The sequence below is a fragment of the Thalassophryne amazonica genome, unplaced genomic scaffold (assembly GCF_902500255.1).
Source record: "Thalassophryne amazonica unplaced genomic scaffold, fThaAma1.1, whole genome shotgun sequence".
In the NCBI taxonomy this organism is placed as follows: domain Eukaryota; kingdom Metazoa; phylum Chordata; class Actinopteri; order Batrachoidiformes; family Batrachoididae; genus Thalassophryne; species Thalassophryne amazonica.
The window spans coordinates 723,059-795,147 of NW_022986236.1; the positions used below are offsets into that span (position 1 = coordinate 723,059).

General features: G+C 41.7%; 1 long non-coding RNA gene across 1 annotated transcript; it reads right to left on the bottom strand.

Moving 5' to 3' along the window:
* Positions 1 to 2,195: 2,195 nt before the first annotated feature.
* On the bottom strand, positions 2,196 to 21,896 carry LOC117505687. The gene is made up of 3 exons (XR_004559227.1): positions 21,885 to 21,896; positions 11,241 to 11,247; positions 2,196 to 2,379 (listed from the first exon to the last, which is right to left on the bottom strand). It is a non-coding gene; the product is annotated as an uncharacterized LOC117505687 (long non-coding RNA).
* Positions 21,897 to 72,089: the final 50,193 nt, after the last annotated feature.

Genomic DNA, 72,089 nt, shown 5'->3' on the forward strand with positions numbered 1-72,089 from the left:
TGTTGTGTTGGACAGGAATTGTTTTTTTTTTTTGAGTGGCACAAATAATTTGTGTTGCATCTTATTTTGACATCTGATTGTTTTGTAAATAGTTTAGCATTAGCATTTCCTGCACTATATTTTTTTGAAATGTACAATTTATATTTACATTCTAAATCTTATTGTGATATCTGTTTTGTAAATAATTGTACAAAAAACACCTGAAGCTTTTCCTGCATTTATGTAAATACTTGTATCTAACTTTGTTTTTTTGGCTACATTTGTTTTTGAAATTTTAATTTTATATTTACATTTTAAGTTATGAAAATGGTTCATTAAACAAGTTTGTGATTTCACAATCAAAAACCCAAACTTTTTTCTACTGTCTTTTCTGTCTTTGTGGGCCCTGCCCACTGCTATAAGAAACAGTCATTTACATTTACAGCAGACAGTGGTCCAGACGTGTGGCAGACGTCCTGAAAAGGAAAGCAGGTTTGACTTATGGCTTTGATTTATAAATCAAATTAATCTGGATAGAATGCCTACATCAGGGGTTTTCAAAGTGTGGGAGAGTGGGCCTCCCTTCAGAGAACAAATGAATACCTGCCCCCCCACAGACATACACATCTTATCGAAGAATGAAAAGAAACACGCTTCTTTGTGTGTTTCTTTTCATTCTTTTACACATCTTAAACACATTTTAAAAGTATTTGTGTGTCTTTCAGCAACTGTCTATGATTTACACATTTTACAGCCTTTGTAAACATTTTAAACATTTTTAAAGAACTTTCTATTCTGTCACACATAATACAACCTTTTCAAACATTTCAAACATGGGGTTTTAAAGAACTTTCTATACTTCTATTTTTACCTTTTGTCATATTTTAAACATTGTTTTTTAAAAAACATTTTTGCTGTGTGTTTTTAAATGTCTTTGGTATAACTAACACATTTTAACATGAATAATATTAATTCAACTTCAGGGATGGGTATTGATAAGATTTTATCAATATCGATGCCATTATCGATTCTGCTTATCGAATTTTCTGTGTACGAAAAGTAGGCTTGACAGGTTTTCTATGTCAATAACATTTTATTGAGTCTTAAAGTAAATAAATATGAAATTGGTCACTGGATCCTTGGATCTCTGGACATAAATAGAAAGAAACAAAATCTGTAGTTTTTCTCAAAAGCATTTCCTTTCAGATATTAATGGCACAAATCTAACTCCATACCTCCGAGCTGAGCTCTTGCAAACACTGCACTGCACATCAACATCAGTGTAATTCATAAAGACCACAAGATGTCTCATTTTGGGAGGAAAAAAACATTTTAGTCTGTTGTAGTTTGTCGTCTGTGTTACAATGTTTGGAAAGAGGGATCATTTGATTTAAAACGGTGATTCACTTTGAAGTTATTCATTCCAACTGGACTCTAACCTGACTCGGCAGAGAGCAGCGCAGCATTTGGTGCTGTGCAAATGGAACGGAGTACGATTCTTACCTTACATTTCTTACCTGCAACAAGACAAGAGTCCCAGTTAGTGACTTTAATCCGCACAAAAGGGACTCACGATTGACATTTTAAAATGGCTTTGAGAGGGTTTAAGAAGCGGACTTTCCGCCTCTGAAAAGCAGCGACGCAATGAACCAATGAAGCAGTGGGTCGGAGCACTGCTTTGTTGCTTCAACCTTCAAGAACAGCAGCTGCAGAAGTGGTTGATTACAGACCCACTGCAGGATCTGCAGTCAACGTAAAGAAATGATAATTTTCCCAATAAAACACCCTCAAAAACAACGGCCGCTCTGACTGTCCAATAAGGGAATCATTAAGCAAAAAAGCTATTGATGTTGGTGAATCAAATAATTTCTTAACAATTCTCAATACTCATTCCTTTGCGCCTCCGCTGAAGAACTCTGGCGCCTCCCCCAAGGGATTATGCATCTCACAGTTTGAAAACCACTGCTCTAAATCTTTTGTAATTTACCTGAAATTTTAACCCTGTTCCTTTTGTTTTTATGGTGAATGTTTGCAAGGTTCAAATCAAGGAATTTATCTTCACTTTCATTCTTTTCCTATTTTTTGGGCCACCCTACTGTGCATACATTTTTTAATGATTTTGTTCATTAAAATTTATTCAATATTACAACCCCAATTCAAATGAACTTGGGACGTTGTGTAAAATGTAAATTAAAAACAGAATACAAAGTCAATTGATCCCATGACCTGGAAGCTACTGAGCTAAAATGTTAATATTTAAATTTAAAATTAATTAAAAATATGAACGGTTTTAAAATGTAAAAACAAGAGGCGTATCTCATGCAGCCAGTGGAGTACTATGATCCCACACTGATTTTGAGCCAATTAATTACATGACTTGGAAGCTATTGAGCTAAAATGCTACAACCCCAGTTCCAATGAAGTTGGGACGTTGTGTGAAATGTAAATAAAAACAGAATACAATGATTTGCAAATCCTCTTCAACCGATATTCAATTGAATACACCACAAAGACAAGACATTTAATGTTCAAACTGATAAACTTTTTTGTTTTTGTGCAAATATTTGCTCATTTTCAAATGGATGCCTGCAACACATTTCAAAAAAGCTGGGACAGTGGTATGTTTACCACTGTGTTGAATGAATGAATGAATTTATTCGGCACACAGTTTGACCACAAAAAAACTCATAACAAAACAACTTTACAAAGATCCAGTGTGGCCGAAAGGGTGAGGGCAGAAGCAAAGCTTATAAATGCCCACCCCTTACACTAAAAATAAGAAATATATACATACGGACAATGGAGATACAAAAAGATAACAATTTAATGTTGTGAAATGTGCACAACGGTATACAGATACGATCTTAGACAACAGTCAATTAAACAGTCGGTGACGTGTGGGTAGGCTTGAGGATAGGAGATGCCTGTCCAGAGAAGAGCCGGGCCCCACATGATTTCCACTGCCAGCGGAGACCCGAGAGATACCGGAGCCGCCAAGTCAAGAACCGGCGTTTCAACTCCCTAAACGCGGCTTCGCACCGATCCGACCAGGTGAAGGGGACTTTAGTGGAGGTTAGGGCCGTCAGGGGGCTAACTACCTGACTGTAGCCCTTTATGAACCTCCGGTAGAAATTTGCAAAGCCGAGGAACTGCTGCAGTTTCCTACGGCTTGTTGGTTGGGGCCAATCTCTCACCGCCGCAACCTTGGCCGGATCAGGGGCGACAGAGTTGGAGGAGATAATGAACCCCAAGAAGGACAAAGAAGTGCAGTGAAACTCGCACTTCTCGCCCTTCACAAACAGCCGGTTCTCCAACAACTGCTGCAGGACCTGACATACATGCTTGACATGAGTCTCAGGATCTGGGGAGAAGATGAGAATATCGTCAAAGTATACGAAGATGAACCGATGCAGGAAGTCCCGCAAGACGTCATTAACCAAAGCTTGGAACGTCACGGGCGCATTGGTGAGGCTGAACGGCATGACCAGGTACTCAAAGTGACCTAACGGGGTGTTAAATGCCGTCTTCCACTCGTCTCCCTTCCGGATCCGAACCAGGTGATACGCATTCCTAAGATCTAGTTTCGTGAAAATTTGGGCTCCATGCAAGTGTTGTGAAAGTGTAGGTACACGGACCCACAACAGGGGGTGCAATGAACGGACAATGGAGAAAAGTAAAGAACAAGTTTTACTGTTGTGAAAAAGCACAACCAATACAACAATTAATAATTTGGAGGTGTAAGCCGAAATCTGCTGGTGTCGTGTGGGCAGGCTCGAAGGTAGGAGACGTCCGTCCTAGTCGAACCGGAACCACCCAGATCTCCTCTGCCACCGAAACCCAGAAGTACTGGAACCGCCAAGTCCCGAATTCCCAGGTGGCCACTGCCTTCGCTCGTCGGATCCGGTACTGCTGGCGGGAAAGAGCACAAACACACAGGTAGGAATGCGACAGCACCCAGTAGAGGGAGAGGGGCAAAGCCGCCTCCACCTCTTGTTACAATGAAGCAGGAAAGGTGAGTACTTATCCGAGCAAGTTGCTTTCTGTAATCAGCTGTCCTGAAAAGGTTTAGCAAGGTTTATCAGAATCTTTAATATATGTTTGCAGAGAAGGATTACCTTAAACTCAAGGCGATATCTCGGCACTGAGGTGGAGACGCCGTCCTACTGATATACCTCCGTGCTGAGTGGAACAGCTGTGTCCAGTGATGGGTGACAGCTGTCACCCAGGCTGCTCCCATAAGGTGGCAGCGCCCTCTGGTGCCTGGAGCCCGCACTCCAGGCAGGGCGCCCTCTGGTGGTGGTGGGCCAGCAGTACCTCCTCTTCAGCGGCCCACACAACAGCAAGGGCGTAAACACTGAATCTAACAGAGGTAATGGGTTTCGGTTGCGAACCGTGATCTCGTTCAGCCCTCTGTAATCAATGCACGGATGAAGTCCGCCGTCTTTCTTGCCCACAAAAAAGAAACCAGCACCCATCGGGGAGGTGGAGTTCCGGATCAACCCGGCAGCTAAAGAGTCCCAGATGTAGGTCTCCATTGATTCGCGTTCCGGACGTGAGAGATTGTACAGCCTGCTGGACGGGTACTCAGCGCCCGGTATCAAATCAATGGCACAATCGTACGGACGGTACGGGGGCAGCGTGAGTGCCAGATCATTGCTGAAGACGTCAGCAAAGTCATGGTACTCAGCTGGGGCGTGAAGGGTTAGATCCCCACTCAGGATCGTAACTGGGATGCGTGCGGATTTACGGGGTTTCCCTGCGTGAGTATTATGGCCCACCCTCAGCCCAGTCTCTAAGGGCGGGCGTTGTAGTTTAACCGCTTGGGGCAGTTCTTCTGTATGTGCTCACTCGAGTCACAAAAAAAAAACATTCCCGCGGGCCAGCCTCCGTTGTCTGTTATTTGATTTCACTTTGGCCCTGCTCGTGTCCATAGCTTCGTCAGCAGGGGGAGCTGTTGCCGACGGAGCTCTCTGGCAGTGGAGCGTGGGGATGGCGGCACCCTTTCGGACCCAGAAGGAAGAGGGACGGCTCGTGCCCGGCCACGCCCTTCGCCCCGCTCTCAACGATGTTCTTCTAGTCGGTTGTCTAACCGTATAACCAGGTCGATAAGCCCGTCAAAATCCCGCGGCTCGTCCTTAGCCAGCAGATGCTCCTTCAGGACCGGAGACAGTCCGTTTACGAAGGCGGCGCGGAGTGCAACAGTATTCCAGCCGGACCTCGCTGTCGCGATGCGGAAGTCGACTGCATACTCGACTGCACTCCGACGCCCCTGTCTCATTGACAGCAGCACGTTCAAAGCGGTCTCGCCTCTATTGGGGTGATCAAACACTTGTTTGAACTCCCGCACAAACCCAGTATATGTTGTTAGGAGCCATGAATTCTGCCCAGGCGCGTTCCTCTCCTCGAAGCAGGTTTATTACATAAGCCACCCGGCTGGCATCAGACGCGTACATGATGGGACGCTGTGCAAAGACGAGTGAACACTGCATCAGGAAGTCTGTGCACGTCTCGACGCAACCTCTGTACGGCTCCGGAGGGCTTATGTATGCTTCAGGGGACGGGGGGGAGGGTTCGTTGAACGACCACTGGAATATCTGTATGTGGCACTCGGTCAGCAGGAGGAGGTGCTGCAGCAGCGCCCTGCGCGTGCGCTTCCACCTGAGCAGTGAGAGCCTCCATCCTCCGATTGAGTATAACGTTCTGCTCGGTTACCAAGTCCAACCGAGCAGTGAAGGCGGTTAAGATTTGCTGCAGCTGACCTAACACGCCTCCTGCTGGCGCCTGTGCACCCTGCGTTTCCACTGGTGGTTTACTCGATGGTTGACGCCCCTCGGGATCCATGACAAAGGCCGAGAAATCCTGTTGGGAAAGTGTAGTGACACGGACCCACAACAGGGGGCGTAAATGAACAGACAATGGAGATACAAAAAGATAACAATTTAATGTTGTGAAATGTGCACAACGGTATACAGATGCGATCTTAGATAACAGTCAATTAAACAGTCGGTGACGTGTGGGTAGGCTCGAGGATAGGAGACGCCTGTCCAGAGAAGAGCCGGGCCCCACACGATTTCCACTGCCAGTGGAGACCCGAGAGACACCGGAGCCGCCAAGTCCTGAGTCACCAGGTGGCCACCGCCTCCAGCTGTTGGACCGGTTACTGCTGGCACTTAGCACAAATAGATCAAGTGGGTGTGTGCACACCCAGCAAACAGTTCGGCACAGACAGTCAAAGTTCCTTCTGGTGGAAAACCTCCACCTCCTGAACACAGATATTCAGAGTACGTGCAGATCCTTCTGAAACACTCAAGTTTTGGATTGAGGAGCGGGAACGCCGACTCCTCCAAACGTCCACAAACTCAGCAACCAGCTATGTATTTACAAAAAGGTCTCAGCTGCAAAGACTCAGATGCAAAGAACATACAACTACGGCTCAGATGTAAAGATGTTACAACTGGCAAGTTTAGCTGTACAAAGGTGCGCATACGGCACTGAACGGTTGAGAGTTTACCTGTCGGGTAAGACGATTTCTCGGCAGAGATGTGGTGTCTCCTCCAGGCTTTTATGGTGTGATGAGTGATGAGGTGATTGATGACAGCTGTCAGGTCCGGGCTCCTGGTGCTCCTGGTGGCGACTGTGCCCTCTGGTGCCTGAAGCCCGCCTTCAGGCAGGGCGCCCTCTGGTGTTGGGCCAGCAGTACCTCCTCTTTGGGCGGCCCACACAACACATGCAACCATAAACACAATTTTCAGAATACTACCAGACAAACACTGTCACACAACACACAATCCCAGAAGCAATAACAAAAACAATAAACCCAAACCTTCAACTATAATAAGAAATTTTATCATTCTTGTAATGCCTCCAAAAGCCCACCAAGTACCACATACTTTAATGTTGTCAGAACAGTTGTTTCAGGTGTTAACCCCTTTACCAGAGACCAAGTGACCGTTTGCAGTAGTTCAGACCTTCATTTTCTCAAAAAACAAAATTCCTCTGACGTTATAACTGGAGTGCCTCAATTTAAATATATCCTGGGCATGTGGCAGCAATTTATTTTTAACATCACCTTTCCTTCTAACAGCACTCAACAAGCATTTGGGAATTGAGGACAGTAATTGTCAAAGCTTTGTAGGTGGAGTTCTTTCCCATTCTTGATTCATGTACGACTTCAGTTGTTCAACAGTCCGGGGTCTCCGTTGTCGTATTTTGCGCTTCATAATGCGCCACACATTTTCAATGGGTGACAGGTCTGGACTGCAGGCAGGCAAGTCTAGTACCCACACTCTTTTACTACGAAACCACGCTGTTGTAACACGTGCAGAATGTGGCTTGGCATTGTCTTGCTGAAATAAGCAGGGACGTCCCTGAAAAAGACGTTCCTTTGGTGGCAGCATGTGTTGCTCTAAAACCTGGATGTACCTTTCAGCATTGATGGTGCCATCACAGATGTGTAAATTGCCCATGCCATGGGCACTAACACACCCCCATACCATCACAGATGCTTTTGAACTTTGCCCTGGTAACAATCTGGATGGTTTTTTTCCTCTTTTGTCTGGAGGACACAACATCCATGATTTCCAAAAACAATTTGAAATGTGGACTCATCAGACCACAGCACACTTTTCCACTTTGCGTCTGTCCATTTCAAATGAGCTCGGGCCCAGAGAAGGCGGCAGTGTTTCTGGATGTTGTTGATGTATGGCTTTCACTTTGCATGGTAGAGTTTTAACTTGCACTTGGAGATGTAGCAACGAACTGCGTTAACTGACAATGGATTTCTGAAGTGTTTCTGAGCTCACACGGTAAGATCCTTTACACAATGATGTCGGTTTTTAAAGCAGTGCCGCCTGAGGGATCGAAGGTCACGGGCATTCAATGTTGGTTTTTGGCCTTACCGCTTACGTGTAGAAAGTTCTCCAGATTCTCTGAATCTTCTGATTATATTATGGACTGTAGATGATGGAATCCCTAAGTTCCTTGCAATTGAACATTGAGAAATATTATTCTTAAACTCTTGGACTATTTTTTTCATGCAGTTGTTCACAAAGTGGTGATCCTCGCCCCATCTTTGCTTGTAAACAGCTGAGCCTTTTGGGGATTCTCCTTTTATACTCAATCATGACACTCACCTGTTTCCAATTAACCTGTTCACCTGTGGAATGTTCCAAATAGGTGTTCTTTGAGCATTCATCAACTTTCCCAGTCTTTTGTTGCCCCAGCTGTCCCAGCTTTTTTGAAATGTGTTGCAGGCATCCATTTCAAAATGAGCAAATATTTGCACAAAAACAATAAAGTTTATCAGTTTGAACATTAAATATCTTGTCTTTGTGGTGTAGTAAATTGAATACAGGTTGAAGAGGATTTGCAAATTATTGTATTCTGTTTTTATTTACATTTCACACAATGCCCCAACTTCATTGGAATTGGAGTTGTACAATAATAAAAGTAGCTTGTGTGAAACTATATTTAATGTCTTGATTGAAACATGCTTCAAACAAATGAGAGCTGTGTTTGGGGGCAAGCCGGAGACACGGCAGCATCACAGAATGCTCTCAGGCAGATTGGAGAGCATTATAAAAATGCAACGTTCCATTCATTAATCAAAGACATTCACACGTACAGCTCCAGGGTCATGAAACGAAAACAAACAACAAAATAAACAACCCATCAACTATATATATATATATATATACTGAACACCCTGCAATTTTGCAAGTTCTCCCACTGAGAAATCATGGAGGGGTCTGAAATTTGCATGTCCACTGTGAGAGACATAATCTAAAAAAAAAAAAAAAAAATCCAGAAATCACAATGTATGATTTTTTTAAATAATTTATTTGTATGTTACTGCTGCAAATAAGCATTTGAACACCTACCAACCAGCAAGAATTCTGGCTCTTACAGACCTGTTAATTTTTCTTTAAGAAGCCCTCTTATGCTGCACTCTTTACCTGTATTAATTGCACCTGTTTGAACTTGTTACCTGTATAAAAGACACCTGTTCACACACACAATCAATCACACTCCAACCTGTCTGTTATGTGCAGACGCGAGTTGAGGAGCGCGACCAGCGTCTGACTGAACCCAGCGCTAAATAACCAGAAAGCAGTTCCAAAAACAAAACAATTTTATTTTTCTCCCGTGCAATAATTGGTGTACAACATAAATGTGCATTTGTCTGGCGAGGTGAAGGACAGCGCGCTCTCCAGCGGCGAAATGGATCAAAGCTCGGCGCTTCTGGACCCAGACTCACCGCCGAACACCCCCCAGGTGGATACAACAAACTGACTCTGTGAAGGATGGAAAAGGTGAGGTAAGTCAACAGCTACAACAAATATCCTTCAAAGGCACGCACTATCAGCAACACATTCAGGTCTGAATTTAAGCTTTATGTAAATGAGCAGCTTCTCACAACAGGTGGAGGATCATCAGTCCGTACGCGACGGCAGTGAGAAGCGAGCTGCACAATTCTCATCAATGTTCAAATATACTACGTAACAAAATACCAAATTACTGTTAACACTTATTCAGACAATCATCACCTCTGATGTGTGCTGACAGCATGTGTCCCTCACCCGTCCTCCTTCACAGGCACGATGTGTCAAACCCAGGCGCAGTCCTCAGCGTCTCACAAACGAACGTCACAAGGTCGAGTTCCCGGCAATTCTGCTTGAACCACTCATGGCTTAAATGCAGAACGCCATCTCATTATCTGCTTCAGCTGAAAGTCTTTAAGTTTACACGTGAGCATCATCCACAGGTGCAGCTAATAATGCTGATGAGGGTGAAGGACTCTTCTGCCAGCACCTTCTCCACAGACAAAAAAACAGTTTGCATACCACCTGGAGAGCAAAGAAAAGAAAACACCAAAATGTCCAGCCAAACCCCCCAACACACAACAGTACCCCCCCATCAACGGGAAGCCTCCCGGCGACCGAACAGTCCAGGCCCGAGAACAGCACCTCCCTCCGGGGTCCTCGTCAGGAAGCAGACGGCGTAACGCTCCCAAGGTCCACCGCAGACAGCAGGACAGGGCACCGCGGCTGAAAGGCCGGCTGGCATCAACAAAAAAAATCAAAAAGTCCCATATACAACCCAACATACAAGAAAAAACACAAAACCCACCCAAACCCTCCCCAGGGGACCGTCCCATCCAACCGGGGAAGAAAAGAAAAACACCCAAATCCAAAAACCCAACATAGCCCCAACAACACAATACCAACACAAATTCACAAAGGAAAATAACAAACAACCCCCCCAGAATGACTTGCAGAGCCCAACACCCCCCAGAAGACCTTTACCGCCAGTTCCAGGAGTAACAGCCAAAGCCGGAATCCCACAGAGGTCCCCAGGTATTCGTGGAGCAACAGCGCCCCCCAGAGGACCGTACCATCAACCCCAGGAGGCACCCTCCCCACAACCCAGGAACCCCAGACCCGGCCACACTTGGCTAGTTGGCCCCACAAGCCAATTCCCCCCCAGAGGACCGTCCCATCAACCCTGGAGGTGGAACCTGGAAGGAAACATAACACAAAAATCCAACCCCTGGCGGACTTCATGAAAACACCCCGGGGGCAAAATAAAACAACTGGCAAACCCTGTTACCCCCCCCAGCACCCCGAAAGACCCCAGATCACTGCCAGAGCCTATCGTTAGCCCTATTTTGGCAAACGGCACAAAACTACTAAACTGGGGAAGGAAACAGGAAAAACTAACCCAGTCCCATCCCCGAAGCGCAGCGGAAAACCGGAAAGACGTCCGGTGCCCCAACCCGACCATACCACCAGCCTATCGGGAGGGGTGGAACTACCGAAATGACGAACGGCAACAGATCGGCCCACCACTCCGACTGAGGTATGTTCCCGCTGCACCACACCCCGGTAACACCAATGACGAACGGTCAAAGGCCCACCGGGGCTGGAGAGGAACCGGGCCCTAACCAAACCCAAAAAAACGCCTCTGACAACCCCCCCCCCAGGTGCAGAGGTTTTCTGAGAAATGCTCAGCGTAACCAACCTGCACCACCCCACAACCCAAAAGACAAACGGTCTTAGAGCATGTGAGGTTGGGGTTAGGGAAACTAAAACAAAATAACCCAATCCTCAAACAAAAATTACCTAACTTCAGATAATGATTACCTGAGTCCAGCCGAGCTCCGAACCGCCAGTCGTTCACTCCACCAGAACCGCCTCTAAATCCCCAAAACAATTTATAACCCCTTACATGAAAACAAAAAACAGCCCAAATAACTAAACAACCAAAGATCTGCCCCTTTTTTTTTTTTTTTTTTGTGTCCATTATTATGTCTGTCAAAGAACACCTGGAGATATCCTTAAAGGATCCTAACAATGGAGAGTTATTACTCCACCACGCAGTGACCCAAGCTAAAACGTCACCTCGGAGCAGATTTGTCACATATGATACACGGCTACCATCAAAAGAGAAGGAAGCCGATCGCTGAGCAAAAACCAGAGAACATTGCATCAAAAACGGAGCACAGGCTTCGATGTTTCCCGCGTAAGGCTCCGAATGACCAATAATTGGTTCGGAAGCCGACTCTCTGGGTGACGGAATTATCTGCACCGGTATTGATGGTGCCGCAGCTGGAGCAGCAGGAAGCAGAACGGCTTGCGCTGCAAGCTCCGTAATGCGAGCATCTGTTTGTTTAATTTGATTTACGAGAGGCTGTAATTGCTCCCATATCTTCTCCAAGTATTCTTGAACTTTTTCAGCAAGAGGAACCGCTTCTGCCGCTGGGTCCATTTTGGAATGGCCGGGAACTACTGTTATGTGCAGACGCGAGTTGAGGAGCGCGACCAGCGTCTGACTGAACCCAGCGCTAAATAACCAGAAAGCGGTTCCAAAAACAAAACAATTTTATTTTTCTCCCGTGCAATAATTGGTGTACAACATAAATGTGCATTTGTCTGGCGAGGTGAAGGACGGCGCGCTCTCCAGTGCCAAAATGGATCAAAGCTCGGCGCTTCTGGACCCAGACTCACCGCCGAACACCCCCCAGGTGGATACAACAAACTGACTCTGTGAAGGATGGAAAAGGTGAGGTAAGTCAACAGCTACAACAAATATCCTTCAAAGGCACGCACTATCAGCAACACATTCAGGTCTGAATTTAAGCTTTATGTAAATGAGCAGCTTCTCACAACAGGTGGAGGATCATCAGTCCGTAGGCCACGGCAGTGAGAAGCGAGCTGCACAATTCTCATCAATGTTCAAATATACTGCGTAACAAAATACCAAATTACTGTTAACGCTTATTCAGACAATCAATCACCTCTGATGTGTGCTGACAGCATGTGTCCCTCACCTGTCCTCCTTCACAGGTACGATGTGTCAAACCCAGGCGCGGTCCTCAGCGTCTCACAACCGAACGTCACAAGGTCGAGTTCCCGGCAATTCTGCTTGAACCACTCATGGCTTAAATGCAGAACGCCATCTCATTATCTGCTTCAGCTGAAAGTCTTTAAGTTTACATGTGAGCATCATCCACAGGTGCAGCTAATAATGCTGATGAGGGTGAAGGACTCTTCTGCCAGCACCTTCTCCACAGACAAAAAACCAGTTTGCATACCACCTGGAGAGCAAAGAAAAGAAAACAACACCAAAATGTCCAGCCAAACCCCCCAACACACAACACTGTCCACCATAGCCAAGACCAAAGAGCTGTCTAAGGACACCAGGGACAAAACTGTAGATCTGCACAAGGCTGGGATGGACTACAGGACAACAGGCAAGCAGCTTGGTAGAAGACAACAACTGTTATGATTATTTATTAGTAAGTGGAAGAAACACAAGATGACTGTCAATCTCCCTCGGTCTGGGATTCCATGCAAGATCTCACTTTGTGGGGTAAGGATGATTCAGAGAAAGCTCAGAACTACACAGGAGGCCCTGGTCCTGAGGTCCTGAAGAGAGCTGGGACCACAGTCACAAAGATTACATTAGTAACACATGATGCTGTCATGGTTTAAAATCCTGCAGGGCAGCAAGGTCCTCCTGCTCAAGCCAGCACATGTCCAGGCCTGTTTGAAGTTCACCAGTGACCATCTGGATGATCCAGAGGAGGCACGGGGGAAGGTCATGTGGTCAGATGAGACCAGAATAGAGCTTTTTGGAATCAACTCCACTTACCATGTTTAGAGGATGAGAACAACCCCAAGAAAACCATCTCAACTGTGAAGCATGGGGGGTGGAAGCATCATACTCTGGGGGCGCTCTTCAGCAAAGGGGACAGGATGACTGCACCGTATTGAAGGGAGGATGGATGGGGTCATGTATTTCGAGATTTTGGCAAACAACCTCCTTCCCTCAGTAAGAGCACTGAAGATGGGTCATGGCTGGGTCTTCCAGCATGACAGTGACCCCAAAACACACAGCCAGGGCAACTAAGGAGGGGCTCCGTAAGAAGCATTTCAAGGTCCTGGAGTGGCCTGGCCAGTCTCCAGACCTGAACTCAATAGAAAATCTTTGGAGGGAGCTGAAACTTCAAACCTGAAAGAAGCTCTTTGGAGAAGATCTGTATGGATGAGTGGACCAAAATCCCTGCTGCAGTGTGTGTTGTAGTTTTTCACCAGGTGAAAAACTACAGGAAATGTTTGACCTCTGTTACTGCAAACAAAGGCTACTGTACAAAATATTAACATTGATTTTCACAGGTGTTCAAATACTTATTTGCAGCAGTAACATACAAATAAATTATTTAAAAAATCATACATTGTGATTTCCGGAATTTTTTTAGATTATGAATCTCACAGTGGACGTGCACCTGACGGCAGGTTGAGGTTCTGGTTGAAACGGTTTTGTTCAGTTGTAGTTTGTTGTCTGTATTGCAAAATTTGAAAAGAGGTGTCATTTTATTTTAAACAGTGATTCGCTTTGAAGTTATTGATTCCAACTGGACTCTAACCTGACTCGGCAGGCGGAACAGCGTTTGGTGCTGTGCAAATGGAACGGAGTACGATTCTCATTTCTTACCTGCAACAAGACAAGAGTCCCATTCTTTCTTTCCCATTCTTGCTTGATGTACGACTCTGTTGTCGTCTTTTGTGCTTCATAACGCACCACACATTTTCATGGGTGACAGGACTGGACTGCAGGCAGGCCAGTCTAGTACCTGCACTCTTCTACTACGAAGCCACGCTGTTGTAACACGTGCAGAATGTGGCTTGGCATTGTCTTGATGAAATAAGCAGGGACGTCCCTGAAAAAGACATTGCTTGGATGGCAGCATGTGTTGCTCCAAAACCTGGATGTACCTTTCAGCATTGATGGTGCCATCACAGATGTATAAGTTGCCCATGACATGGGCACTAACACACCCCCAGTGGCGGCTGCAGAGATTTTTTCTGCAGGTGCTATGGGGGAACTTGGTATTTTTATGAGGGTGCTATGGGCTTGTGTGTCACGACGGCTCTCTACTACACGTCTGTCACATTCACGGGCGTGAGTACACGTAGCCACATTCTGATCTGCAAGTCACTAATGACATACAGAATGACCAAAATCACACACACAAACATAGGCCGCTGTTTAGTACAAATATTCACAGACCTACACATGTAACCTATAGCCTCAGGAGAAGAATGCTCAAGGCAGGCAGAGAGAAAATCTTTCACCTACCATTGATGTCTTCATAACTGCACAGTACGCCTGTTGTTGTGGTTAAGAGCAAAAGCATCAATGGTTTTGTTGCTGTCCAGAGGCTGTGTCCTCTGAGGGGTAATTGCCAGGAGTGACACCGGGTCACTAGTTTGTCTGTGCCTTCTACTGTTCCTCAGGTAGTTCTTTAGGTGACACAGAGTTCACTTAGTTCCAATAAGCAAAGTGCGCATCTCAGGCCGCGCGATGCATTATGGGTAGGATAAATTATTCGGCTACCAACCCACAAGCTATGGCGGCGGAAAACAGGAAGGAGTGCTGTGATTTGGATCATTTCAACCGCTGGAAAGTTGACGATTTAAAGCATTTTTGTAAGCTCTGCGGATTGCCTGTTACAACCAGGACTACGTACGGCAGTGGACAGAAGCAGAAAGAAGAGCTGGCTGCGCTTGTGTGTGCTGCATTGTTACAGAAGTGCCAACAAAGGAGAAAGAGAGAGCCGCTGTCGAAAATGGCCGGTCCTTGTTGATAACTAGAGACAAACAAATTTCTGACCCCTTGAAGGCAACTGACGGATGGTTAGACGACGTCCAGAGACTGAAACTGTGGATATTGCAGAATATTTGCTAAGCAGGGATGAGAAATCGCTACTCCGCCGGCTTCATAATGATGACAATGACGGTGTGTCTCACATATAACCTCTTAGGTGTCATGTTTGTTTTGATAAGTTGACAGACATACAATGATATGTGCATGCATGCAGTTTGTTTATAGAACATGTCAATTTTACAATATTACGCGTCACATCATTCATGGCGTGACATTACAGTCATAAGCCGATGCACGAAAACGCCGGCACAGTTTCAGGATATTGACAAAATAAATGTGTGCAAGAAACTTACAATTTTAGTCCGTCTTTTACATCCATCTGGATCTTTCTTTTCTGTGGCGAAATTGTGTAGAATGAACGGAGGTTTACGACCACATTTCTTCTTTCCATCTTTGTGTGGACTCGGCGGAGCTTTGCAATTGTGTGTTTTCAGCCAACTTTCAAGCCGATAAATTCCGTTCGAGCATTTGAAAACAGCACAATGCGCCCCTGTCATTATTGTATGTGTCACTTAAGGCTTGAAGCCTTTGAAACAATCCATGTAAAGCCTTAACTTTTACAGTCCGTTAATGCTACTGTATACAAAATTCAGTGGGAGCATTCTGATGAGAGTACGTAAAGAGGAGCACATCACACCTATACTCCATAAACTTCACTGGCTCCTCATCACCTACAGAATCCATTTTAAGATTGCTCTCATCACCCAACACCCACACTGGAACTCCCTCCCTGACCACCAGAGGGCTCCATAAACTGTGGAAGCTTTTAAAAAGCCTCAAGACGTACCTGTTTAGACAGGACTGTCACAGGTCTCAATAATTTGAATCTGTTGCATCTTAGTCTTTTTATTCTATTTTATTATTTTATTTTGGATTTATTATATTCTGGTGACTGTTTTTATCTTAAGATTTTATTTTTTTATATTCTCTTATCTATCCTTGGTTTTATTTTTTTTCCTGTAGCACTTTGAAAGGTGCATTATAATTTAAATTTATTATTATCATGACATTGAATAAAAACATCCTTCCCACTGTTGCCAAGTGCTTGCTCACAGGGGGTCGTTTTGACCATTGGGGTTTTTCCGTAATTATTGTATGGCCTTGCCTTACAATATAAAGTGCCTTGGGGCAACTTTTTGTTGTGATTTGGCACTATATAAATAAAATTGATTTGATTTTTGATTTGAACGTGATGTCATTGAACGTCACATTACACTCATCTTGAGTAAAACAATCAGTTCTATTGATGAATCTATTTTCTTTTATGAGTGGAATATTTATCTAATCACATATATCTGAAAATGCCAGAAGTGTCTTACTGTGGAAAACTGAAAGGATGATGTCATCACCCTGCCTCTGTAACTTGTTGTTCACAGTGTAATTTAACAGCCTAATTTAGCATATTATTATAATTTTTCTTCTTGTTGGTGGGACAAAGTGCTGGCATCCTCCAGCTGAGAAACTCACTCAGAGCAGACAGACACTGAGGGACTTCTCTGAAAACTCTTCAAAAAAAAACAAAAAACTGTTGTGAAAGTGTAGGAACACGGACCCACAACAGGGGGCGCAAATGAACGGACAATGGAGGAGTCGAATAACACTGCTTTTACTGTTGTGAAACAGGCACAACAAATACAACCGATTACAATATTGAAATGGAGTCCAATTACAATGGTGTCGTGTGGGCAGGCTCGACGATAGGAGACGTCTGTCCAAGTCGAACCGGAACCAACCCGATTTCCTCTGCCACCGAACCCCGGGAATACTGGAGCCGCCAAGTCCCGAATTCCCAGGTGGCCACTGCCTCCGCTCGTCGGATCCGGTACTGCTGGCAAGAAACAGAAACAGTCAGGTGTGGATGCGGCTGCACCCAGCAACACGGAGGGTGGAGAGTCCACCTCCACCTCTCGTCAACAACAATGTAGGAAGGTGAGTACTTATCCGAACGTTGTCTAGTAGTCAGCTGTCCTACAGATAATCAAACGAGAATACAATTAAAGTCACACGTGTGTGCAGGCTGAGATGGTTATCTCTTTGGTAAGGCGATATCTCGGCAAATGAGGTGGAGATGCCGTCCTGCTGATATACCTCCTTATTGATTGGGATCAGCTGTCTCCAGTGATGGATGACAGCTGTCATCCTGGCTGCTCCCGTAAGGCGGCAGCGCCCTCCGGTGCCTGGAGCCCGCACTCCAGGCAGGGCGCCCTCTAGTGGTGGTGGGCCAGCAGTACCTCCTCTTCAGCGGCCCACACAACAAAAACCTTAACAAGTAACTTTCATCATGACGAATTAACACATTTCCAGATGTCATCTTCCAAAACAAGGGTGTCATGTGGAGAACAGTTTTCATCTGTGATGAAGAATCCTTGCAACAGGTCAGATTAAAAGGCTTTATTTAATCTGTGAGCCAACTTCTAAAGTTTTAGCTTTTGTTGTTAGCCCTATGTCTCCTCCATTTTTGAAGAAGTGTTACAGCACCACATATAACCCTCTTGGTATGTCTTTATTACTTGGGCATTGGTGGGGGACTATCTTCTGCCATTTTGTACAGCTTTCTCTGGAGTTGGTGCACTTCACGTTTGTGTATTCCATTGCCCACAGCAGTACCCACTCCATCTCCCTCTTCCACAGACTCCTTTCAAAATCTAGCTGTTCCTCCTGGCAAATCCCCTGACAGTGGGGATGAAAACATTGAATGAATGAATGAATGAAAACTGTTTATTTCGAACATTTGATACAGCAACAATTACAAGATAGATCAGTAAAGACAACAACAAAAAAGTTCCTACTGTGTACCCAACATGTCCCTGGTCTTGTTAGGAGAGACGGCATCCATCCCACTTTGGATGGAGCAGCTCTCATTTCTAGAAATCTGGCTAATTTTCTTAAATCCTCCAAACCGTGACTATCCAGGGTTGGGACCAGGAAGCAGAGTTGTAGTCTTACACACCTCTCTGCAGCTTCTCTCCCCCTGCCATCCCCTCATTACCCCATCCCCGTAGAGACGGTGCCTGCTCCCAGACTACCAATAACCAGCAAAAGTCTATTTAAGCATAAAAATTCAAAAAGAAAAAATAATATAGCACCTTCAACTGCACCACAGACTAAAACAGTTAAATGTGGTCTATTAAACATTAGGTCTCTCTCTTCTAAGTCCCTGTTGGTAAATGATATAATAATTGATCAACATATTGATTTATTCTGCCTAACAGAAACCTGGTTACAGCAGGATGAATATGTTAGTTTAAATGAGTCAACACCCCCGAGTCACACTAACTGTCAGAATGCTCGTAGCACGGGCCGGGGCGGTGGATTAGCAGCAATCTTCCATTCCAGCTTATTAATTAATCAAAAACCCAGACAGAGCTTTAATTCATTTGAAAGCTTGTCTCTTAGTCTTGTCTATCCAAATTGGAAGTCCCAAAAACCAGTTTTATTTGTTATTATCTATCGTCCACCTGGTCGTTACTGTGAGTTTCTCTGTGAATTTTCAGACCTTTTGTCTGACTTAGTGCTTAGCTCAGATAAGATAATTATAGTGGGCGATTTTAACATCCACACAGATGCTGAGAATGACAGCCTCAACACTGCATTTAATCTATTATTAGACTCTATTGGCTTTGCTCAAAAAGTAAATGAGTCCACCCACCACTTTAATCATATCTTAGATCTTGTTCTGACTTATGGTATGGAAATAGAAGACTTAACAGTATTCCCTGAAAACTCCCTTCTGTCTGATCATTTTTTAATAACATTTACATTTACTCTGATGGACTACCCAGCAGTAGGGAATAAGTTTCATTACACTAGAAGTCTTTCAGAAAGCGCTGTAACTAGGTTTAAGGATATGATTCCTTCTTTATGTTCTCTAATGCCATATAACAACACAGTGCAGAGTAGCTACCTAAACTCTGTAAGGGAGATAGAGTATCTCGTCAATAGTTTTACATCCTCATTGAAGACAGCTTTGGATGCTGTAGCTCCTCTGAAAAAGAGAGCTTTAAATCAGAAGTGTCTGACTCCATGGTATAACTCTCAAACTCGTAGCTTAAAGCAGATAACCCGTAAGTTGGAGAGGAAATGGCGTCTCACTAATTTAGAAGATCTTCACTTAGCCTGGAAAAAGAGTCTGTTGCTCTATAAAAAGCCCTCCGTAAAGCTAGGACATCTTTCTACTCATCACTAATTGAAGAAAATAAGAACAACCCCAGGTTTCTTTTCAGCACTGTAGCCAGGCTGACAAAGAGTCAGAGCTCTATTGAGCTGAGTATTCCATTAACTTTAACTAGTAATGAGTTCATGACTTTCTTTGCTAACAAAATTTTAACTATTAGAGAAAAAATTACTCATAACCATCCCAAAGACGTATCGTTATCTTTGGCTGCTTTCAGTGATGCCGGTATTTGGTTAGACTCTTTCTCTCCGATTGTTCTGTCTGAGTTATTTTCATTAGTTACTTCATCCAAACCATCAACATGTTTATTAGACCCCATTCCTACCAGGCTGCTCAAGGAAGCCCTACCATTATTTAATGCTTCGATCTTAAATATGATCAATCTATCTTTGTTAGTTGGCTATGTACCACAGGCTTTTAAGGTGGCAGTAATTACACCATTACTTAAAAAGCCATCACATGACCCAGCTATCTTAGCTAATTATAGGCCAATCTCCAACCTTCCTTTTCTCTCAAAAATTCTTGAAAGGGTAGTTGTAAAACAGCTAACTGATCATCTGCAGAGGAATGGTCTATTTGAAGAGTTTCAGTCAGGTTTTAGAATTCATCATAGTACAGAAACAGCATTAGTGAAGGTTACAAATGATCTTCTTATGGCCTCGGACAGTGGACTCATCTCTGTGCTTGTTCTGTTAGACCTCAGTGCTGCTTTTGATACTGTTGACCATAAAATTTTATTACAGAGATTAGAGCATACCATAGGTATTAAAGGCACTGCGCTGCGGTGGTTTGAATCATATTTGTCTAATAGATTACAATTTGTTCATGTAAATGGGGAATCTTCTTCACAGACTAAAGTTAATTATGGAGTTCCACAAGGTTCTGTGCTAGGACCAATTTTATTCACTTTATATATGCTTCCCTTAGGCAGTATTATTAGACGGTATTGCTTAAATTTTCATTGTTACGCAGATGATACCCAGCTTTATCTATCCATGAAGCCAGACGACACACACCAATTAGCTAAACTGCAGGATTGTCTTACAGACATAAAGACATGGATGACCTCTAATTTCCTGCTTTTAAACTCAGATAAAACTGAAGTTATTGTACTTGGCCCCACAAATCTTAGAAACATGGTGTCTAACCAGATCCTTACTGTGGATGGCATTACCCTGACCTCTAGTAATACTGTGAGAAATCTTGGAGTCATTTTTGATCAGGATATGTCATTCAAAGCGCATATTAAACAAATATGTAGGACTGCTTTTTTGCATTTACGCAATATCTCTAAAATCAGAAAGGTCTTGTCTCAGAGTGATGCTGAAAAACTAATTCATGCATTTATTTCCTCTAGGCTGGACTATTGTAATTCATTATTATCAGGTTGTCCTAAAAGTTCCCTAAAAAGCCTTCAGTTAATTCAAAATGCTGCAGCTAGAGTGCTGACGGGGACTAGAAGGAGAGAGCATATCTCACCCATATTGGCCTCTCTTCATTGGCTTCCTGTTAATTCTAGAATAGAATTTAAAATTCTTCTTCTTACTTATAAGGTTTTGAATAATCAGGTCCCATCTTATCTTAGGGACCTCGTAGTACCATATCACCCCAATAGAGCGCTTCGCTCTCAGACTGCAGGCTTACTTGTAGTTCCTAGGGTTTGTAAGAGTAGAATGGGAGGCAGAGCCTTCAGCTTTCAGGCTCCTCTCCTGTGGAACCAGCTCCCAATTCAGATCAGGGAGACAGACACCCTCTCTACTTTTAAGATTAGGCTTAAAACTTTCCTTTTTGCTAAAGCTTATAGTTAGGGCTGGATCAGGTGACCCTGAACCATCCCTTAGTTATGCTGCTATAGACGTAGACTGCTGGGGGGTTCCCATGATGCACTGTTTCTTTCTCTTTTTGCTCTGTATGCACCACTCTGCATTTAATCATTAGTGATCGATCTCTGCTCCCCTCCACAGCATGTCTTTTTCCTGGTTCTCTCCCTCAGCCCCAACCAGTCCCAGCAGAAGACTGCCCCTCCCTGAGCCTGGTTCTGCTGGAGGTTTCTTCCTGTTAAAAGGGAGTTTTTCCTTCCCACTGTAGCCAAGTGCTTGCTCACAGGGGGTCGTCTTGACCGTTGGGGTTTTACATCATTATTGTATGGCCTTGCCTTACAATATAAAGCGCCTTGGGGCAACTGTTTGTTGTGATTTGGCGCTATATAAAAAAAAAATTGATTGATTGATTGATTGATGTCCGAAAAGGGGTAGGGTGAAGCATCATCTTATTTATCCCTACCCCTTCTTCCCCACAACCAGTAATACCCTTTGCCACATATACACATAGATTCCTACACACCTAAACCGATATCAATATATATATATACATATATATACACATACACATACATATACATACACACATCAACATACATACACATATACATACACATATATACACATATACATATATACACACATATATACACAAACATAAATATACACCTACACATACCTACTTACATACAAAATACTATATATTTACAAGCCAAAGCAAAAAACAAAAACACCCTAACCCTCATTACCCTTCCTCCTCCCTATACCCAGAAAAAAACATATTTTTGTACCGCTGTTTGAACTGGTTCATGCTTGGACATTGCTTGAGCCCCACTCCCAATCTGTTCCACATCCTCACCCCACAGACAGAAATACAGAAACCTTTTAATGTTGTTCGTGCCCACTGATGCTTTAAATTAAATTTCCCCCTCAGACTGTAATCCCCTGATCTGTTAAAAAACATATTTTTAATATTTGCTGGAAGTAAATTGTTTATTGCTTTATACACAATTTGTACTGTTTGAAAATGAACCAAGTCTGTGAATTTTAAGAATTTGGATTGTAAAAATAGTGGATTTGTATGATCTCTATAGCCAGTATTATGAATAATTCCACTCCTCCTCCACTCTTATTTTTTCTGTTTACACAATTAAATTCATATCCATCCAGTTCAAAATCCATTCCTTTATCTTCATTGATCCATGTTTCTGATATAGCAATTATGTTAAATATTTTTTTAAACTGACTTAAATATTCTTTAATGTTGTTAAAGTTTGCATATAGACTTCTGCTGTTGAAATGGATTATTGATAATTTGTTATCCGTTTTAATGATCTGATTAAACTGTTCATCTGTATAATAGCAACAACTGTCATTGATATTTGAGAAGAAATTATTGTCCGGGTCTATATCGTGCTTCAAGGTGTTAGCCTGGTGTTAGTGTGTGTTCAAGGTGCTCTTGTATCCAAATCTTTTACCACATTCAGAACAGCTAAACTGTTTTTGTTTTTATATGAATTATCATGCATCTGTTCAGGTTGCTCTTTTGTCTAAATCTTTGACCACATTCAGAACAACCAAATGCTTTTTTCTTTTTTTCATTTCTCTTTGATTTGTTTTTAATAGAATGCAATGGGCCCCAGACCCATGGTCTATAGTTGCACCCTAAACATTGCTGTTACTGTATCAGAGGACTTTCTTCAAGATGGTGACCATTCCTTTCCTTTCCTTTTTAATGTATTCATATTAGAAGTCAGTCTGGGTAAATCATCAACTGGCTGATATTGCCTTTCTGCTTCGGTGAAAAAAAATCCTTGCATTATTTAAGGAGGCGTTTTCTCAAATGTTTGATTCAGATCATGACGGAGGCCTCTGCCTCCGCTCTGAGTATTTACTGAAATAAACAATAGCTTTGCAAATATTGCATGTTGCTGTCTTGGCTTTACCCCCCTCCCCTCTGCACTCTGCAGCAAAGGAGCAGTGGCTCACAGACGTTTCACAAAGGAGTTTTCCTGTTGCGATTAGTCGGTGGAGTCCAAATCTCTTCTGTAGGCCAAATTCATACCGTGATATATAAACCTTATATACCATGCAGCCTAAATTGCACCATTGCTCTCCTCACATGCCCTGGTGCCTAAGCGCTTTTCAGAGTTTTTAGCTGGAGTTTGTTTTCTTTGAAACATCCTCAGACCGAGATCTCTCCGGGCAAACCCCTTCACAGTGGGACTGAGGACACTCAAGGAATGAATTATCATGTGTCTGTTCACGTGGCTCTTTCGCCCAAATCTTTGACCACACTCAGAACAGACAAATGCCTTTTGCCTTTTATTTTTATTTCTCTTCAATTTCTTTTTTACAGAGTGCAATGGGCCCCAAACCTGGGGTCTACAGTTGCATCCTAATCATTAATCATTACTGGCATTGTATCCAAGGGCTCTCTTCAAGATGGTAACTGTTCCTTTAACTGCGGATATCTGCACCTCATGGGCACTTAGGTGACCAGGGATTGCCTCAAGATATTTCTACAGGTTCTTCTTCATAAGCCCTGTTGCTCCCACCACAACTGGTATGATATCAATTTCTTTCAATGACCACGTTATTCGTAGATCATTTTTAAGGTCTTGGTATTTTGTGATTTTCTCCCTTTCAGCTCTATTCAGGCCATAGTCATTGGGGACTGTCACATCAATAATTTTTGCTGTCTTCTCTTGCTTGTTCCAAATGACAATATCAGGTTTTACTGCACCTCCTTCGATATGTCTTCCTGCTGGGATCTCTTTGTCATAAAAGACAGTCACTTTTCCATTGGATGAGACTGGTGCTGGCTCATACTCCCAAACGTGTCCCTCTACTTCCACCTCCAGTTCCTTGCATACTTTCCAATGTGAGCATCTTCCTAGTTTTCGTATCTAACTTGTTAAGCTCACCCTGTGGCCAGTCTACTATGCCAAAGCCATAGCTCTTTTTTGCCCTGTATGAATTATGATGTGTCTGTTCACGTGGCTCTTTCGTCCAAATCTTTGACCACACTCAGAACAGACAAATGCTTTTTGCCTTTTTTTTTTATTTCTCTTCAATTTCTTTTTTTACAGAGTGTAATGGGCCCCAACCCTGGGGTCTACAGTTACATCCTAATCATTAATCATTATTGGCATTGTATCCGAGGGCTCTCTTCAAGATGGTAACTGTTCCTTTAACTGCGGATATCTGCACCTCATGGGCACTTGGGTGACCAGGGATTGCCTCAAGATATTTCTTCAGGTTCTTCTTCATAAGCCCTGTTGCTCCCACCACGACTGGTATGATATCAATTTCTTTCAATGACCACGTTATTCGTAGATCATTTTTAAGGTCTTGGTATTTCGTAATTTTCTCCCTTTCAGCTCTATTCAGGCCATAGTCATTGGGGACTGTCACATCAATAATTTTTGCTGTCTTCTCTTGCTTGTTCCAAATGACAATATCAGGTTTTACTGCACCTCTTTCGATATGTCTTCCTGCTGGGATCTCTTTAAGACAATCACTTTTCCATTGGATGAGACTGGTGCTGGCTCATACTCCCAAACGTGTCCCTCTACTTCCACCTCCAGTTCCTTGCATACTTTCCAATGTAAATACTTACAGATCTTGTTATGCCGGCTTGTGTAATGTCCGTCTGCCATGAGGATCTGACATGCTGATACTAAGTGGTTTACACTCTCAACAGCTGCATGACAGAAACGGCATTGATCATTCTGTGATATTCCTGCCATTTTTTTGAAGCCATTTGTTAATAGTCCTTGGTCTTGCGCTCCAACTATAATTCTTTCCCCATCAAAACCAAGTTCTCCGTTTGTAAGCCAGCGCACAGATCCTTCTTTGTCTATGTATTCTTTTTCAAGTTCTTCTTGGAATCGGCCAGCCCTTTTGTGCTGTTTCCATCTATTCATTCGATGTTTTTGTTCTCTTTTGCTGTATTTTTCCCTGGCCAGTCTTGCTAGTGTCATTGCAGGTGTCAGCTCATTACTTTCTCTCTCTCGCAAAAGATCTCCGCCAAAGTTTTCTGCCAATTTTATAATAGAGGTCTGTTGTGGCATAGTCTTAATATGATGTTGCATAACCTTTTTCATAACTTCTTCTTGAGAGCTCTTTAAGTACTGCCCAATACTTATTATAGATGCTCTATAAGCCTGGTTGATCTCCACTAGACCTAAGCCGCCTTCTCGACGAGGGAGATATATTCTATCCATACATTGATTTCTGTATGTAATTTTATGTAGGGTGAGCATCTTCCTAGTTTTAGTATCTAATTTGTTAAGCTCACCCTGTGGCCAGTCTACTATGCCAAAGCCATAGCTCAACACAGGCAATGCAAACTGGTTTATGGCCGTGATCTTGTTCTTTGGTATCAATTCTGATTTACAGATCTTCTTTAAGCGGTTTAAGTATTCTTGTGTTACTTTCTCTCTCATTTTTTTATGCTCTATTGTAGTATTTTCTTCAATTCCCAGATATTTGTACGTGGAATCCTCAGCCAAATCTTCAATAACGTTCCCCTCATCCAGCTGTATATTTTCTGTGACCTGCTTTTTACCACCTCTGATTGTACATTTAGAGCACTTATCCAGCCCAAATTCCATACCGATTTCCTTAGAAAAAGTATGGACTGCCTCCACTAATCTCCTGTGTCCCCTCTCTGAATCTGCAAATATTTTCAAGTCGTCCATAAACAGAAGGTGACTCACCACCTGTTTATGTTTTCTTCCTCTACCTCCATCTAAGTCATACCCAATGTCCAATTCCTTGAGGATCTTGCTTAATGGATCAATACTAAGACAAAAAAGGAGTGGAGAGAGACTATCTCCCTGGAATATCCCTCGCGTCACTTTTATGTCTGGGATTATTATCTGCCCCTCTGCATGGTTTAGAGTGATGGTGGTGTTCCACTTATTCATTTGTGTTTTCAAGAGAGATCTTACTTCCTTATTGATGTTATAAAGTTCTAGGCATCTCATAATCCATGAATGTGGGATTTTATCAAATGCCTTTTTATAGTCAATCCAAGCCATGCTGAGGTTTCTCCTCCTTCTTTTGCAGTCCTCCAGGATAGCATTGTCTATCAATAACTGGTCTTTAGCGCCTAATCTTTTTCTGAGACAACCTTTCTGCTCATTCTCCAGGTAGCCACCAGTATCCAAATGTTCATAAACGGCATCGGCTATAATTCCTGTCAGCCATTTATACGTTGTTGTTAAGCAACAGATGGGTCTATACTTGTTGGGGAGCTGCGTTTCCTTGGTCTTTGGGAGTAGGGTTGTGTTCCCAGTCGATAGCCAGTCTGGTGTGTCCTCTTTTCCGTTCAATATTTTTGTGAAAGCCACGGCATAATGGTGGTGCAGTGCTGTCAGCCTTTTTAACCAAAAATTTGGAACTTTATCAATGCCAGGTGCCTTAAAGTTACTATATTCATGAATTTTATTTCTTATCAATTCTTCAGTTATGATCATTGCTGGCATTTGCTGTTTATCTTTGTTTTTCCGTTTTATTATTTCAATCCACTCAGCCTCTTGGTGCTGTTTAGAGTCTTCAAACAGTGGTCTCCAGAACCTCTCAACTTCTTCTCTCTCAGGTGGCTGTTGTACTTCTACTGTATCATTTACCATATTTCTATAGACTAGTCTAGGGTTGTTTGCAAACTGCTTGTTTATCTGTTTGGCCTTTATTTTCTTATCTTTGTTTCTAATTTGAGCGGCTTTGCCCTGTATGAATTATGACGTGTCTGTTCAGAGTGCTCTTTTCTCCAAATCTTTTACCATATTCAGAACACCCAAATGGTTTTTGTCCTGTATGAATTCTCATGTTTGTTCAAAATGCCCCTTTGTTCCTGTTTTTTACTGCCATCAGAACAGCTAAATGGTTTTCTGCTTGCTTGCCTCCCCTTGTGTTGCTCTGAGTTGGTTATGTGACCAGATGCTTTTGCATGTTTAGAGCAATTAAGCTGTATCTCAGCAATGTTGCAATTGCTCAAACTAACAATATTGGTATTTTTTTGACATGACAGCAGTTCTCTGGTCTGTTCCCAGTCACAACTGTCATCAGTCTCACTTCCAGAACTATCTGAAATCTTGCCACTGGTATTTGGTCATAAATGTCTGTTTGGACTGTTAAATTGTTTTTCAGCAATGTTGCATTTGCTCAAACTAACAATTTTGTTTTGTTTTGTTTTGACAGTGAAAACTTGACTGAAGTTCTCTGGTCTGTTTCCAGTCATAACTGTCAACAGTCTCAGTTCCAGAACTGTCTGAACTCCTGCCACTAGTATCTGGTTGTAAATGACTGTTTGGACCCGATTTGCTGGCTGGTTGTGGTCCTCCATCGTCCTCTCCATCAGCTTCTGCTGTCAGTGTTCTGTGTACAGATGAGCTGCTGGCTACAGGCTCAGCCTCTGTGCTCTCATCACTTCGGCTTTGACAAAGCTGTGATGACTGGTTTTTCATCATCATTTTCACTCTTCACAGGGACGGCAGTGAAACCAAACTTGGTGAGATCTGCCTCCTCCAGCTGCTGAAGCTGCTCTCCCTGATGACTTATCCACAGCTTCTCTTCTTCTTTAATGTCCTCCTGGTCAACACTCAGATTCCATTCCTGGTGTTCAGGGAGAGTTTCTTCTTTAACCACCAACAGCGGCTGCATGTCTGTAAAGAAACAAATTAACAATAAATGTTTGAACAACACTCATTAAAATAAAGTAGCAGAGTGGTGAGTTTGACCTGACGACAGGAAGTTATTGCAGTGATGGAAAGTGAAAATGTACACCACTAGCATTTGTTTTCCAAAATAATGTAAATATTCATGAACACATCTATAGTGACATTACAATTTAATAAAAAATATATAAGCTAACTATGAACGAATGAATAAATTTATTTGGCACACAATTCAACAATAATAATAAAAAAACTCATAACAAAACAACTTTTCAGTGATCCTGTGTGGCTGAAAGGGCGAGAAGCAAAGCTTATAAATGCCCACCCCTTATACTAACATACACACATGCAACCATAAACACAATTTCATAAATGCATATCTACTCACATATATACATACATACACACACACACATACACACACACACACACACACACACACACATATGTATATACACACATGATCACAAATACCAAAGGAAAAAACTGTGCAAAGTTAGTCAACAAACTCAGATTTTTTAAATACAACCAGCCATTTTATAATGTTGCTGAAAAAGTAGCCACTTCAGTGTCCCGAGGCTGTGAAATGCTATGAAACGGTAGTTCAAAGTGCAGTTGAGGAGGACATCCGAACAGAGATTCTGTTCACTGAAAGGGAAAAAATCTCCATCAAAATCATTCAGTATTAATCCAGAGTTTCTCACGTGAGCATTGCTGGTGATGCATTTAGAAATTTATATGTTTCCCATGTCAATAAAGCTCCACTGAAATTGAAAATTGAGAAGGAGAGAGAGAGAGACAGAGCCAGACAGACAGAGGGAGAGAGAGGACTTAATTTTTTAATTTTTACTCTTACCACTTATTTTGACAATGTAAACATATGTCTCCCATGCCAATAAAGTTCCACTGAAATTAAAAATTGAGGAGAGACAGAGAGAGATGAAGAGAGAGAGAGACAGACAGACAGACAGAGCGCTGTCTTTTCTCTTTAAGTCTACAAAAATAAGGCTATAAAAATCTATAAAAAATAAAGTACTTAATTCTTTCACCAAAACATCAAATCTAGGCTTGCATCTTAGATACACATTCTGGCTAATTGTCGCAGAACTTTCAGGTCTTCTTTTTAAGAAATTCCTCAAATAAAATCAACAATAATGATAATAATATTAAAGGAAACAGAGCTCTGGTATCGGAATAGTATCGGTTTTGGCAGATATCCGAATTCAGGTATCAGGACTGGATCGGATCGGAAGTGAAAAAATGTGGATTGGTGCATCCCTAGTGTGAATGTCATTCAAATAGCCAGAATGTGGGTCGAAGCTTCCCTAAATGATTTGCAAATCTCTCTCTGTCTCCCTCTCTGTTGTGAAAGTGTCGTGACACGGACCCATAACAGGGGGCGTTAATGAACGGACAATGGATAAGCCAAAAGTAACAATTTAATGTTGTGAATCGCACAACGACGTACAGACAATAACAATATGGTGACTGTCAATCATACACCAGGTGACGTGTGGGCAGGCTCGACGATAGAAGACGCCTGGCGAGAGAAGAGCCGGATCCCACACAGCTTCCACCACCAACGGAGCTGAAGAACACCGGAGCCGCCAAGCCCTGCGCCCCAGGTGGCCACTGTCTTCAGCAGTCAGACCCGGTACTGCTGGCAGAGAACAGAGACAGTCCTGATGAGTGTGAGTTCGCACACTCAGTAATCCCACAGTCTGTATACAATTAGGAGGGAGAACCTCCACCTCCAGCAACAATTTCACCCGTGCAGCTCCTGTTGGTCTCTTTCCTGGATGGAGTGAGAGGCGAAGAACGTCGTCCTCTCACTGTCCGCCAATCCAGCCTCCGACAGAGCCCGCAGGAACACGGCTGCACACAGAACAATGTTTTGGACAACAATAATTACAGCAGAGAAGGTTACTTGAATGGTAGCTGATTTCTCGGCGGGGAGGTGGAGTTGCAGTCCGGCCTTTATGGTGGTGGTGATGAGTAGTGGATGAGTGACAGCTGGTACGGATGATGAGTGACAGCTGTCACTCCTGGTCGCTCCGACGCCCTCTCGTGCTTGAAGCCCGCACTTCAAGCAGGGCGCCATCTTGTGGTGGTGGGCCAGCAGTACCTCCTCTTCAGCGGCCCACACAACACTCTCTCTGGAAATCAGCTGTTCACAGGTGGGCGTGGCAGGTGTGTGCTGTGATTTGCACAACTGAGAACCTGCTGTGTGCCCCACTGCTGGATGTCCTAACCATTAACTGAATACATGAGACATCCTGGATTGGAGTCCACTGTCTCTCTCTCTCTCTCCCCCTTACTGCCAGCACCTGTGAAATGCTGAGAATTAATACGCATACATTAATAGGGATGCATTCACTTTGTGTCTCCTCCCGTCTCAGGAGGAAACACCTCATGTAGGCCATCAATAAAGTGAATGATGTGTTCAACTGATTTGATTCCTTGACTTGTATGTCCTTTAGAGCACTGGTCAGGAATAGTGCTAATATATGGATGCTTTAAACCATTTTAAAAACAGTCACATGCTCATCATGCTGTCTGAATTGTCAGATGGGACCATGAATGCATCAGTTTGCTGCCTTGCGCTGTGTCTCTGTTCGCTCCTGCCATGTCCACTGCACCTGTTAAAATATTTATGATGAACATCGTGTGGACACCAAATACCTCACTGTTGACTGAGTCAACCCGGTGTTGCTGAATGAACGGTCCCCCATAAAAATCGGTCTGTTCTGCCTTCACTGCCCATGTGTCATCAGCCGCAGTTCACCGATTATCACCTCGTTTCTGTTTAAAACTGCACTCCATGTCATCATCTGTCTCAACGACAGACATTTGAAGCATTTGTACAACAATCACTTCCACATAAATTCAGCATTATTTCATCATAAAAGACGGAGAAAGTAATCAGAGCGCCGCAGCCACACGAGCCGTTAGCTGTTGCGTTCACTGTGTCTCCGTCGTTTCAAAGCGTCACCTATTATCCCCTTGTTTCTGCTTAAAATGGCTTTGTTTCTGCTTAACACTGACTTTAGAATGATTTAAGAGGTTTTACTCTGTCAGCTGATGGTTAATAATCCCATTAATCCATTTGATCGCTTTGGGTGAAGAAAGTCTGTCTCAGACTAGCTGCAGTGGTCCCAAATGACACGTGCAGTGGAGGCAGGGCGGACCAGTTTTTAGGGGGGGGACTGTTTGGTCTGTGACAATGGTGCTTCCGTGGCCTCAGTGTTTGTTTTAAATGGCCACACCCACTCACAGCCATGAGGCGAAAAGATGAGATTACGCAGAACAGAGGTAAAAGGAGAAAAAAAGTCAAAGCAACGACGAGGACCGCTACTTGTCAACCATCAGGTTAAGTGGGTTGAGTCACACGTGTCCGCAAGTGACTGTACAGGTCTATTCTGGCACGGAGCTATCGGCCGCAGTGTGGACATGGTGTCAGAGTGGTGTTCTGTGGGGGGTTGACTGCACGTTCATTCCTTACCAGCCTTTTCTGCTGGGCAGCAGCTTTGCGTGCATCCTCATAGGCAATCGCACCTGCTCTGATTTTGCGTCGCCACTGTGGTCAATTGCTAGCAGATTGTTCCCACGTGTCAGTCTTTATGTCAAAGGCCGTCGAAGGTGCCTTTAGAGAGTCCTTATACCGCTTTTTCTGGCCACCGCGTGATTGTGTGCCATCTTCAAGTTAGATAGACCATCAAATCGATAGATCATCGATTTCTTGGGCAATCGATGGTCTGGCATCTGAACTAAATGTCCTGACCATCTGAGCTGAGACTGCACCAAGATGGTATGAATACTCGGCATACCTGCGTGGGTCAGTACCTGTGTGTCTGTTATTCTGTCTTGCCATTTGATGTTGAGCAACTTCCTAAGGTGGGCTGTGTGGAAGTGATTGAGTCTCTTTGCATGGCGTCTGTACACTGTCAACGTCTCACATGCATACAGGAGCGTCGGAAGTACAATGGCTTTGTAGACCTTACGTTTTGTCTCCAGTCTGATCCAACTTCTGTTCCAGACACTGGCATGAAGTCCACCAAATGTGGCACTTGCCTTAGCAATCCTGGCATTTACTTCATCATCAATATTGGCATTCTGGTTAAGAGTGCTACCGAGGTACGTGAACTTGCTTACCACACTGAGTTTCTCATTGTTTACTGTGATGGTGGGCTCCACATGGGGTTTTCCTGGAGCAGGTAGGTGAAGCACTTCTGTTTTCTTTGTGCTGATTGTTAGGCCACAGTTATTACATCCGTAATATATCAGGACTGATATATTACGGATATATCTTACCGTAAATTTGGTAAGATTGTAATTCACGTCGGCAGTAATGACACCCGGTTACGCCAATCGGAGGTCACTAAAATTAATATTGAATCGGTGTGTAACTTTGCAAAAACAATGTCGGACTCTGTAGTTTTCTCTGGGCCCCTCCCCAATCAGACCGGGAGTGACATGTTTAGCCGCATGTTCTCCTTGAATTGCTGGCTGTCTGAGTGGTGTCCAAAAAATGAGGTGGGCTTCATAGATAATTGGCAAAGCTTCTGGGGAAAACCTGGTCTTGTTAGGAGAGACGGCATCCATCCTACTTTGGACGGAGCAGCTCTCATCTCTAGAAATCTGGCCAATTTTATTAAACCCTCCAAATTGTGACTATCCAGGGTTGGGACCAGGAAGCAGAGTTGTAGTCTTACACACCTCTCTGCAGCTTCTCTCCCCCTACCATCCCCCCAATACCCCATCCCCATAGAGACGGTGCCTGCTCCCAGACCACCAATAACCAGTAAAAATCTATTTAAGCATAAAAATTCAAAAAGAAAAAATAATATAGCACCTTCAACTGCACCACAGACTAAAACAGTTAAATGTAGTTTATTAAATATTAGGTCTCTCTCTTCTAAGTCCCTGTTAGTAAATGATATAATAATTGATCAACATATTGATTTATTCTGCCTTACAGAAACCTGGTTACAGCAGGATGAATATGTTAGTTTAAATGAGTCAACACCCCAAGTCACACTAACTGTCAGAATGCTCGAAGCACGGGTCGAGGAGGAGGATTAGCAGCAATCTTCCACTCCAGGTTATTAATTAATCAAAGACCCAGACAGAGCTTTAATTCATTTGAAAGCTTGACTCTTAGTCTTGTCCATCCAAATTGGAAGTATCAAAAACCAGTTTTATTTGTTATTATCTATCGTCCACCTGGTCGTTACTGTGAGTTTCTTTGTGATTTTTCAGACCTTTTGTCTGACTTAGTGCTTAGCTCAGATAAGGTAATTATAGTGGGTGATTTTAACATACACATAGATGCTGATAATGACAGCCTCAACACTGCATTTAATCTATTATTAGACTCAGTTGGCTTCGCTCAAAATGTAAATGAGCACACCCACCACCTTAGCCACACTTTAGATCTTGTTCTGACATATGGCATAGAAATTGAAGACTTAACAGTATTCCCTGAAAACCCCTTTTTGTCTGATCATTTTTTAATAACATTTACATTTACTTTAATGGACTACCCAGCACTGGGGAATAAGTTTCATTACAGTAGAAGTCTTTCAGAAAGCGCTGTAACTAGGTTTAAGGATATGATTCCTTCGTTGTTATGTTCTCCAATGCCATATACCAACACAGTGCAAAGTAGCTACCTAAACTCTGTGAGTGAGATAGATTATCTCGTCAATAGCTTTACATCCTCATTGAGCACAACTTTGGATGCTGTAGCTCCTCTGAAAAAAGAGCCTTAAATCAGAAGTGCCTGACTTCGTGGTATAACCCACAAACTCGCAGCTTAAAGCAGATAACCCGTAAGCTGGAGAGGAAATGGTGTCTCACTAATTTAGAAGATCTTCATTTAGCCTGGAAAAGAGTCTGTTGCTCTATAAAAAAGCCCCCCGTAAAGCTAGGACATCTTACTATTCATCATTAATTGAAGAAAATAAGAACAACCCCGGGTTTCTTTTCAGCACTGTAGCCAGGCTGACAAAGAGTCAGAGCTCTATTGAGCCGAGTATTCCTTTAACTTTAACTAATAATGACTTCATGACTTTCTTTGCAAATAAAATTTTAATTATTAGAGAAAAAAATTATTCATAACCATCCCAAAGACATATCTTTATGTTCAGCTGTTTTCAGTAATGCTGGTATTTGGTTAGACTCTTTCTCTCCGATTGTTCTGTCTGAGTTACTTTCATTAGTCACTTCCTCCAAACCATCAACATGTCTATTAGACCCCATTCCTACCAGGCTGCTCAAGGAAGCCCTACTCTTAATTAATGCTTCGATCTTAAATATGATCAATCAATCTTTATTAGTTGGCTATGTACCACAGGCTTTTAAGGTGGCAGTAATTAAACCATTACTTAAAAAGCCATCACTTGACCCAGCTATCTTAGCTAATTATAGGCCAATCTCCAACCTTCCTTTTCTCTCAAAAATTCTTGAAAGGGTAGTTGTAAAACAGCTAACTGATCATCTGCAGAGGAATGGTCTATTTGAAGAGTTTCAGTCAGGTTTCAGAATTCATCATAGTACAGAAACAGCATTAGTGAAGGTTACAAATGATCTTCTTACGGCCTCAGACAGTGGACTCATCTCTGTGCTCGTTCCTGTTAGACCTCAGTGCAGCTTTTGATACTGTTGACCATAAAATTTTGTTACAAAGATTATAGCATGCCATAGGTATTAAAGGCACTGTGCTGCAGTGGTTTGAATCATATTTATCTAATAGATTACAATTTGTTCATGTAAATGGGGAGTCTTCTTCACGGACTAAGGTTAATTATGGAGTTCCACAAGGTTCTGTGCTAGGACCGATTTTATTCACTTTATACATGCTTCCCTTAGGCAGTATTATTAGAAAGTATTGCTTAAATTTTCATTGTTACGCAGATGATACCCAGCTTTATCTATCCATGAAGCCAGAGGACACACACCAATTAGTTAAACTGCAGGAATGTCTTTCGGACATAAAGACATGGATGACCTCTAATTTCTTGCTTTTAAATTCAGATAAAACTGAAGTTATTGTACTTGGCCCCACAAATCTTAGAAACATGGTGTCTAACCAGATCCTTACTCTGGATGGCATTACCCTGACCTCCAGTAATACTGTGAGAAATCTTGGAGTCATTTTTGATCAGGATATGTACTTAAATGCGCATATTAAGCAAATATGTAGGACTGCTTTTTTGCATTTGTGCAATATCTCTAAAATTAGAAAGGTCTTGTCTCAGAGTGACGCTGAAAAGCTAATTCATGCATTTATTTCTTCTAAGATGGACTATTGTAATTCATTATTATCAGGTTGTCCTAAAAGTTCCCTGAAAAGCCTTCAGTTAATTCAAAATGCTGCAGCTAGAGTACTGACAGGGACTAGAAGGAGAGAGCATATTTCACCCATATTGGCCTCTCTTCATTGGCTCCCTGTTAATTCCAGAATATAATTTAAAATTCTTCTTCTTACTTATAAGGTTTTGAATAATCAGGTCCCATCTTATCTTAGGGACCTCGTAGTACCATATCACCCCAATAGAGCGCTTCGCTCTCAGACTGCAGGCTTACTTGTAGTTCCTAGGGTTTGTAAGAGTAGAATGGGAGGCAGAGCCTTCAGCTTTCAGGCTCCTCTCCTGTGGAACCAGCTCCCAATTCAGATTAGGGAGACAGACACCCTCTCTACTTTTAAGATTAAGCTTAAAACTTTCCTTTTTGCTAAAGCTTATAGTTAGGGTTGGATCAGGTGACCCTGAACCATTCCTTAGTTGTGCTGCTATAGACTTAGACTGCTGGGGGGTTCCCATGATGCACTGAGTGTTTCTTTTTATTCACCTCTTTTTGCTCTGTATGCACCACTCTGCATTTAATCATTAGTGATTGATCTCTGCTCTCTTCCACTGCATGTCTTTTTCCTGACTCTCTCCCCTCAGCCCCAACCAGTCCCAGCAGAAGACTGCCCCTCCCTAAGCCTGGTTCTGCTGGAGGTTTCTTCCTGTTAAAAGGGAGTTTTCCTTCACACTGTCGCCAAGTGCTTGCTCATAGGGGGTCGTTTTGACCGTTGGGGTTTTTCTGTAATTATTGTATGGTTTTTGCCTTACAATATAAAGCACCTTGGGGTGACTGTTTGTTGTGATTAGGCGCTATATAAATAAAATTGATTTGATTTGATTTGACATCCATTTGAGAACTTGTCTGCACTGCACTGCATGTCTGGTTCTGAGCTGGCATTTAGTGCACAGTCGTCTGCAAACAGCAGGTCTCTAAGGATGTCTGACTGCACTTTGGTTTTAGCCTGTAGCCTTCTAAGATTGAACAGTTTTCCCTCCATTCTGTACTTGAGGCCAATTCCTATGTCTCCTTCTCTGTAAGCATCTGTTAGCACTGCAGTGAACATGATACTGAACAACGTGGGGGCTAATACATAGCCCTGTTTTATACCATTTGTGACAGGATATGGATCAGACAATGCGTCATTGCCCTGTACCTGGGCCTGCATTCCATCATGGAACTGTCTTACCAGGGCGATGATCTTCGGAGGACATCCATATCTGGCCATGATCTTGCAAAGACCTTCCCTACACACAGAATCAAATGCCTTGGTCAGGTCAACATATGTAGAGAACAAGGCAGAGTTCTGCCCCTGACACTTTTCTTGCAACTGTCTGGCAGCAAAGATCATGTCAGTGGTTCCTGTCTTTCCTAAAGCCACACTGACTCTCTGGTAACAGTCCTTGGTCAAGATATACTATAAGGCGATTAAGAAGAATCCTGAGAAGTATCTTACCCTCTACAGAGAGAAGGGATATGCCTCTATAGTTGTTACAATCCTGTCGATTGCCTTTGCGCTTGTACAGATGTATGATTGTTGCATCTTTAAAGTCCTAAGGAATTGTCTCTTGTGATGGTGAACAGTTGATGAAGCTTATCAGTCACAGCTGTACCACCTTCCTTGTAGACCTCGGCAAGAATAGAGTCCTGACCGGGTGCTTTCCCACTTGAGAGCTGGCTTATGGCCTTTTGTGTCTCTAATAGAGTTGGAGGAGCTGCAAGATTCTCATTGATGGGCACTTGTGGTAGGCGATCTATTGCTTCTTTGTTGATTGATGAGGGACGATTTAAAACATTGTTAAAGTGTTCCGTCCATCGCTTCAGAATATCTTCCTTATTGGAGATTAGTGTGTTTCCATCAACACTAAGGAGAGGAGACAGACCTGTTGATGAGGGTCTATAGATTTCTTTCAAACCATCATAAAATTTCTTCAGATTGTGTTTGTCTTCATAGCCCTAGATTTCATCTGCTTTGTTCCTCAGCCATGTGTGTTGCATCTCTCACAGCTTTCCCTGTACTGTATTTCGCATGGTAGTATACGCATCTTTCTTGGATGTATCACTTGGATCACCAAGATATGCTCTATGCAGTCTGTGTTTCTCATTTAACATCTGTTGGATCTCGTCGCAGTTTTCATTAAAAAAAAATCCTTATTGTTTCTGCATGCTGGTCCCAGAGTTTTCAAAGCAGTGAATAATAAGTCCATGAATAAGAAATGCTACCGTGTCAAACAAAAACTTTTAAGTTATGCTTTTTTTAATTGATCAAATCAGAATAATAGGCTCACTTTGTAGCCAGTAGTGCATGCTTATAATCTAAGATAGCATCACACCACGCAAGGTGGAACCCCTCTAATTTGGAGCTAAGCCATTTCCGTTCCAAACCTCTAGCTTTCTCCCTAAGGTCACGCAGGTAACCATTGAACCAAGGCAACTGTGGCTTGGGAAGGCATGGCCTTAAAAGAGGAGGTGCAACCTTATCAAGTGTAGCCTTGAGCACTGAATTCAAGCCATCCACAAGACTATCCACTGATTGAGCATTCGCCAAACCTGAAGCCAAAATTTCACGCAGTCTAGCTTCAAGTTCAGTCATAGTTGAGGGTTTAATGCATCGCTGCAGTAGTAGACAAGGCTTTCGCTCCACTAAACATGGCAACATAAATGTACACCTAATAAATGAGTGGTCAGAGATCACCGAGGCAAGAGGCAAAATGGCAATATTCGTGACAGCAAGGCCACATGCGAGAAACAATTCCAGGGTATTTCCACTAATGTGCATCGAATCCTGAATACACTGCTGGTATCCTAACGCATCCACAAGCTCCATAAATTATTTGCAAATGGGATCAGAGGGCTTATTTATATGAATGTTAAAGTCACCAATAATCAAAATATTGTCAGCATTAGCTGACAGGCTAGAGATGAACACACCAAATTCATCTAAGAATTCAGAATATGGGCCAGGAGGCCTATAAACAGTGCCGAAATAACATGACTGATTTCCATACTTCTGACCCTGACAGTATGTAGCATCATGGGTGGAGAATCAGAGGCAAAACAAATTATATTTATGACCCCCAACAGCCAATAAGGTGAACCTAGATTTATAAATAAAAGCAACACCCCCGCCTTACTTCGCACCACGAGACACGTGACTGTGTTCACATGAGCACCTGAAAAAACAGAACATTGACATTTTTGTGTTTTCCAAATATACCTATGCATGTAAACTGAACAGCCTGTTTTTTGTTCAGACATCTATTCATTCAAAGTAGATTAGATGTGATACAATTTATGATTACAGATGTTCTGTATGTGTATTTTACACAGGAAAGTCTCCATTTAGCATAAACATTTTTCTACAATATTATGCCTGATAAAATTTGACAACAGATATAGAAGTAAAATTTTCTTTTATTTAGAAATCTTTTTTTCCCCATCCCATGTGGGTCTACAGCTTTTCAGATAAAGATTTGCAATCATTTGCTTTGAATAAAATGTGAAGCATTAACAATCACAAGAAACTGACTTATAAATTATTAAATATATACAGAATGTACAGAAACTTTTTTCAGTGATTTTAGAACAAACTCCTGAATTTAAGCACGCTGTGCTGCTGAAATTATTTTTTTCATACACAAACACACCGTGCCAGGAATAAATGATCATTTATAAGAAAAGGTGGTGAGTGAACAAACCATTCTGTGTTTTGTAAGCAGCTTATATCCGACAGCGTTGTTGTTGATGTCAGCTGACAGCTGCGCTTCACATCCTCTTTCTGTCGCGTTCGGCTGGAACATACACGGTTTGGAGCCGCTCATTATTTACACTGTTAATCTCTTCATCAGAAACTTCCTCATCTTCTTCAAAAACAATCACTTAAATCACTTAAATCTTCACTATAATCGCTCACTATGCTATTGCTGTCCGTGTCTGCCGTATTGGTAAACAGAGCTGCTCTGCGACACATTTACTCGCATGACGTCACATCCGTCGCAGCGAAAAAGTAGGTCAACTCGGAGGCGGTAAATTCAAATTCTCAGATGGGTAACGAAACGTCTAAATCCTTGTTCAGTGTAATTTTATGGTAAAAAAAACAAAAAAAAAACAAAGACAACATGTGGAAAAAGCTTTTTTTTTTATTCTTCAAGAATATGTAAAACGTCATGGCGTGGCAGGGACCCTTTAATGTAATGGAGGAACAAACTCGCACACATCTTTCAGTTTGTCTGACTGGCAGGAAAACTGCTCACAGGAGCAAAGTCACAGTAATTTATTGATTATCTGCTGCACTCTGACAATGACAGCAGTGTGAAGAGCACATTGAAGAACCCAACAGTTCAACATCTTTAAATTGCTGGACTGATGGAGAGAATAAAGCTTATTTTCTTTCTTTTTCTCGTCTCTGCAAATCGGTGTTCATCCTCCAGTCCAGTAGGTGGCGGTAATGCAACGATAAGTTCATCACCTTCATTAGAATCCAACAAAGAAGAACTGTTTCCTGTTGTCCTCCGAGGCTACAGCTAGTTAGCTGGAGACGTTGGAAACTCTTCTCTGAACAGATCATACTTCATTTTGTGAACATCAAATATGTTTTTTGAAGAGCTCCAGAAGCACAAAGGTCGACAGTAAACCGGAAGAAGAAGAAAAGGCAGCGAGAAGAAACGAGTGGATTTAAAGAAGAGAATAAACTAGTCAACATGCTGGATACTGTTTTCAAGCTTGAAGTTCGCTGATCCAGAGCAGGTTTGTCCACTAAACTTTATTTCAGACCAACTCCACCACATCCAAATGATAGCTGTTAGTTTGTGTTGGAGTTCTTATTATAGACTGAACACCAAATATCTGCATAAATAAATAAGACAAAATGTGCTTTAGGATGATAGATACAGGGCAGTTCGGCTTGGTGATGGATTGATGAAGCCGATCAATCGATACGATCAGTTACAGTTTTTCCTCATTTTGTACACTCAAAAATGAAACTATGCACACAATTCATACTCCATACTGCTGAACTCTGAGCACAACATCATGGTTTCAGTCAAATCAGAAGAATTAATTTATCCTGAAGGAAACTGCTGATGTTCTAGCTGCACAGATAAACAGAGATACAAGTCGACATGAAGAACAGGAGACTGGATAAGAAAAATATCCATTGTAATTTCTTGCAAAGCTCTATCCAGATAAGACGACTTTAAAACCTCTTTAACACTGAGGGTGACTTATGGCTCCTGATAGTGTTGATAATATCACACATTCAGAGAATGTAAGAGTTCTCTGACGTGAGCAGCTGCAGACGTTACATTGGCTTGCAAAAGTATTCAGCCCCTTGGTATTACACGCATTTTAATTTGTTTATGGCATTTCAAATTCAAAAAGTAAATCAGGTTTCTCAATATAAAAATTTCTAAAATGATCTTCCTTGGACTCAAACTGAAAGCAAATCTCTGAAACATGATAGAAATGAAATAAAACTATAAAAGTCAAGATGATGAGTTGCATAAGCAATCAGCCCCTTTGGTATAATACCTGTAAATAATCTGTTTTATTGCCAGTTTTCTTCAGACGTGTCAGGGGATGGATATATGGCACCCCATTTTCAATTATCAGAGTGATTGGGGCATGTTTGATGAAGATATAATATAAGATATACATTAAATGGGGTTTTCAATGTTAAATATAAATGGACACAAAATCTGTAATCTGGATCAGGGTCACTGACAAATTAGGCTTCAAAAAAGTATTTTTATAAAGTATTTTCAATATAGATATAAAACATATTTTTGAGTCCAGAAAAATGTGTTTTAACAAATGTCATTTATTGAATAACATTTTTAACTGTTTTAACTCATTTTGAAACAGTATTTTGGACTGCATGACAAAACAAATGTCAGGTGGCGCAACCAAATATTTATAAAATTCTGTATACATTCCTAATCTTTATTTTAAGATTAAATCTTTTGCAACTATTCCTTAGCATGTCTACACAAGGTGACAAGTTATTATTTTATCATTGTGTTTTTTTTTTTTCAATAATTTGTGATTTTAGCATTCTGTATGTCAGGTTTTAAGCCAAGTTAACATTCAATTTTGCCTTTAAAGACAGAAAAATAAAAACACAAATACGCAAATCCAGATATTTAGTATAATAACTACATGCATCACATTTAAAAACCATTTAGTCACTTTAACATATAATTTTTTGGTTAAAATTGGTTGCACTACCTGATGAATATTGGTTGTACCACCTGACAACATTTGTTATAATATGAAATATGTTGAACAAAAAATCATTTATAATAGTAACATATGTTCTAGTCATTTTTTAGTCTATTTAAGTGTTCTTAAATAGAGATCTTTGATGCACAGTTTTGAAAATGGTAATGTATCATTGAACATATTATTTAACAAAAATGGAACGTTTTCAAATGTTGGTAAAACATTGGTAGACAATAACTCTTCTCAGTTTTGTGTATTAAGTATTCCCAGTCTGAATGCATTAGCCGTGTGTGCCTTGAATTGAGAGGTTCTGGCTCTGCAATCATTTTGAGCACCTCAGCTGCATAGAAAAAATGTCAGCATGATGGGGCCAAGCGAATGCGTTTTTTTCCTCCCAGTTGCTGCATGCAGCTCACCTTAATCTCTTCTCCAACTACTTGAAGGACTTGCCCCACAAATGGCCGACCTTCGTATTTCACAATGACAAACTTTCCATTTCGATCACTGCTCTCATGGGTGGTCTCATGGGTGTTATTTTGCACCCTGTCCTGAGCACTAGCCTGGGCACTGGCTGTTTGGAGATTGACCATTATGGGATTGTGGCATTGGCAGATATGTGGTCTGCTACAGAAGCAGCAGATCTCTCTGTGCATGATTTTTCCCGGTTCCGTGGAAATTACTTGGTGCATTGCCAAAGTTCCCTTTACAGGAGGTACAACCTCAGAAACTGCTTCATCAAATCTTCTGATGTCCTCCTCGGTCACCCAGAAGAACTTGATGTCTGATTTCTTCTTGGTTAAAAAGTTGTAAAAATCTTCTGGGGTCTGAACATCTTTACCCCTTTGGACAGCAGAGTCAGTAGTGCGCTTCACTGCAGCGCCAACTCCACGCGGGGCACCTTTTCCATGGGACTTCTCTGAGAGGTTCCATGTCACCTGCTGGAAGCATGAGAGAAAGGAAATGGTGCTTCGCAAATAAAAATTATTTTTATTGTGATATTGAGTGACTGGACCATCACTCATCACATGTAGAACTGTAGGAGATGGATTGCAATTCTTCATTACATCCCTCAGCGCTGGCTCCATGTGGGCCCACACAGCTCTTTCATCGTGCCTAAGGGATGCAGAGATGGTTGCATAGGACTGTGAGCCTGCTGCTGTATAAGCCACACACATGGACTGTGGCCTGCCTTCGACTTCCTCCAAAATGAAAAGCCTGTACCTCACTATTAAGTTTGCAGGAGAAATTCTCTGAAAAGTCCACATGGAGGACAATTTCATCTTCTCCTAGGTTTTCTTTTAAAGCCCTGCACTCTTTGGCTTGGTGCAGCCAGTTGTAGTGATGTTTGATGAGGCTGTCGAGCTTCTGATTGAAAATGGCCAACAGTTCAGCACATGTTCCAGTTTGTGTTTCTTTAACAAAATTCATGTATGTTTTTGGCCCCTCTGACAGACTTTCTGATCCATTGATACCATGTTATGGTCTCTTCTGTCTGTGGTATTGGAAAATCAATGTCATTATAATAGCATTTTGTGCAGACTCGATACATGCATGTCTTGTTGTCTGGACTGCATACAATAGAAGACAAAAGCTGAGACATGCTGGTAGTTTTGAGGAGACCTTTCTGATGCAGCTTTTCAGTCAAGAGTTTAGCATTCTCGTGATCTAAGCATGCACATGTACTCCAGTCTGATAATTTTGGCTGTTACAAAAAATGGACAATATCTGACAAACTGTCTGTAAGACAACCTGTGAGACTTTTGCACTTCTGAATTATACTGCAAGTGGAGTTCAGTGAGGGGTTTAACTAATACACGTCTCTGTTGTTTGTTTTTGTGTTTTGTGACTGTGTCCTTTCTCCTTGGCAGTAAGCGACTGTTCTCATCTCGGCAGAGGAAGTCTGCAACGCTTTCTTTTCTCTGCATTGCCACTGGACGGGATCAGTCTTTTTCAGTAGATTTGCTTTTAAAGCCGCGTTCACACCGGGCGCGATCAGACGCTACAAATTTGCATGGGTCGCCAGGCGACGGACGCGCCTCCTTCGCCCGGTGTGTCGCTCTGCTTGGGTGGACTTTCACTGCGAAAATTCGCCCCGTTGCGTCATCAAATAGGAGGAGCTTCCATTCCGCTCGCCGGCTCCGGTTGTCAGTCAAGCTAACATGACGGACCTTGATCACACGGAGCGAGTTGCTGTGGAAAGCTCCCAATACAGAGAGTATCATTATTTGCTGCAGGAGCTGTGTCTGGGTGACGGCCGCTTTCAGCGGTCCTTCCACCTCTGCGGGACCCAGTTTGAGGATCAACTGTCCCGTTCGCATATGCACATGTAAACAATTAAAAAAAAAAAAGAAGAAAAAAAAAAAAGAAAGAAACTCCGCGGCTTGCTACAGCTGGCTCTTCCCCCAAAAAACTGTCATAATTGTGTTTAGAAACCAGTCACCATTTGTTTTATTATACATCTGTGTAGTTAATTAATAAAATATTCTCTACAGATGATTTGCTCGCGCGCACACGTACAAAAAAGAAAGAAAAGGAAAAAGCTCCGCTCCCGCTGCTGCAAGTAGGGCTGCTGCTCGCTCCAAAAACTCTGTCATAATTGTGTTTAGAAACCAGTCACCATTTGCTTTATTATACAGCGGTGTAGTTAATAAGTAAAATAATCTCCAGGATGATTCGCGCGCGCAGATAAAATAAAAATAAAAAGAAACTCCGCTCCCCGCTGCTGTGGTGCTGCTGTTCGCTCCAAAAACTCTGTCATGATTGTGAAATAAAGGACAAAAGAGACATAAGTCCTGCTCACAGGCTGCTACCAGATACAGGACATGTTCACATCTTCAGTCAAACTCCAGACATCTCCACGTCAGTACATATTCAGTCCCTGATTGGTCATCGCGGTGCGACGAGACGAAAAAGTTCAGATTTTTGAACTTGGGGAGGAGGGCATAAGTTTATGGTTGCGCCACCCTGATATTTAGGAAATGTAAATTGTTGGACAAAAGTTTTAAAGATTTTTGTTACGTTTCGTTATTTGTGTTTTGTTATTGTTATTGTTATTATTATTATTTTAAACACAAAACGATGCCATAGTGTTTTATTTTGACTTTATCTTTGTCAAAATAACATTTTTTTTAGTTTTCTTAGTCTGCTCCATTGTTCCGACAGTTGCACCACCTGACATCTTGGAGGTTTGAGAGGCCAAAACAGAAGAATATTATTATTTGAACTTAATGAAAAAATAATTAAAATAAATTGGTTTTATAGATTAAAGTGATAGATGTCAGAAATAGATTTATTTATTCATTTTTTAAATAATGGACTCAGACACAAAAATATGCATGTCATGTCATAGACCCATCAGATCTGAATCAAACTTTGCCAGTAGATAAAGGATACCATCCTACATAATGCTTTGATATATGAAAGAAATGTAATCAGTGTTAAAGATAATGATTTTTCCTGACTTTGCCTTTTGACCTATGACTTTGAAAATTTAATCACTTCTTGCCTGTGAGGATATTCATTCATTCATTCATCTTCTACCGCTTAGCCCAATTAAGGGTCGTGGGGGGCTGGAGCCTATCCCAGCAGTCATAGAGCGCAAGGCGGGGTACACCCAGGACAGGACGCCAGTCTGTCGCAGGCCTGTGAGGATATGGATCTGAAAAATGTCATAATGATATTTGAAAAATTGTAGGGCTCCAGTAGGGCTGCAGCTATCGATTATTTTAGTAATCGAGTATTCTATTGATTATTCTGGCAATTAATCGAATAATTGGATCAAAAGTACTTTTGCATTTTATCAACATCAATAGTCCAAGGGCTCTCTCTAAGCAATGGCACAGTGTCATCACGGAGATTGTCAAATTTAGTTTATCCCTTTCTGTTTTCCTGGGTAATCATTTATTTTTTCAAATCTTTACAAGTTTGGATCTTTCCTGGTGTCAGGAGCTCAAAAAGTTGGGCCAAAGTCGTGACAGTTTGCTGAAATGGGGATGGGATGTGGCTTTCTGTTTTTTGTTTTCCCGAATTTTTAAAATTTAACCATTTAATTTTTTTTTTTTTTTTTTTTTTTTTTTTAAGGTTAGCTGGCTGGGCCCCTGCATGATTTTTTTTTTTTTTTTCCCCTCTTCCTCTGCGATTCAGCAGATGCATTTCAACTGGAGGTTGAACATGCAAGCCTCGCAGTCAGTTTTTTTTTTTTTGGAGTTACTGTGTTTGTGAAGCGTTGTGTGTTGCTCAAAAAAGCGAAACACTCAGTGCGAGTGTGAGCAAAACACAGAAGGAAGAGTGGACTTCTTTCAGAGACTGTTTCTCGGTGTGTCCGGGGACGGAGCTGTGAGGGCAGTGCTGAGCCGCTCACACCGGGCAGAGAGAGGCAGCCACCAGACGCCGCGTGACTAGCCACTCCCCACGTAGAGCGGAGCGCAGGCAGCGGACGAAACAGTGTTTTGTTTTTTTTGTTTTGTTTTGTTTTTAACAGACAAACACACTGCTTCACTTTACATGCGCAGTAAGCTATTTCAGATGATCAGCGTGGACCATTTTTCTTCTAAAAGGCTTTTCACTCTGTGTGTCGTGTTGGAAAGCTGTAGCTATTGTGCTAATTTGATTAGCGCTTACACGATTTATGTATGCTCTAGTCTTCTTCTGTTTGTTTTTCTGGGGACATTACAGCGCCACACACAGGCCTGGCATATAAACTACAGTGTTAAACGAAGCTTCGATGCACAGAATTTGCCTCGAACATTTTATTGTAATCGAATTATTCGAGTTACTCGACTAATCGTTTCAACCCTAGGCTCCAGGCTTTTTACAAACAAATTAAATGGCCACAAAATCTGTAATCCAGACTAGATCCGGTGTGGCAGACCAAACGGTCTCCCCTAAAAATCAGTCTGCCCTGCCTTCACTGCACCTGCGTCATTTTAGAGCTCAGCAGCATTATTTCTGAGCGTCACCAGCAATTCACTGATTATCACTTCGTTTCTGCTTCAAACTGCACTCCAGTCATCATCGATCTCAGTGACAGATATCTGAAGCGTTTGTACAACAATCATTTCCACATAAATTCAGCATTATTTAGCGTCATTTCAGATCGTCAGTAATGATTCGCCAATTAGTGCCTTGTTTCTGCTTAAAATGACCTAGTTTCGGCTTAAAACTGACTTTGGAATCATTTGAGAGGATTTACTTTGTTATCTGATAGTTAACAATTACATTATTCCCTTTGATCGCTTTGGGTGTAGAGAGTCAGACTCAGACGTGCTGCTGTGGTCCCACTTCGTTGGTGGAGGTAATAAATGTAAAAAATGGTTATTGTAAAATACATTGAAAACTGGTTTGAAAGTGAAAGTTTATTCAACCTATATTTATAGACATTGAATAAATGGCCAAAAGGTCTTTGAGCATGTGTATCAGATGGTAAAAAAGTGCTGTAGAAATGCAGTCCATTAAAGTTGTGTTTTTGCAGACAGCAACATTTCAAAATATTATTGAAATTAGTTGGCTTATATATTTTTAATGAGTTGTAATATCACTATAGATGTGTTCATGTCATATTTGACGAATTCTGACATGTTGTTTGAGAGCCCTTTAAGTAATAATAATCCATCCATCCATCTTCTATACCTGCCTACTCCAATTAAGGGTCACGGGGGGCCAGAGCCTATCCCAGCAGTCATGGGGTGTGAGGCAGAGTATAACCTGGACAGGACGCCAGTCTATCGCAGTGCCACATATACGTGGACAAACAAACATATTCACACCCACACACACACCGAGGCTCAATTTAAAGTTTTCAAGTCATCTAACACGCATGTCGTTGGATGTGGGAGGAAGCCAGAGCACCCGGAGAGAAACCACACAAACACGGGGAGAACATGCAAACTCCACAGAGAAAGACCATAGGTGGGAATCGATCCCATGACCGTTTTACTGTGAGATGGTGGACATGGCAGCAGCAGCTCCTACTTTGTGTCCTACTTTCTGTCGCTCCAGACTGAAAACCTTTAATCTACAAGGCTGTGGATGGAAAAAAACTATTGTGGAGGATGAGCTCCTAAACTTCCTTGCAGTGAGGAAAACTGAGAAATTTAAGCCAGGATGATATTGAACTACTGGCAGTAAATACACTCAACTCTGAATCGATCAAGGACTCCAAGAAGGTATTGTTTGAGCTGTGCCAAACTGCGCAGTGCAGTGTAACGCATAAAGGTACGCGGAAGGACATTAACAACATAAAAAGTTGTCTGAAAGTTTTTAATGAATGCGGGAAGGATGTCCCACAATTTGTATTGCACTACTTGGAGGATTTGCCCCGTGTGACATTCGCAAATATAGACGTGTGTGGCCTGCTCATGAAAATGGAACAGCTACATGTCGACGTTAGTGCCATGCGACTGTGCTTCAACTCCAAGGGGAAATGTGTGTGGATCTCCACGTGAGTAGCCTGGAGGGCGCTGCGGATGAAGCTTGGAAAAGTGACCGGCCATGCAGTTTGGACCCGTGGGCGGGTAACCTCAGGTGTGTCCCCGCAGAGGCCCGGGACGGTGATTGGACCGCAAATGAACCTGTGCTTGGCGACCAGTGCAGAGGCAGCGGGCTGATCATGGCGGCCAACACCAAGTCCATGTTGGTTCCTGCAGCTACTGGAGGAGCTACCTGTGATGAGGGGAGTGATAGCAATGGTGCACATGTTTCAACCAGCAGTGGCGGGGATGAGGCGAATGTTGCTAGGGATATACCTAATTTGTTTGGATCTCCAAAGTGGACTACCATCGTTAAAAGAGTTTTACCAGCAGGTCACCGCCTGCTGGTAAAACAGGAACCCGCTTTCCACCAACACCTGGGGCGAGGAAGCCAGGTAAAAGCCTGACAATTGTGGGCACAGGAGCTGCTGGTTACCACATAAGTGCTCAGGTGAGACACCATCTGCCCCAGCAGCTTCATTATTTGACAAGTCAGAGATAGCTTGAAGGATTTCATGACACAAGATTACATCTGATCTATCAACTTCATTTACACTAAACAGATCACTGTGAACACAGTTAAATAACCTCCTGTAGTGTTGTTGCCACATTTCCAAGTTCTCTGTACTCCATCCCGGCCAGCAACGGCACGGCAGATCCTCGCAGACTCACCTCAGCCTTGCGGTCCCCGGAGGCCCAACTTAACCCTGCGAGAGCATTACAGTTCCTTCGCATCTCGCAGGGGCACTGTGGATTGATCCCAGCACCGTGGTTCCTTGGAGGCTGATAACCCAACCCCGTGGCGGCGTCGGAGTTCGCCAAACAGGCTGACGGAGTGCACAGTGGTGGCTTTTTACGGGCCACTGCTACAGCGGTAGTTACATCCCAGCCCACGAGGCCGGAATCCAGCAAGCCAGGACCAGGCTTATTGTTAAAGATAAAGATAAACTTTGATCTCACAGAGGAGAAATTCACGTTATGTCAGCTCTTAAAAGGGTGCAAGTAGAGGAAAAGCTTGCTAAGCTACCTAGCCCGCCGTAGCTACACACATCATCCATCATGCGACCTAAGAAGGCAATAAGTGGAGAGGAATTGGACAAGATAAAACAGTCACTGAACTTTGTCTGAAGAACTCAGCAGCGTGGTAAAAAACCAGACTGAATTACTGGGTTTTTTGACGGAGGTGCGGGAACTGAGAAAATTGATGCAGGAAAAAGACAAGAAAATCAAACTTCTGGAAAAATGAGTGGAGGATTTAGAACAGTATACAAGGATGGATGGTATTATTATAACAGGACTGAACACCAGACATTGGTCATATGCCAGGGCTGCAGCAGCACAAGTGTTATGGATGAAACGCCAGGAGAAATCCACTCCTTGGAGCAGCAGATCATCAACTTCTTGTCTTCAAATAACAGCCACATTAACAACAGTGACATTGCAGGCTGTCATTCACTCCCACAGAAAGACAACAAGTCTAAACCAGCCATCATCATCTGGTTTGTGAACAGAAAAATTAAGAATGATTTGTTGCGGCAGTCTAAAAAGCTGAGAGGAACTGACGTGTATGTCAACGAGCACCTGACAAAAAAAAAATGCCGATATAGCAAGAGAAGCCAGAATCCTCCAGAAACAACAGAAAATACAAGCGACTTGGATGAGGAATTGTAAAGTGATTATTCAGTTTAATAGATCTCCGGAAGAAACTAAAATCATAATGGTAAGGGAGCTTTCAGACTTGGACAGATTTAAGTGATGGGTATGTTTATTTGTTTATTAATGGTTATGCCTGTGTTGTCAAAGGAATTTGAGTATAATCAATTATGGGCAAATATTTCCATAGCATGCAAGTCTTTATATCATGTAGCTAGACCTAAGTTGACTGTTTGTTTGTTTTTTTGGTTTGTGAATTTTTCTTTTTTCTTTTATGATGACAGCTGATTCTCTTGAATTTACTTCTGTGCAGGAATTACAACCTTTTCAGTATACCGAGCATCACATACAAGATCTGGAATATGAGATAGATCCAGACAATCATTTCTATTCCTTCATAAATAGTAGCTGTCAGTATTATACAGAGGAACAATACAATAACTGCATTACAAGTGATGGGAATTTCTCAATAATCCACTTTAACAGTAGGACTATTAAAGACTATTTAAAACAATTTTGTCAACCTTTTAGTATAATTGCCATAACGGAAACTTGGCTTGCAGATGTTGACGATACAAACTATGGATTGGAGGGTTATGAATTCAATTATTTGAATAGACAAAATAGAGGAGGAGGTGTGGCATTGTATGTTGACAAAAGACTTAAATACAAAACTAAAGATCAAATGACAATGACTGTGGAAAATCTTTTGGAATGTATCACAACTGAAATAAAAAAGTAAGTCCCTTCGGCTGCTCCCTTGTTTTGTACTCGGGATCGCCACAGCAAATCCAAGGTGGATCTGCATGTTGAATTGGCACAAATTTTACACCGGATGCCCTTCCTGACGCAACTCCACATTACATGGAGAAATGTGGTAGGGGTGGGATTCGAACCGGGAGCCTTCTGCACTGGTTATATATGGAAAAAAGAAAAAATGTAATTATTAGCTGTATATGTAGAGTTCCGGCCTCTAAGATTGAAGAATTTCAAAACTCGATAGAGAAGTGTTTTTCACAGATGGGTAATAAACGGGTTTTTGTCTGTGGACATATAAATATTGATCTCTTAAATCCATATCAGCATAAAGTGACAGAGGATTTCATTAATACCATGTACAGCTTAAATTTATATCCAAAAATGACTAGGCCTTCAACAGTCCAGCGGATATGCGTCAATTTTGATAGAATCGTTCACTTCCGGATAGAAGCATGAAATTTGGCACAAATGTAGCTATCTATGTCCTCTTTCATATAAAAGCAAGACCCGCCTCAGATCTTACACGGTTCTTGCGTTATTCAAGATGACGTCCAAGATGGCTGCTAAAAATCACTTTTTTGCAAATAACTCAAAACTATGACTAGTTAGAGCAAAATATTGCATATTACTAGTGAATAGAAATATGGCTATTCTGCACATTCTAAGCATAGTTACATGTCTGTATGATGCACAGTTCCTGAGATACACCATTGCAAAGTTTAAAGGATTCCAAGAAATCTGATATATAAGGGCTTAATCTATAACCATACAAATGTACAAGCATTTACTGCCCTACAGCATAAAATGCAAAGTCATGTCTAATCCAGACAATTTTCAGATCAAAGTTAAATGAACAAGCTAAACCATATAACTCTTAAACTCCTATTTTAAGCTTGACAAAAAGGAAGATATTAACGACCATCATGAAATGACAATTACGAAATACAAATCATCGCAGCTACACTACATTAGTTGATGACATGCACCACCACAATGACATAAAGAGGTGCAACTCAAATTTGCCTTGAAACATTTGCACAAGCCTCTGCAAGCTTTCTTACAACTGCAGTTAATGAGCTCTTGGCACACTTTTGATGCTTCTGGCAGAGCGCTCCACTTGGCAGTAAATCTGCCCTGACACCTCTCCCAACCCCAATCTGTGACATCTGGAATATCTTGCTGGGATTTCAGAGCTTGTCCCAAGATATGTCCAGCCTGAAATGCAGCACGTTTAATGTGCTCTCTAAGGGCTGCCTTGGTTGGTGGAATGCTCTCCAGTGACTGTCTGCCTTGGGCAAAAAGAGTTTGACGAGCTTTGTCAGCATCTGACAGAGGACATGTGCGACTGTACATCACCACTGTAAACCTCTCTAGGGCAGCTTCATCTTCAGGTGTAATGGTGTCCTGCCTTGAACTTAGCCTCTCTAAGACTGTAGTCAACTCTGGCACAACATTCCAGGCATCAAAGGCAGACTTCTTGCCTTTCCCAGCAAAGAAGGAGGTGGTGTCTGAACCACTGAATGCATGGAAGAAAGGTAACGCCTTGCTTCTGTTTGGTCCAAGAGCACTTGCTAGACTGTTGGCTGATATGTATGTCAGAGATTTTCCAACACCATATGCAAGCCAGAGGTTAATGTTGAGTTGGTTCACATATGCAACAGCAAGAACAACGACATCTGTATCCACTGTCCTTATCAAAATTCGATTGAAGCCCTGTGCAGCACCATGAGCAGCATGCAAAAACATTCTTGTATCAGCTTCCTCATGGTTTGCTGGATTGATAGCACTAGTATCAACTGAACAATTAGTCACAACAGCTTGATTCAGTGTGGAGATAACAGTGTCTTTCACATCCAGTGTAACAACTGCTCGACTTAGGAACTGAAAGAGTTCCACCTTGTTTTCTGAGCAGCGTAGTAAGGTTTACCAATTACTTGGAATTGCAGTTTCTGGTAGTACTTTTCTTTGAATACCTACTCCTCTGCAAGTTCTGGTGGATTCCTTGAGGCTGTTTTCTAGATATCTGTCCCAAACAATATCAATAAGTTTGATATCTTTTGCCTGCTTTGCAATGTAAGGCAAAAACACAGTCTCTGAATAGTCCTTGAAAGTTTTACTTCCACCAGGTGCTAACATGTTAATGACAGCTGCCCCATCAAAAACTTTCATGTCGACATTTGGTGGTGGTTGATTGTGATCAGAAATGGCGATACATTGCAGAAGATCTGACTTTTTCCCATGCCGCAACATTCCAGCATTAGAAAGTGATGGAGGATGAGCACAGTTCTCATGCTTAAAAAAACTCTTCAACATTGCCATCTCTTGTTTGACAAGCCAGGTACAAACGTGCAAATAAATTGCAATCAGACTTCAATGCTGACAACTTTGTTTTGGCAGCAGCATTTGTGCTGGCATATGTTCCAAACAGTGGCAATTTGTTCCTTGATATGGTATCAGTAATTGGGATGTTGCATTTATCTAATCTTTCCAGTCATTCTGAGTGTTGGGCAAGTGTGTGCACATGTGACTGCTGACTACACAGCTTGGTAGAGGGCAGCAGTGTGGAGGCCTGGAGGTATGTGCTGGCCTACAGGGACAGTGCATATTCATTCCAATAGTGAGTCTGACAAGGCTCTGTGTGATCTGAATAGAACAGATTGTTGCAGTATAGTGGTAAGTGGATCCTTAGTACTTATTAAATGCCTAAACTTTATTGATTGCATTCATAATAATATTATTTAATTGTTTTAACAGTTGTAGATGTTGAATCCTGTGCAGCCTATATTTTTAATGGTGACTGCTGGATTTAGGCCATACATAAGTTAGGTAACAATGCATTTTGTATGAAGTTGATACTTACTATTAATTGATCAAATGTCTGAACACATTGTCAAAAACTTGAAAAAATATTTTGTATAATATGGAAATGTATTTGTGTTTATTGTGTTTATTGTCTAAGGTATATAGTGAGGTATATAGGTATAATTTTTAATAAGGTTTGTATACAAAATCACCCAGCTATTAGTGTTACATTGAATATACAAAGATCCGCTACTGTTAATTGATTAAAAAAAAATGTATCTTTAAAACTATTCATGCTACAAGCTTGTAATTAGGCTCAAAATGTGCAGAATAGCCATATTTCTATACAATGGTAATACAATATTTTACTCTAACTAGTCATAGTTTTGAGTTATTTGCCAAAAACAGATTTTTGGTGGCCATCTTGGACACCATCTTGAATAACGCAAGGACCATGCAAGATCTGAGGTGGGTCTTGCTTTTATATGAAAGAGGACATAATTAGCTACATTTGTGCCAAATTTCATGCTTCTATCCGGAAGTGAACGATTCTTCTACATATCCGCTGGACTATCAAGAATAACGTCACATTCAGTTACACTCATTGATAATATATGTACTAGTGATATTGATACCAAAACAGTAAGTGGCTTACTGATCAATGATATTAGTGACCACTTAACAATTTTTATGGTAGCTGATCTAAATTTAAAAAGAAAACATAATGAGAAAATACAATATCATAAACACCTGCAGTCTGAAGAAGCTATCACTACCTTAAAAATGATTTAGTTCTGTAGGATTGGAAGTCCATTTACACAGACCATAATGCTAATTTAGCATATTCCAAATTCGAAAACATATTTATCGATATATACAACAAAAATTGTACTACTATACAGCACAGTGCAAATAATAAATATAAGGCTTAACCATGGATAACAAAAGGGCTGCAAAAGGCTTGTAAGAAGAAAAATATGCTTATACAGAGAGTTTATTAAAAGTAAATCAAGACAGGCAGAAATTATCATGGTTGGGTAGGATTACTTTGAAAGAATACATGTGGATTAAATGTATGTATGTACATACATTTGGATTACTTGTAATCTGATTACTTTTGGATTACATTTCAAAGTAATCCTACCCAACCTTGGAGATTATATAAGGACTATAAAAATAAATTAACAACTATTATGCGGAATTGTAAGAAATCATACTTTGGAAAAATACTAAATGATAATAAAAACAACATAAAGGAAACATGGAAAATACTGAATAGTATTATAGCAAATAAACCCAAATCAAATAACTACCCATCATACTTTACTTATAATAGCAAAGATGAATATAACATGAACCAAGTAGTGAATAGTTTCAATAAATGTTTTGCTAATATTGGGCCAGAGTTGGCAGCTGACATTCCACACAGCACATGGGAAAATGACCAGTTACTTAACAGAAATCAACATACAATGTTTCTTGGCCCAGTAGATGAAAGGGAAATTATTAATGTAGTCAGTACATGTAAAAGCAAAAAAGTCAACTGATCATAATGACATACATATGTCTTTAGTAAAGCCAATAATTACTGAATTTGCCAAACCATTAACATATACTTGTATATTTAATAAATCATTTCAAACTGGAGTTGTAATAAATGGTATGAAAGTGGCAAAAGTGATACCTTTATTCAAATCTGGTGACAAACTCTTTTTACTAACTACAGGCCTGTGTCTTTATTGTCACAGTTGTCAGAAGATATTGGAAAAACTTTACAATAGCAGGGTGGATAAATTTATAGAACGACACAACTTGCTTGATGACTGGCTGTATGGTTTTAGAGCAAAAAGGTCCACTGCACTGGCATTGCTCAATGCAATAGAAGAGATCTATAAACATGTGGACCAAAGAGAAATAGTAATAGGTTTATTTATTGACCTAAGAAAGGCTTTTGACACACTCAATCGCAACATATTTCAAAAGATGGAACTTTATGGGATCAGAGGGGTGACTCTGAATTGGATTAAAAGCTATTTACAAAACCAATAGCAGTTTGTTATACTCGGGGACTGCTGTTCTTTGTATCTGGACATCATTTGTGAGGTTCCCCAGGGTTCTGTGTTGGGACCAAAGTTATTTATTTTGTACATTAACAATTTATGTAAAGTTTTGGATGTGTTTAGAGCAGTTCTCTTTGCAGATAACACAAACCTGTTTTGTTCAGGAGATAATTTTCAACAATTATTATCTGATTTAGGTATGGAAATGATAAAGTTGAAGAGTTGGTTTGATATTAACAAACTGTCATTAAATTGGTCTAAAACTAAAATAATATTATTTGGAAATCATAAAAAAGATGCACAAATATAGTTAAATATACAAAGGGTAAACATACAATGTGTCAAAGAGAACAAGTTGTTAGGTGTGATTATTGATGAAAGAATCAACTGGAAAGCTCATATTCAACATATTCAAAAGAAAGCATCAAAAAGTATTGCAGTTTAAATAAGGCTAAGCACATTCTTGATGGCAAATCACTACATACTCTGTATTGATTGCACCTTACCTGACTTATTGTGCTGAAGTCTGGGGCAATAACTATAAAACTACAGTGCAACCATTATTTATTCTTCAAAAAAGAGCATTAAGAACAATTCACAATGCAGGATATGATCATACCAAGCCATTGTTCATTAAATCGAAAATATTAAAACTCTATGATATGATAACGTTCAAGATTGTTCCATTTATGTACAAAGTGAAAAATAAGAAATTGCCATTTAGAATTCAAGAATTTGTTTACGCAAAGAGAAGGAATATATAATTTAAGGGATTTGTATCATTTTAAAATTGTGGGTGCTCGGACGACCAGGAAATGCTTCTGTGTCTCCATTTGTGGCCCCAAAAAATGGAATAATCTACCTAAGGAACTCAAACAATGTCCAAATATTAACCAGTTCAAATATTTATACAAAGAAATGGTGTTCTCTGGATATGTATCTGATGAAACAGGTTGAGTTTTTGTGTTGTATGAAGAATCTGCTACACTTGAATCCTTACTACTGAAAATGTATGGTGGTAACTAGCACGTAAAATGAGCTATTTGGGAAATATGAGACTTGAGACTTTGTTTGGAAATGATCATTCATGATCAGGCACATAGCCTGCTTTAATTTGACTGTACGGAGGGGTGTAGGCGTTGATAAGCGTTGCTTCTGCCTACACCTTTTGGGCACTATGTACATTGTTTTCTTTTCTTTTTTTAACTACTTTGTCAATGAGTTTTGTTTGTGTACGAGTGATTTTTGTTAAGCATATGTGTGCCTAATAAAATCAAATTCAATTCAATACCAGAAACTCCATCAACAACAGACAGCAAAGAAACTTTAGCTTTCATGGCTCTCACTTCTTTCCAGAATTTATATGCACTGATACACTGTAATTTAGTGCCCATTGAATTAGCTTTCATTGCTTGCTCATTCTTAATGATAAAATGAAGAGCATACCTATACTGGGCATTTGTGACCCTTTTGTGCTCAAAAGTTGGCCCATTTTTTGGTCTCCCAGCTATAATCCACTCACGGGATGCCTTTTGTGCCTTTGTATAAAATTCAGCCACATGGGCATTCCAACCAAGTTAAACTTTCTTTTTTACTTTTAGTCTGTGTATAAATCTACTTGAATCAATCATTGATTTAATTATGTCTTCATACATAGCACCGATAGCAGAAACATGTTCAGTGTTCTGGCATCTACTGTCTCTACACCCAACTGCTTCTCTCGGCACATACGAGGTCTATTAGAAAAGTATCCGACCTTATTATTTTTTTCAAAAACCATATGGATTTGAATCACGTGTGATTACATCAGACATGCTTGAACCCTTGTGGGCATGCGAGAGTTTTTTCACGCCTGTCGGTTACGTCATTCGCCTGTGGGCAGTCTTTGAGTGAGGAGTGGCCCACCCTCTCGTCGATTTTTTTCATTGTTTAGGAATGGCTCAGAGACTGCTGCTTTTTTTGATCAAAATTTTTTCAAAAATGTGAGGCACAACTGGGTGGACACCATTCGATAAATTCAGCTGGTTTTCGGTAAAAATTTTAACGGCTGATGAGAGATTTTGGTCTGGTAGTGTCGCCATAAGGACGGCCCACGGCTATCTCTGCTTTCAGTGCTTACCAGTCCAGTAAGTATCAGTGAAATTGTGGAGAGCTGGACATGTCCAAACTTGTCCTCTGACACGCCGAAACGGAGGTGTTCCTTTGTCTCGCTTCCAAAGCGAATCGGTCTTTACGCGGAAAGCCTCCGCGCGGCTTTCCATGACAAAATCTCTTGTTAAAAGTGAAATCTGCCGGAAAATGGCTGATGTCCAGCTCTTGTGATAACCAGAGAAAGAGCACACGACGGTCTCGTATCCACAGAGCCATCCATTTAGAAATGGTCCGGTGGCTTGTGCCGCGTCGTCACAGCTCGGAGCGCGGGGCGCCGAGCGTCCTTAAAGGGGTCCTTAAAGCTGTAGTAGCAGACCTTATTCTCTGTGAAGCCCGTAAAATTTTCACCGAAAGCCATATAAATTTTTCGAATGGTTTCCAGGTGCCAGGTGATGGGAAAAAGTCCTTTTCATTCTGCCATTTCCAGACAATGAAAATCTGACGAGGGGGCGGGACCACTCCTTCCCAAGGCGTGCTCACAGGCGAATGACATCACCGACAGGCGTGGAAAAACTCACGCATGCGCAAGAGGGTTCAAGCATGTCTGACGTAAAAACATATGAATGAAATCCATATAGTTTTTGAAAAAAATAAAAAGGACCGTTACTTTATTGACAGACCTCGTAAGCTTAAAACTTTCCTTTTTGAAAAAGCTTATAGTTAGGGCTGGATCAGGTGACCCTGAACCATCCCTTAGTTATGCTGCTATAGACTTAGACTGCTGGGGGGTTTCCCATGATGCACCCAGTGTTTCTTTTTATTCACCTCTTTTTGCTCTGTATGCACCACTCTGCTTTTAATCATTGGTGATTGATCTCTGCTCTCTTCCACAGCATGTCTTTTTCCTGATTCTCTCCCCTCAGCCCCAACCAGTCCCAGCAGAAGACTGCCCCTCCCTGAGCCTGGTTCTGCTGGAGGTTTCTTCCTGTTAAAAGGGGGTTTTCCTTCCCACTGTCGCCAAGTGCTTGCTCATAGGGGGTCGTTTTGACTGTTGGGGTTTTTCTGTAATTATTGTATGGCTTTTGCCTTACAATATAAAGTGCCTTGGGGCGACTGTTTGTTGTGATTTGGCGCTATATAAATAAAATTGATTTGATTTGATCAGGATATGTCCTTCAATGCGCATATTAAGCAAATATGTAGGACTGCTTTTTTGCATTTGCGCAACATCTCTAAAATTAGAAAGGTCTTGTCTCAGAGTGATGCTGAAAAGCTAATTCATGCAGGGGGATAAAATTGATTTGATTTGATTTGATTTTCCTCCACATCAGCAGCGCAATGTGGTGCAGCTCGAAAGACACCGTCGCATGCACGAACTGTTGCACCGGGATCGTGCACGGTTGCCCGTTCGTGTGATGTTTCGTGGTGCGCTAATTCGCACTGTTTCGCCGTAATTGGACCAAATTCGCACTATTACTTACTGTTGTCAGGTCAGACTCACCAGTCTGATACTTTATTTTGATGAGTATTGTTCTAATGTTTATTGTTAATTTATTTCTTTGCAGACATGGAGCCATTGTTGGTGATTAAAGAAGAAACTCTCCCTGAACACCAGGAATGGAATCTGAGTGTTGACCAGGAGGACATTAAAGAAGAAGAGAAGCTGTGGATAAGTCAGCAGGGAGAGCAGCTTCAGCAGCTCGAGGAGGCAGATCTCACCAAGTTTGGTTTCACTGCCTTCCCTGTGAAGAGTGAAAATGAGGATGAAAAACCAGAGTCATCACAGCTTCATCAAAGCCAAAGTGATGAGAGCACAGAGGCTGAGCCTGTAGCCAGCAGCTCATCTTTACACAGAACACTGACAGCAGAAGGTGATGGAGAGGATGATGGTGGACCACAACCAGCCAGCAACTCAGGTCCAAACAGTCATTTACAGCCAGATACCAGTGGCAGGAGTTTAGGCAGTTCTGGAACTGAGACTGATGACAGTTATGACTGGAAACAGACCAGAGAACCTCAGTCAAATTTTAACTGTGGAAAAAATACCAATATTGTTCATTCAGGCAACACTGATGAGAAACAATTTAAATATGGAAAAGTATTTGAACAACAAAAGGAGAGGCAAGCAAGAAGAAAACCATTTAGCTGTTCTGATCACAGTAAAAGACAGAAACAGAAGGGCACTCTGAACAAACACATTAGAATTCATACAGGGCAAAAACCATTTGTCTGTTCTGAGTGTGGTAAAAGATTTGGACTAAAGAGCCACCTGAACACACACATGATAATTCATACAGGGCAAAAAGCATTTGTCTGTTCCGAGTGTGGTCAAAGATTTGGACATAAGAGCCACCTGAATAGACACATGATAATTCATACGGGGCAAAAAGCATTTGTTTGTTCTGAGTGTGGTCAAAGATTTGGACAAAAGAGCACACTGAACACACACACAATAATTCATACAGGGAAAAAAGCATTTCTCTGTTCTGAATGTGGTCAAAGATTTGGACTAAAGAGCCAGCTGAACACACACATGTTAATTCATACAGGGCAAAAACCATTTGTCTGTTCTGAGTGTGGTAAAAGATTTGGAAAAATGAGCCACCTGAACACACACATGATAATTCATACAGGGCAAAAAACATTTGTCTGTTCTGAGTGTGGCCAAAGATTTGGACTAAACGGCAATTTGAAAAAACACTTGATAATTCATACAGGACAAAAACCATTTGTCTGTTCTGAGTGTGGTAAAAGATTTGGACGAAAGAGCCACCTGAACACGCACATGATAATTCATACACGGCAAAAAACATTTGTCTGTTCTGAGTGTGGCCAAAGATTTGGACTAAAGGGCAGCCTGAACAGACATATGACAATTCATACAGGGCAAAAACCTTTTGGCTGTTCTGTGTGTGATAAAAGATTTGGACAAAAGGGCAACTTGAACACACATGTAATAATTCACAAACAAAATACCGAAACCTTAAAAATGACCTACGAACAACATGGTAACTGAAAGAAATCAATACAGGGATTAAAGTTCCTCATCGCTAGGACCAATTTCCTTCAATTGGGTTCAGAGCCAGTTCTAGCCATTTTGGTTCCCTAGGCCCTGGATTTTCTGTGGTAACCCCGTGTGCAAACAAGGGAACAGCCAAAGAAACATGTTAATGTTTCCCATAATCCCCTTGTACTTCCCAGAATGCACCGCAGCACCAGCAGAGTTCTGGCATTTCAAAGCCATGTAAACAATTCAGCGAGTTCACGAGCGATTATGATAATGACATCTTCTCCCAAGTTGAGAGGGTTATCTCGAAGAGGTGTAGCACCTGTGATGACCTTCCGCTGAGCCCTGATGTTGTCTTGTTGTCCATACTTAATGAGGTGTGTTTACATTGTGCCCTAAATCGAAACTCTGCTAAAACCAACCTCTCGCGTGAGTCACAGACTGCGAGACGGTGCGAGAGTCACAACTGCAAAACAGCGAATGACATCAAATATTTGTTCTTTTTTTCAGCAACATAAATGGAAATGGTGCTATGGTCAGTACTTGTAATTGTAACAATAGTTCTTATAGAAGCAGAATGTGCAAACAAGACAACATAAAACTATAATGTTGCACTAAATCCAAATCTAGTCTCCCTTAACTGTTGACCTGTCTACCTTATAACAACAGCAAGGGGGTCCATCATGGCGTCATGCAGCTCCGCTATGAATTATGACATCACGTGAATATCTCTCTGAGTAGGATTTCCCAGTCATGAGTCATCTTCAACTGCTTATCTGGGATGAGGTCACGTGGCAACAGCTCCAGTAGGGGACCCCAAACTTCCCTTTTTCCGGGCCACATTAACCACATCTGACTGGGAGATCCTGAGGTGTTCCCAGGCCAGTGTGGATATATAATCTCGCCACCTAGTCCTGGGTCTTCCTTGGGGTCTCCTTCCAGCTGGACATGCCTGGAACACCTCCCTAGGGAGGCACCCAGGAGGCATCCTTACCAGATGCCCGAACCACCTCAGCTGGTTCCTTTCCATGAGATAGAGCAGCGGCTCTACTCTGAGCTCCTCAAAACTGACTGGGCTTCTCACCCTATCTCAAAGGGAGACACCAACCACCCTCCTGAGAAAACCCGTTTTGGTCTATACAGAGGGATTTTCCCCCTATATGTATTCTTAATTTAAAGTCCTTTTTAAAATAATAAACTACATACTCACAGTACTTGGTGAATGAAGCTCCTGGGTTTTTCTGCAAAATTACTTTATTCTTAAATCTTACAAATAGTAAGTTGATAATAATATAAAAGTAAGTCCCTTCGGCTGCTCCTTTGTCTTCACTTGGGGCTGCCCTGCAGATCCAAGGTAGAGCTGCATGTTGATTTGGCACAATTTTTATGCTGGATGCCCTTCCTGATGCAACTGCACGTTACATGGAGAAATGTGGCAGGGGTGGAGTTTGAACCAGGAACTTTCCACACAGAAAACAAGCACCACCCCTGTGTAATATTAATATTATTTAATATTAATATCTTGTTTTTTAAAGTATTAGAAACTGATTATTGTTGTTGTTGTTGTTGTTATTATTATTAGTTGGAAAAAATGTATTTAAAGTTGCTGCAAAAGTGAACCTTTAAGGGGTTTGGGGGGCTCTTCCCCACCCCCGCCCCTGTGGCTCCGCCCCTGCACCAGAGGCCTGCAGAGTTTGCCTGCAGCTGCAAAGAGTTCACTCTCTGTTCTTACTTATTGACTCCGTGCTCTCAAACAGTGACACAGATTATCTTAAATAGACTTGTTGAATGTTTAAAGTGAAGCAGTGTGTTTGTGTGTTTTTGTTAAACACACGGTGCTGTTAAACACACTGACTGATCGAAAAACACCTTTATCAGATGGATTCTTATTGGATTTGATCAGAACTTTCATCTGTTCTTCATCAACAGGGTGGATTTATCAAAGCAGCTTTTGTGTAAAAGCTTCACACACACACGAGGCTGTTTTTCACAGGCTGCAGTCACAACATGCACACGCACTGTCAGGAAAGCTCTGAGACTCACAACAACACAAAGAAATAAATGATTTGACCATTTTCGAAAGAAAACTTGGACTTGTCTGATTCGCGTAAAGTCTAAAGGATCTGTGCTGTTCAAAAGACAGAGTTCATGCTGACGCCGTCCTGACACAAAATCATTAAGGCTGGACACAAGATAGAAAATTTAGAATAATGTCTGTTTGGTCACCCTGCTGTGTACTTCTCTTTAAAACCAGGAACATTGCATTCTATTAAAAAGAAATCCAAGAAAAATTTAAAAACAAAAAGTGTCCGTCAGTGTGTCAAAAGATTTGGACTAAAAGGTGGTGTGATGTGTTTGGATGTTCATTGTTTTTAACATGTCAGCAAGGTGTTGCAGTAGTCGAGGTGTGAGATGGCGTCTGTGTCAGGAGTCCTGCTGCATGCTGGGATACTTAATGTTGAAATAGTAAAAACTGAAAAGTCACCCAAAATGTTTTTTTTTTCCTTCATTTATTCATGGATTTCTTTTTTTTTTTTTTTTTTGCTCTGTTCACAATTCTTCCTCACAGAATTTTGAAATTTTTAATTATGGTGAAAATTGTGAAATTCATCACAACACATTTTCTCCTTCAGTTTCTGATTTTAATTCTGATGGTTTTGATTTATTTAAACACTGTTCACAGTTCTTCCTCAAAATATCTTTGAATTTTGTAATCATATGTGTTTTGAAAATAATAAAATTCACCCAATATGCTTCTTTTCCTTCAGTTTCTGATCAATTTTAATTTTGACGGGTTTGGTGGATTCATCAAAGCTATTCTTGAATACAGGATTTTGAAATTTGAATTTGGGGGAAATGTCAACTCTTGGTCATGAAAACTTTGAAATTCACCCAAAATTGGGCATGTAACTGAATTTTGTTTTCTGATAGAAATAACAAAACAGCATTCAAGAAAATTTACATATTGTCATTAAAATTTTTGGAAAAGAACCTCAAGTTCCAGCAAATATCTGTCTCCTGATACAGTTGACACACTGCTGTCAACATTTCAGCTGGTACTTCAGGTTTCATTCAAAAGTCTATTTACACAATAGTATAAACACTAAAATGACTCTTACAAAATTTACAGCCGTTGGTAAAGAATTTTATTTGGTGTATGTCATCATTTTCCTCACCTGCATAGTGCGGGGAAATAGTTGGGAGAATAAACCCAGGTGACCTCTGGTTATTAACTACAACTGGTTCACGATGTCTGCGGCTATACATGTAAGGTCAGAAGTCAAACCATCAGCAGTGACAGAAGTCGATAGTGGAGGTGGAACGAGGAGTGTCTTAAAGGGGAACATTTTTCCTGAATCAGCGGCGTTTCTGATTCTGTCATGAAGACAATTTGGCAGCAGAAATGCTGGAAGATCAACATGACAAGAGACGGACATGAACTGAGGACAACAGGGTGTCCAGATTTACGACGCTGCCGTTCAGCTGCTCTGATCATTTTGAGTTCTGCATTTTCTGGAGTTTAAGTTGCATTTATTTACTAGTTCGTTGTGGGACTTATCCTCCAGTGTGACTTATAAACTGATAAATTTCTCACTATGAACAATAATTATTTGTATCAGTCTGTCCCAGGAATCAAAACAAAAAATAAAATTTGCTTCAATAATAAAAGAATAAACACCAAAACATTACAATGCAGAAAAATCCCAAATTGAACAACTGACAAAAAGGAAGAAAAGTTCAAAGTTGACTCTGCTGTGACACTTTCTGTTTCTACGTCTGCCTTTGTAATTGCAAATAACTTTATCAGACACATGAGGGCAGCATTTCACCAAAAATAAATGTGTTCACAGGATTTTTTTTTGAAGAAACCATCAGTTTGTCTGAAAGCACCAAATTTGGTGTTTGTTGATGAAACAGTCCATGAGCCGAGGAGGTTTTCTGTCCTTTTTAAGGACAATAAATTCTCTGATCATAAAGATTCTATAAGTGTATAGTTTAGACTATTTATGAGAGAATGTTCTGGAGTTATGGGTTAAAAACAGCAGAAAAGGTGACAAAGGTCAGCTTCAGTACACACAGGGGTCAAAAGTTAAAGTTGCTCCAAATTTGTTAAAAAGTGATGTAAATTATTATGATCAGTCAAATAATGTGGTTTATGGATCAATCTGGGGTATTTTTAAATGTTGACCCCTATGTAACCCTTGGTTGACCTCTAACTGGCTCCAGCTGCCACCCTGGGACGGCTCCATGTGTTACTGAACCACAAGACAAAATGTCACATCGGTCAGAAATGAAATTAATGGTGATGATTTTGTCTGCTGTCGTCTCCAAACAACAAAGTCACTCAGTTATAACAAATACTAGGATGTTGACTCATGGGGAATCACAGGTTCTACATGTGGTCATTTGTAGGATATACAGAGGACAGCTGACTTTTGGGAAAATCTGGTTATATTTATGCTACATTTTTTAAGTACTGACATCGAAAAATTTCTTGGCTTTTATGAAAGTCCTTTATTGAAGGTTTAATCTATTTTCAGTTGTGTTCAATTTTCGAAAATGAAATTTGTCATCAATCAGCTTTTCTTAACCAGGACAATATTCCATGTAAAGAAATTCTGAATAACTGAAGTTTTATATTTGCACTGTGACAGTGTTCACATTAGATCAAATTGAATTTCTTTTTCTTCACACTGTTGAGACACAATTCCGCTGTTTTGTCCGGAGTGTGAACATGTTAATTCTGGGTTTGGGGTCACATGCAGACAGAAAATGTTCAGATTTGAATCTGTTGTCTGGGATGTTAGAGGATGGACAGACTGATTAACTCTGTCAGGTCTGCGGCAACCTCAAAGACTTTTATTTTGAAATACAGGCTCTTATTGTGGAAATGCAACATAAACAGGCCTGTTTTCAAAAAAATTTCTTTGTTTCAATCACCTCACTGTTTTCATGACTTGAATCCTCGTGAAATATATATATATATATATATATATATATATATATATATATATATATATATATATATATATGAGGTGTATTAGATAAGAAACCAACACTTTTATTTTTTTTTTAAACTATATGGATTTGAATGACGTGCAATTACACCAATCATGCTTGAACCCTCGTGCGCACGCATGAGTTTTTTCACGCGTGTCGGTGACGTCATTTCCCTGTGGGCAGGCCTTGAGTGAGATGTGGTCCAGCCCTCTTGGCTGAATTCCTTTGTTTCACACGCTGCTCAAGACGGCGCGCATTGCTTTATCAAAATTTTTTCTGGACCTGTGAGGAATATCCGAGTGGACACTATTCGAGAAATTAAGCTGGTTTTCGATGAAAAGTTTAACGGCTGATGAGAGATTATGGGGTGTTTCTGTCGGTGTAAGGACTTCCCACGGAGCGGGACGTTGCGCAGCGCTTCCAGGCACCGTCGTCGGCCTGTTTCGAGCTGAAAACATCCTAATTTAAGGCTTAATTCACCCAGGACGTCGTGAGAGAACAGAGAAGATACAGAAGAGGCTGGCATGAGGAGTTTATGCGGACATTCCACTGTTTAAGGACATTTTGTAATGAAAGACGTGCGCGCAAATTCGCCAAGTTGTTTCCGTGACGACTAGGCGAATCTGTGTGCGCCGCGACAGGAAAAACACCTCCGTGTTGAAAACCATTTGTAAAATTCAGGCGGCTTTTGATGGCTTTCAACAAGTGAGTAACTGAGAAATTGTTTAACAGCTTGGGCATGTTCCAACTTGCCCGTTAAGGTTTCCAACGGAGGTGTTTTTCCTGTCGCGACCCCCTGCGGTTGGGTACGGCGGACATGCGACTCTGCCGGCAGGTTCTTTCATTACAAAATGTCCGTTAACAATGGAATGTCCAAATAAACTCCTCATGCCGACTTCTTCTGAAAGTTCTCTGTTCTCTGACGACGACCTGGGTGAACAGAGCCTGAAATGTGGAAGTTTTCAACTTGAAACGGCGAGACGCTGCCGCCTCGAAGCGCAGATCGCGTCAGGCGCCGTGGGCCGTCCTTAAAGCGACACTACCAGACCAAAATCTCTCATCAGCTGTTAAAATTTTTACCGAAAACCAGCTGAATTTATCGAATGGTGTCCACTCAGTTGTGCCTTACAGTTTTGAAAAAATTTTGATCAAACAAAGCAGCAGTCTCTGAGCCATTCCTAAACAATGAAAAATCGACGAGAGGGTGGGCGACTCCTCACTCAAAGACTGCCCACAGGCGAATGATGTAACCGACAGGCGTGAAAAAACTCTTGCATGCCCACGAGGGTTCAAGCATGTCTGATGTAATCACACGTGATTCAAATCCATATGGTTTTTGAAAAAAATAATAAGGTCGGATACTTTTCTAACAGACCTCGTATATATATATATATATATATATATATATATATATATATATGTCAAAGGACGACAGCCAGCTCTTTCTGGATTTCACAATTGATGCGCCAGAAACACAAACACACAGAGGCCATTTCCCTTTTATGATATGGACATTAACAACATGCCCATAATCTAGTCCAGCAGGTGGCGGTAATGCACATAAAAGCTGGTTTGTCATAACGATCTAATGAAGAAGAACTTTCCTGTCGCTTCAAAGGCTAAAGCTAGTTAGCTGGAGACGCTGGGAACTCTTCTCTGAACAAATCAAACTTCACTCTGTGATCCTCAAATATGCTTTTGAAGAGCTCCAGAAGCACAAAGGTCGACAGCAAAACGGAAGAAGAAGAAAAGGCAAAGTTAGCTCAAAAAGGTGGAACAGCTGAGAAGGTTGTTGAAACAGTGGCTAACTGCTGTTAATAAGCAAGATTGGAGTTCTGAGTGTGCGCGTGGGATCATGGGTAGGAAAAAAATTGGTTCAGGATAAACAAAAGCAACACGCCGCACGTGTGGTTTTGTGATACATGTGTGCTCATTCTTAAGTCATGTCAAGCGAAAACGCAGACACAGAAATGTCCCTGAAGGACGCTGGAAAGGAGAGCCTTTAAAGATTAACATGTCATCAACATGTCTATTAGACCCCATTCCTACCAGGCTGCTCAAGGAAGCCCTACCATTATTTAATGCTTCGATCTTAAATATGATCAATCTATCTTTGTTAGTTGGCTATGTACCACAGGCTTTTAAGATGGCAGTAATTAAACCATTACTTAAAAAGCCATCACTTGACCCAGCTATCTTAGCTAATTATAGGCCAATCTCCAACCTTCCTTTTCTCTCAAAAATTCTTGAAAGGGTAGTTGTTAAACAGCTAACTGATCATCTGCAGAGGCATGGTCTATTTGAAGAGTTTCAGTCAGGTTTTAGAATTCATCATAGTACAGAAACAGCATTAGTGAAGGTTACAAATGATCTTCTTATGGCCTCAGACAGTGGACTCATCTCTGTGCTTGTTCTGTTAGACCTCAGTGCTGCTTTTGATACTGTTGACCATAAAATTTTATTACAGAGATTAGAGCATGCCATAGGTATTAAAGGCACTGCGCTGCGGTGGTTTGAATCATATTTATCTAATAGATTACAATTTGTTCATGTAAATGGGGAATCTTCTTCACAGACTAAGGTTAATTATGGAGTTCCACAAGGTTCTGTGCTAGGACCAATTTTATTCACTTTATACATGCTTCCCTTAGGCAGTATTATTAGACGGCATTGCTTAAATTTTCATTGTTACGCAGATGATACCCAGCTTTATCTATCCATGAAGCCAAAGGACACACACCAATTAGCTAAACTGCAGGATTGTCTTACAGACATAAGGACATGGATGACCTCTAATTTCCTGCTTTTAAACTCAGATAAAACTGAAGTTATTGTACTTGGCCCCACAAATCTTAGAAACATGGTGTCTAACCAGATCCTTACTCTGGATGGCATTACCCTGACCTCTAGTAATACTGTGAGAAATCTTGGAGTCATTTTTGATCAGGATATGTCATTCAAAGCGCATATTAAACAAATATGTAAGACTGCTTTTTTTGCATTTACGCAATATCTCTAAAATTAGAAAGGTCTTGTCTCAGAGTGATGCTGAAAAACTAATTCATGCATTTATTTCCTCTAGGCTGGACTATTGTAATTCATTATTATCAGGTTGTCCTAAAAGTTCCCTGAAAAGCCTTCAGTTAATTCAAAATGCTGCAGCTAGAGTACTGACGGGGACTAGAAGGAGAGAGCATATCTCACCCATATTGGCCTCTCTTCATTGGCTTCCTGTTAATTCTAGAATAGAATTTAAAATTCTTCTTCTTACTTATAAGGTTTTGAATAGTCAGGTCCCTTCTTATCTTAGGGACCTCATAGTACCATATCACCCCAATAGAGCGCTTCACTCTCAGACTGCAGGCTTACTTGTAGTTCCTAGGGTTTGTAAGAGTAGAATGGGAGGCAGAGCCTTCAGCTTTCAGGCTCCTCTCCTGTGGAACCAGCTCCCAATTTGGATCAGGGAGACAGACACCCTCTCTACTTTTAAGATTAGGCTTAAAACTTTCCTTTTTGCTAAAGCTTATAGTTAGGGCTGGATCGGGTGACCCTGAACCATCCCTTAGTTATGCTGCTATAGACTTAGACTGCTGGGGGGTTCCCATGATGCATTGAGTGTTTCTTTCTCTTTTTGCTCTGTATGCACCACTCTGCATTTAATCATTAGTGATTGATCTCTGCTCCCCTCCACAGCATGTCTTTTTCCCGGTTCTCTCCCTCAGCCCCAACCAGTCCCAGCAGAAGACTGCCCCTCCCTGAGCCTGGTTCTGCTGGAGGTTTCTTCCTGTTAAAAGGGAGTTTTTCCTTCCCACTGTTGCCAAGTGCTTGCTCACAGGGGGTCGTTTTGACCGTTGGGGTTTTTCCGTAATTATTGTATGGCTTTGCCTTACAATATAAAGCGCCTTGGGGCAACTGTTTGTTGTGATTTGGCGCTATATAAATAAAATTGATTTGATTTGAAAGATTACCTTCGAAAGCGGGGGCTAAAAGTCGCTGGGAAGAGGAAAGACGAGCTTGTTGCTCTGGCTTATGGTGCCCATCAGCTGAATTTGCCTGTGACTGCATCAGCTGACGAAGGTCAGAAACAGAGGGCACAACAATGCAGAACTTTGTTGAAAACTCCTCATGGTGTAATGCCTGATCCATTTGTTTTCTCGAAAATGTTTGGCTTGGAAAAGAGAAAGGCATCTGTAACTGGCCGCCAACAATGCAATTTGAAATTGTTGAGTTCCTCTTGCAACGTTGCAACAAGGATCTCAACAAACGTCTAATGTTGTGTGGGCCGCCAGAAGAGGAGGTACTGCTGGCCCACCACCAGAGGGCGCCCTGCCTGAAGTGCGGGCTTCAGGCACGAGAGGGCGCTGCCGCCACGGACACAACCGGGGGTGACAGCTGTCACTCATTATCTCTTGACAGCTGTCACCCATCTACTCTACATCATCTCACTCCATAAAGACCGGACGTCATCTCCACCTCATTGCCGAGATATCATCTACCTGTGAAGGTAATTCTCTGCTGTACTGAAAATTGTGTCATATTCTGAACTCTTTTTGCAGCTGCTTTCCTGTTGTGAGCCTCATCTGCTGGATTGGCGTTTGGTGTGTACAGCGACGGCTTTGCTTCACACCCAAACCAGATAAGTGGTTAACAGGAGCTGCACGAGTGTGTTATTAGAGGTGGAGGTGACTTTCCACCTTCTGACTGTTTTTGTTACTGGGTGTGCACACACCCACATCTCACTGTTTGTGCTCCTCGCCAACGGTACCAGATCCGACAGTCGGGGACGGTGATCACCTGGGAATTCGGGACTTGGCGGCTCCAGTATTCACCAGGTTCGGTGGCGGCGGAAATCGTGTGGTTCCGGCTCTTCTCAGGACAGACGTCTTCTATCCTCGAGCCTGCCCACACGTCACCTTTGTGTATTGACTGCTATCATATTCTGAGATTGTCTGTATATTCGTTGTGCACATTCACAACATTAAATTGTTACCTTTTGGCTCATCTATTGACCGTTCATTTGCGCCCCCTGTTGTGGGTCCGTGTCACTACACTTTCCCCAACATCTAATGTCATTATAAAGAGGGCAAAGCCTACAGCTACTTTGTGTCTAGCTTCCTGGGAGAAGTGAAACTCCACCCAATCAATGACAAGAGCATCTACTGCTTTCTCAAGTCCAAGTCCCTCCCAGAGTGTAACTGCAAACCCACACGAAATCTGAGTCCTTGTTGAGAAAAAGAGCGGGAAAGTGGTGGCTACATACTGCACATGCTTTGCTAGGTATGTATATATTGTTGTGTGGGCCGCTGAAGAGGAGGTACTGCTGGCCCACTACCACAAGATGGCGCCCTGCTTGAAGTGCGGGCTTCAAGCACTAGAGGGCGTCGGAGCAACCACGAGTGACAGCTGCCACTCATCATCCGTACCAGCTGTCACTCATCTACTACTCATCACCACCACCATAAAGGCCGGACTGCAACTCCACCTCCCCACCAAGAAATCAGCTACCATTCAGGTACTTTTCTCTGCTGACTCAAAACGTTGAGTAATAATCTGAACTTCTTTTGCAGCCATTATCCTGTGGTGTTTGCCTTATCTGTGGGATTGGCGTTTGGTGTGATCAGCGACGGCTTCGCTTCACACTCCAATCAGATAAGTGGTTAGACAGGAGCTGCACGAGTGTGTGATTGGAGGTGGAGGTTCTCCCTCCTTTACTGAACACTGACTGTGGGATTACTGAGTGTGCGAACTCACACTCATCAGGACTGTCTCTGTTCTCTGCCAGCAGTACCGGGTCTGACTGCTGAAGACAGCGGCCACCTGGGGCGCAGGGCTTGGCGGCTCCGGTGTTCTTCAGCTCCGTTGGTGGTGGATGCTGTGTGGGGATCCAGCTCTTCTCTCGCCAGGCGTCTTCTATTGTCGAGCCTGCCCACACGTCACCTGGTGTATGATTGACAGTCCACCATATTGTTATTGTCTGTACGTCGTTGTGCGATTCACAACATTAAATTGTTACTTTTGGCTTATCCATTGTCCGTTCATTACCGCCCCCTGTTGTGGGTCCGTGTCACGTCGCTTTCACAACATATATTCTGCACTTATATTTATAAAAGACCACATAAATGGCTATGAAACCAAAACACTTTGCTTTCCTTCCAACCTGGTAATTTATTACAGCCTTTTCCTCAAACTAGCCTTAATTCTCATTCTCTTGTACTATTTTGCTTCACATAGACTTTTTATCTGATGTTATACATAATACCTATACAGTATAGTTTTCTGGTAGTTTTCATACTTTTGGATACTTGTCAACTGGCCTCTCACTTCTATGTTATTTCCTTTTGTTCTCCTACTGTAGATTAGGTTCTACCTGCAATCACGTAGCTGTCGAGTACGCATGGACCAAAGGGTGGACAAATACAGCCTGCACATCACGACCATGTGAATGGAATCAGTTTGTGTCAAAGGGCGGGGCTGTAGAGATGAAGTGAATAAAGGATATGGCGATACAAAAGCCACATTACAGAAAACATGGCAAGCATCTAGTCTACTCTTTAATTCAAAAAGTGAACAAAACAATCTGTTTAACACATCAGTTTTCATCTGTGTGACTAATATATGACTAACAATAACCTTATGCGCAATGTGCATAATGTCTAACAGTGTAGAGAAAATAGCTTCACTAACATTGCTGTCTTTTGTTTCCCATCTTCTATCTTTAGGAATTGCTAAACCTATAAATCCAGCTCCACGACAATTATTTCAGCTAACACAATGCGTGACACATCTTCGACACTGG